We start from the raw sequence: 71,260 nt of genomic DNA, 5'->3' as shown, positions 1-71,260 counted from the left end.
AGTGCTCGCTTTAGGGAAGCGTCTTCTTGAATGACTTTTAAAGGAATGTGATCTCTAAAATTCTCATGATGTCGGCTATTGTCAAATCATTCGGTCCCTAATTCATATTCATTTTATCTTGTTCACCAGCTCATACTAATTTCTATTACTCCGGGGTCTAACGTTTCCTTCTGGTAATCATGTTGGAGTCACCAACTTATTTTTCGAAAGAAGGATATGACTTTATGGCTTATACTCTTCTATTGTTTCAAGGCATGTCTCCTCTTGTCTTTTTCTTCACTTGACTATAGACTCTGTCATCGTGTCATATTTTGATTTACCGTTATCACCCATATATCACATCTTACTCATGATGCTTCATTTACTCTCTTCTTATTCTCCGGATAATATTTTTGTCTATCACTTTATTCTGAAAACATCAACAAAATGTTCTTTCACTTTTATCTCCCCTTGCTTCATCTCACTGGCTCTTTGGAATGCCTAACATTCTCCTTTTTCTTTACTCGGGGCTGGAGTCATACTAAGGTAAATATTTATCCCTTCTAGGATTCCACTACCTATTTTTGAAATTTCTAAATATTCTAGTATTCATATCTGACTGTACTATTCTAGAGTTCCCCATCTGGGTGTCTCACAAGGAGATCTATTACCACATTTGCACTATCTTCGAAATGTTAGCTAATGATAACAATCCATCCACCATTTTTGGGTTACTCTAACCCCACCTGGATCCTGATATCCTATCCTTCTCTTAAACTATATTTTCTAGCTCCCATATGGCATAATTAATATGAGTGTGGCCAATTGTATATAACTCTATTACTGTTGAAAGTAACTCATAATGCTTGTATTTCTCTGTCTGAATTGCAAATACTGATAATCTTTATTAACTTGGCACCTCGTGCCCTTCTTTATCTTGCTTCTTTTACTTGCTGAAACTTGTATCTACCTTCTGATTCTCTTATTTATTTTTAGCATATGGGTGGATAGATATTCTTGCCTTAGGGCTCCTTATCAAGAAGCTTACACATCTTAGTACACACATGATCTGCTAAATACCTCACATTTACTCATCATAAGCATGATGCAAAATTGAGTTCCTCTGACTCAACTCTTCCACTGCCACATTCAATCTATTACCAACTGTATTTCTGGATGTAGGTATCATTGTATTACGAATAAAATAAAATTTAGGAGTTTGAATTCTTACAAGTGAGCTCTACCACACGATCTAAAGTAAGAAGAAAGAGTGACAGTCCTAAATGCCCTCTAGCCTCCTGCTTATAAGTGTGGTGCACAACACACCCATAAACAATACTCTACTAGACACGGCTTGTAGACTCCCTAAGACAGAACTGCTCTAATACCACTTTTGTCACGACCCAAACCGTAGGGCCGCGATGGGCACCCGGTGCCTAACTCAACTAAGTACCAATGTAATGTATCCTTCTTATCATACTATCATGGGTAAATGAACTGTAAATGCCATCATGAGTTAACTAGAATTAAACATACGAGAATACTCGACATGGGATGACCCAACATGAAATAGAAGTTTATGCATGCGACACACGGGCCTATAAGGCTGACATGATCATTTGTATACTCAAAACATAGGCCAACAAGGCCATACAAGTATCCATATACATGACATATGTCTGCAAGCCTCTACGAGTACATAAATGTCATAAAGTTCGAGATATGGACTCGCTCTACCAATCAATACATGTCCAAATCATACTGACTAGATAGGCAACTCCGGAGCAAGTGGAGTGCACCAACACCTTTCGTTGAGCTGATAGCCTACTAGGAGGACTCTCAACCTGTCTATCGGGACCTGCGGGCATGAAATAGAGTGTCCCTAGGCAAAAGGGACATCAGTACAAATAAAGTACCGAGTATGTAAGGCATGACAATAGTATATAAAAGACATGAAAGAAACATGGAGTAAAGAACTTAACCTATAATTCTGAATAGCTCTGTGAATCATGAAAAATTTATAATGTCATGCATGTGTGTATAAATGCCATACCATGCATAGGTATATGCGTGCATAATATCATCAAGTCTATGAGGGCATCTCATCATATCATCTCAGCCACTGTAGGAAAAATTATCAACATATACTAGCTAATCAGGTGGTGGTGCGTATATAACGTCATAACCGTTCCCCATACCTCATATACATATACTATACTCATATGTAACACTATCTGGTCATGGGTCAATATACATGTATAAATGAATGCAGTGCATAATGAAATAAGTCAATAAGATCTCTCGAAATGTCATGAGACCCATGAACATACGATATGATAGTAGGACATATGGGGAATCAAGAACATAGGTAACACTAGTACTTCTAGGAATAGAATCATTCGTGAAAGTGGCGTGCTTGCTCGTTTTGTTGTATCATATGGATCATGCCAAAAGAAAAGAAGGGATAGCCTTAATATACCTGTATGATCTCTTCCTTATTACTCAACCAAGCTCAGCACAACTTCTTGTATCTACAACAAGTGAAATGATATTGGCGTTAACATATAATGTTGTACCATCGTATTTGGCTAGTCGTATGGCTTAAGGAAAATCGGGAAACAACTCCCCTATTTTTAATACATCCCAAAGACCACAAAGGGTCATCAACAGCCCAACAACAACAAGTATAACCAACAATAGCAACAACAATAATATAATCCAATATGAGTTTCTCTGATTATCTTAACAATCATATTGAGCGGCAAGCTCGTTTTTACTCATAACAAGATATAAATTGAATCCAACTATTATTCCATAAATTAGTTTACAACCTTCAGAACATCATACTTATATGTACTATATTATTTCTACTTCAAAACAACCACAAAATGCCTTCCAAAACAGCCTCATACGTCTAGCACCTTAATTTTTATCGTCAATCACTTGTTTTTCATATTTTCTTCTTCAATCAACTTAATTAACACCTAGAAAAACTTAACAACAGCAGCCACAACATTATCAAATTATTTCTCATAATTTTAAGCCACCACAAATCATATATTTATCCACAAAATAGTCCAACCAAAAAGACAACCATATCTCATGTTCTTTCAAGTGCTATCTTATGGTTTTTCACTCAAACAACATAACCAACACAAAATTAACCTTAGGCACAATCAAGAAGATGTTATACATACCTTGTACAGCAGATAAAACTCGAAACCTTATCTCTAATTAACTCACAATAGCCCTCAATGGCAATACAACACCATAGAAGTGACTTAAGCTAATCTTCACTTCCATTCTCAAGTTTCGTATACTTCTTTCACTAATTCACTTGATAAACATATATACATGCATAAAAACATAAAACATATCATAATCAAGTTATTTTCCCTATTTTCCAGCCATTTATAGTTCATGGAAATAACATTTCCAAAACAATCCATTAAAACCCGTAACATCTCAAACTATTTCAAGTCTCCTCTTGTAGTATTTTGCTCAAATAATGCAACCAGCACACAAAACAACTTTAAGTACATGTAGTAGGATTTTATACTCACCTTAAAAAGTAGAAAAAACATAAAATTTAAGCCAAGCATAGCCCAAAACTATCCTCAATAACACCACGACATTATAGGTGTTGTATTCTCTTCTTGAATCAAGTTTTGGTATTTAAGTTGGTGTGTAAACACTTGTAGTTTGCCTTGAAAATCTAATATATATGAAGGAGAGACTGATTATTACCTTAATCAACAAGAACAATATAAAATCTGAGGTTACTTACCTTTGAAGAACCCTCCAAAATACCCACAAGACAAAGAACTACGAACTAGCAAGCACCACGGGATTTCTAGCGTTGGATTCATGTTTTCATCTTTGGTTCTCACCCTAGAATCATGGAGGAGCCATTGGAGAGCATTTAGGAGGATTTAGAAATTGTTTTGTACCAGAAAAATGAGTTAAAACGATGGAGAATTGAGTTTAATACAAGCTGGAATATTTCCCCGACTTTGTGGGTCCCACGGGTGCTGCTTGCGCAGTCTCGCAAAAACGTGAATATCTCTCTACTCCGATATCATATCGATAAATGGTTAAATGCGTTAGAAACTAGACTGAAAGCACTTCAATTTGGTATATAATATGTCCCAAAAATACATTATAAGCTTACGAAAGATATTTCTCAAAAAGCTTCATTACAAGGCAAATCCTTAATCGGGTTTTTTTTGCAACTTAATCCGATTTTTCCCAAACTTTATATTTCATATCCAAACACAATATATAGTTATATCATGACTTTAGACTAATTTAAATTGTGATTAATAAGTCTCATATTCATGTTAACTTACTTAAGACTTCGGTAAACCTTTCTTATCCTTGTAGAAGGATTTCGTCCTTTTTGAGCTTATATTAGATAACCCTATAATGACAGTGACGTCTGAAGTACGGGGTGTAACAACATTTTCCCTTAGAAACATTTGTCCCGGAATGATAACTCTTAAAGGCTTGCGAAAATGGGACGTAACATCATTAAATCACTTTATATACTTTCAAAGAAAATCTCATTTTCAAGCTTACATCAATTGACTTACGACGTACTTTCACGTACAAAAAACATGGGGTGTAACAAATTCCTCTCGTGCTTCCTTAACTGCCTTGAAGCATACGCAATTACCTCCCCATGTTGCATCAGGACACATCCTAACCCGACACCTAAGGCATCACAATACACGGCATTACCCTTTGGACCCTCTGGAAGTGTTAGAACTGGCGCTGAGGTCAACTTGTTCTTAAACTCTTGGAAACTCCGCTCGCAAGCCTCCGTCCACTAAAACTTAGTTGCTTTCTGCATCAACTTCGTCAATGGTGCCGAAAGGGAAGAAAAACCCTCTACAAACCTCCGATAGTATCCTGCTAAGCCTAGAAAGCTACGAACCTCTGTTGGAGTGGTAGGTCTAGGCCAAGATTTCATGGCCTCAATCTTCTGAGTGTCTACCTTTATACCTTCATCGGATACAATATGCCCCAAGAACGCTACAGACTTCAACCAGAACTAACATTTAGAAAACTTAGCATACAACTTACGATCACAGAGGGTTTGGAGTGCCGCTCGTAGGTGGTCTGCATGATCATCCTCTAAACTTGAATAAACCCGAATATCATCAATAAATACTATCACGAATAGATCTAAAAATGGCCGGAATAGGCTATTCATCAAGTCCATAAATACGGCGGGTGCATTCGTCAACCCAAAGGACATGACAAGGAACTCGAAGTGGCCATATCGGGTTCTGAAGGCTATCTTCGGAATATCTTTCTCCCGAACTCTAACTTGGTGGTATCCCGACCTCAAATCTATCTTTGAAAAGAATCTAGCCCCCTGCAACTGATCAAACAAGTCATCGATCCTTGGAAGTGGATACTTATTCTTAATAGTTACCTTGTTCAGCTGTCTATAATCGATACACATTCTCAGCGAGCCGTCTTTCTTCCACACAAATAGTACCAGTGCACCCCAAGGTGATGTACTGGGCCTGATGAAACCTTTCTCCAGCAAATCTTTTAACTGCTCCTTCAACTCCTACAATTTGGCATGTGCCATTCTATATGGAGGGATGGATATTGGTTGAGTTCCTGGAAGAAAATCGATGCTAAAATCAATCTCTCGCTCTAGAGGAATACCTTTAAGCTCATCCGGAAACACATCTGCATACTCTTTAACCACGAAAATAGACTGAAGTGTAGGTATCTCATGATCTGCATCTCTAACTCGCACAATATGATAAATGCACCCTTTTGCGATCATTTTCCTTGCCTTCAGATAGGAAATAAACCTACCTCTAGGTGTCGCTGTATTACCTACCCATTCAAGGACTGGCTCACCCGAAAAATAAAATATGGCTGCCTTTGCTTGGCAATCAACTGTGGCATAACAAGATGCCAACCAGTTCATGCCCATGATAGCATCAAAATCCATCATCTCTAGCTCAACTAGGTCGGCTGAGGTCTGGCGACTACAAACTATTACCGTACAACCTCGATAAACCCGTCTAGCAATAATAGTTCTCCGACCAGTGTAGATACCGCAAAAGGATCACTTAGTATTTCAGGCACTATACCAAACTTCCCCGCGACAAAAGGGGTAATATATGATAAAGTAGATCCTGGGTCTATCAAGGCATAAGCATCGTGAGAGCAAATGGTCAATATACCTGTCACAACATCTGGTGAAGACTCCTGGTCCTGTCGACCGGCTAAAGCATAGATACGGTTCTGATTACCCCCTGAACTGGAGCCTCTACCTCTGCCTCGACCTCTACCAGCCGAAGACTGAGACTCGTTCCCTAAAGGATGCACGGACATAGATGATCATGTTGTTGAACTCACTGGTTGTGCCATACACCCAGAATCTCTATTTGGGCAATCTCGCATCATATGCCCCGGGTGCCCATATGTATAACAAGCATCAGAACCTACTCGGCATTGGCCCAAGTGTCCTCTACCACAGATGTTACACCGCGGCAAAAATGACCATGTCTGCCTTAAACCTCGCTGTCGCTGCAAACTCGACACCCGTGAGCTCTCACCTGGTCCTGACTGAGTATAGCGGTCATACCTGTAACCCTGTAACTGAGTTGGCGGAGGCCTAGGTGGCCGTCCGAAGTACTGGGGCCTATAACTACCCTAAGACTACTCCTGAGACCTTGGAAATCTCATCATCTTACGCTGCCCTTGCTCAGTCCTCTTTGTACCCTGCTGCCGACGCCTACCCCTTTCTATATTCTGAGTGAATGCCTGAATCCGGGAGATGTCCATACTATCCTGCAATGCAGAGGTGGCGCATGCCTTGGTCAACTCTGGGGCCAACCCTGCTATAAACCTATGGATCATGTCCCGCGTAGTAGCAACTATGGATGGTGCATATCTGGCTAATGAGTCAAAATGGAGACTATACTCTCGAACACTCATAATGCCCTGCTTGAGGGCTAGAAACTGATCAACCCGAGCTTGTCGGATCTCCTGCGGTATGTACTAGTTAAGGAAGGCATCTGAAAAATTCTCCCAACTAGCTAGAGGTGCATCACGTGCCCTGGACCTCTCCTATCCCTCGTACCAAAGGATGGCTATATCTCGGAGTCGAAAAGCTGCTAGCTCAACTGCCTCTTTCTCTGTGGCATGCATAACCCGAAAGATCCTGTGAAGTTGATCTATGAAATCCTGCGGGTCCTCCCTCTGATCTGTCCCCGTGAAATCTGGGGGACTCAAAGCAATAAACTCTCGGACCCTTGAACTCCTAGACCCCTCAGAAGATCCTGCACTAGCTGATGCCCTAGCTTGTTACTGGGTAGCTACCAACTATGTCAACAAATGCACCACACTCCTCAAGTCTTGATCTGATGGAAGTGGAGGGGGAACTGGGTGTGCAATATCCCTAGGAATCTCCTCAGGTGGTGGAGGAGCCGGCAATGGCTGAGTAGGGGTCTCGCCCTGGGCCTCAGACAGGGACCCATCTACTGGGGGGTACCCTGCCGGTCCCCTCAACTGTTGCTGCATCTCCCCTCTGGCTAGCCGTAGTCTTCCTAGTCACCATCATCTGTGTATGCAACACCAGCACATAAGTTTAACTCAAATTTCCTATAACTCAGTTCTACATCACAATTTAGATTTGAAAGAAGGGTAACCAAATCCTAAATGCCCTGTAATTCCCTACTTATATAATGTGGTGCACAACACATCTATAAACAAGACACTACTAGACACGGCTTGAAGTCTCCCTAGGACAGAACTGCTCTGATACCAAGTTTGTCATGCCCCGAACCTGGGGGGCGAGACCGGCACCCGGTGCCTCACCTAACCTAGCGTGCTAACTTGCGACTAAGAGACTCTGAACATATAATGTCATAATTTGGCCATAGGGCCATATTGCAAGACAATTTGCGAAGCAAAATATAAAATGAACGGAAACTAGCGCTGACCAAACATCAATATAAAGCTGGACCGACAAGGCCGTCATAACTACTACAGCTGAAAACCAACAAAATATACATACCAGGCCTACAAGCCCAACATACTGCACTAGCTGACAGGATATGTCTACAAGCCTCTACTGATGGATGTATTGTGATCGGAACAGGGGCCCGACCTACCCATAACATATATACATACATACAGAAGATGTACATGAAACCATAGACCCAGAAACTCCAAAGGACGTGGAGCTTACCGATCAGGATGAACTCGGGAAATACCTACTGAGGAGGTCTACCCGTCTGTCTATCTGAACCTGCACGTATGAAATGCAGCGTCCCCAGAAAAGGGACATCAGTACGAAATAATGTACCGAGTATGTAAAGCAATAACATAACTGAAAGCTGAAATTGAACTGATAATATAATAACTGAAAGTAACTGGGAGTCAAAGATGATCTGGAGATATACTTACCTGCTGATACTGACTCAACTCCTTCAATATAGCAAGTAAAATAAATGTCCGGCCCTACAAGGCTCGGTACGTGTAACTGCTCGGCCGTAGTAGGCTCGCTCATAGGCGCTCGGCCATACTAGGCTCTATATCTCGGCCATTCTGGGCTCGCTTATAGGTGCTCGGCCACAATAGGCTCGGTATATAACTTATCATCTGATAAGAGGTTGCCCAATAGGGGCCTGCCCACCGATTATAGCTCGATGGTGGTGAAAAAACTGTAATACTGTATATATATAGACCCTCTACTCTCTTGACTGGAAGAAGACAATACTCAATTGAATATAAAGTCCCGATAAGGGAGAATACTGTAACTTATGAGACTAGGATAATATATATAAATTCGGGAGTATGAACTTCTCTTTATGCCTCGTTATCAAACACATGTAGTTACGAGATCATGCCAAAATGAAGGAAGGGCTTAGACTTAACATACCTTATCACAATCTTTCCAATCACCAAGTGGAACTCGCCTCTTCTCACCTTAATCTACAACAACGATAATAATACTATCATTAAGTTACGAAAGGTACAACTATCGCACAACGAATGACAAGCTTATTTTGTATTAAAACGGGTATCTCCCCTATAATCCTTATTTCCTCTAAATTCAAGATAACACCAACACAAGAACTCAACAATAAAAATATATATATATATATATATATATATATATATATATATATATATATATATATATATATATATATATATATATATATATATATATATATATATATATATATATATATATATATATATATATACACCACCAAATACTACAAAACAGCCCAACACACCCCAATCCCTTCAAACACAAAACGACCATCGTAGTAGTGTCAAACAACTCGAAAATATTACAACAAACAACCATCCCACCACCCTGCATTTATGTGGTATTTCTCCACACCCTTCCTCCTCCAAAACTCCACAAAACAGTAAAAAATGCAGACCAACATCAACACAAAATAGTCCACAAAATAGTCCGCTACAAATGAATAACTCGAACTCACGACTTCCGATCACCGTCCCGTGAGTTCTTTCAAATATAGAACGACTTACCATGCATTTACAGCAGAGAAAAATGGATGAAATAGAGCAGTAAAGTTACCTTATTTGTTGGATAACTCTGCTCCTATCTTGGTTCTTCCAACTCTAGGTTTTACCTCGAATTAGAACTTGAAAGGGAGAGAAAATCAATTGGGGTTTGTGGGCAATTTTTGGGAGAATTTTTGCCAAGCTTATATCTAGTTATTATGCCCTATTATCAGTCTAATACATGAAGGAGATAGGCCTTTAAAAATACCACTTTGTACGACCCGAACTGGCCCATTTTTGGATGACCCGAACTGATCCATTTTTGGACTCTCGTTTAAGCAAGTAGGTGACAGTCTGCGCAGTCTCTCAAAAATGCCCATATATCTCTACTCTGACATCGTATTGACAAACGGTTTAATGAGTTAGAAAATAAACTCATAGATATTCAATTTGATGGGTGGAAAACCCCATAACTCTAAGTATATTAGGAGAAAATTATAGTTACATTTGACCCAAAGTTTCAGTAAAACTTATGAACGTAACTTGTGATGACTTTTATCGACTTTTGTTCCACCACTCGCTTGACTTCAAAACATAACGCACGACTATTATACTACTAACATAACTTGTAATATAACCTCCTTATCATGTTAAGCACCCTAGTCTCACCCCAAAAGTACATGTTATAGCATTTCCAACTTGTCGACTTTCGATGAAACACTATATTCTTCAATTCCTTTAGCTTCTGAACCTTCCAACCCTCTTTGTACTTGTTGTTCATGATATTCAATATTTGTAACCTTCGAGGTAACATGATTAACTTAATTTTTATATTTTCAAAGATGATCTCATTTTTCGTCCTATATTAGTTTGCTCACGACACACTTTTACGTACGGAAATATATGGTGTAACAGGTGTTACCAAACCTTTTTCATTTTCCAGCTTTGGTTACTTAATGATCTTAACATTTTTCCTTATACTCGCAAGACTCGGTGCTTCACCACGAGATATTTCTCTAATATCGAGAATAGTTGAGTCTCCTCAAGGCAGAAGCCAAAGAGCTTATTGAGAAGAGGGATATGTACAAACTTCTCAGTGAGCAACACGAGGGGGAGGTAAAGAGCCTCCAATCTGAGTCAGAGGTGGATCGAAAGGAGCATGCCGACTTGGTTGAGCAGGTAAAAATATTTGAGCTTAGTGATGAAGAATTAGGCTCGATTACTAATGGTCAGAATCCGCAGGTCCAATAAAAAATCAATCAGATCGGTCAATTACGAGCTGAGATGGATGTTGTCAAGGCCGAGACCGACAAATGGAGGGGCAGGATGGATTGTCTGGCCTCGTAAAAAGAGGTTGCTCGGGCAAAACTGACTTAGGCTGAGGTCCATCTTCGAGCAACAAAGGAAAAGGCTGAGGTGCAGGCCAAAAATGTTGAAGAGCTTCAGTCTTCGCTAAGTCTGTCTGCCTCTGATCAAAATATTATGGCCAAGGAACTTGAAACGGCCAAGTCAGCAGCCGCGGTGACTAAATCCGACGCCGACAAGATGGTGTCCCAATATAAGGCCGATACCTAGGCGGCCCAGGACCGCTTGAAATACATTTTTGAATACAAGAAGCGACAGTCACGAAGAGAGGCCCTCGAGGAGGTTCATGCTCGAGGTTTTGATCTATCTGTAGAGATCGAGATCGCTAAGGGACTCGAGGACGAGGCCAAGAAATTTTCTTAGCCCGAGGAAGAAGAAGAAGACTCCGAGGGTTCCGATGGAACCAAGGGCGAAGAAGACCATGCTATTTAGACGCCTTTGTAGATATTTTTTTTTCTTTGTACTTGTGCACTTTTTGTTAAGGCCATTTGGCTTTTGTTAAGACTGAATATAATATACAAGGTTTGTTTTTCCATTCGACAGTTTAAGAATTTTGTTTTCCTTTGCTTTTTATTCTTTATGTTTGCAAAGATCAAAATGACTTAGCATAAAATAGTTTAGGTCATGTTTGGAGGTTTGAATAGGCCTTGCCTTCAATATTATTCTGTTTAAGGCATCGTGGGGGTTCGGTATGACCAGAAACTTTTTTTTTCGTTATGAAATTTTGAAGGCCTTGTTTTTCGTTACGGGTCTCGGACATCTCCGAGCCATTTTAATATGGCCGTAGCCTTTTTAGTTTGGGTGTTGCTCAGTTGGCTCATTACCCCCGAGTTATCCGGTCTTGCCTAAGATAACAGTCCTCGAATGGGGATGGCTGTAGCCTTTAAGGTTCGGGCATTGCCTAATAGGTCTTGTGCCCGCGGGGCTTTCGATAGCCCGAGCTGTCCGAGTTTTTTTATGATGGCAGTCCCCTATTGAGAGTTTTCATTGAAATCGGATAAGGCGGCCCTTGGGCTCGATGCCTTTAGGGGACCGAATGTAGGAAATTCTTTTAAGAAAGAAGAGAAATGTTTAAGGGACAAGATGTCTTTCCGCAAGGTAGAAACTTTGTTTTATTCTTGTACGTAATAGTCACACATGTGTACAAGTTTTATTCCAGGGCTCGAGCAGTCTATGCGGGTATGGTTCATTTGACCGTTTGGCCCTTACAGTAAATCCTATCAATCGAGCCGAGACCATTCAATCATAAATTTTCTTTCCTTGCTAAAGTCGTTATCCGAGGGTAATGCCCCCAGTGTTCCGGGCTGATCAAAGAAAGGCCTCGAATACTGTTGTTGTGATCTTCGATACCGGTTTGTAACCGGCCTTCAATTCTAAGTTAGCACGATCTATTGTTGCCTCGTTAAAAACCTTGTTGGAAAACCCATTTGGGACAAAACCGGTTGAATGAAAAAAGAGTGCAATGCGTGCTTTCAGACCTAAAGATTGTATCGTTCTTTGATGATCGCCTGCAGGTGTTAGTTCGTAATGCAAATAAATAAAAGGAAATGAATAGGGTTGTACCTTAGCAGTAGTATCGCTTCAAGTGAGCTACATTCCAGTTGTTCGGTAGTTGCTCACCGTTCATTTTTCCGAGTTTGTACGATCATTTACCGGTGATCTTGATAATTTGATAAGGGCCTTCCTAGTTCGGCCCCAACTTTCCTTCATTCGAATTTCAGGTGTTTAGTGTAACCTTACTCAGTACCAAGTCCCCGACATTGAAATGTCGAAGGTTGGCCCTTCGATTGTAATATCTCTCGATCCGCTGCTTTTAGGCGGCCAACCGGACAAGGGCTTGTTCACGCCTTTTATCCAATAGATCTAGGCTCGTGTTCATAGCTTCGTCGTTCGATTCCTTGGTTGCATATCGGAACCTGAGACTTGGTTCTCCAACTTCGACCAGTATTAGAGCTTCGGCACCGTAGACCAGTGAGAATGGGGTGGCCCCGGTACTGGATTTCGAGGTCGTTCGGTATGCCCATAAGACTTCGGGTAGGATTTCCTTCCATTTTTCCTTGGCGTCAGCTAACCTCTTTTTGAGGTTTTGGAGTATGGCTTTGTTGGTCGATTCTGCTTGTCTGTTCCCACTAAGGTGGTAGGGTGTTGATAGGATCCTTTTGATCTTATGATCTTCGAAAAACTTACTTACTTTGCTGCCGATGAATTGTTTCCCATTGTCGCACACGATCTCGGTCGGCATTCTGAAGCGGCATATGATGTGGTCCCAAATGAAATCGATGACTTCCTTCTCCCTGACCTTTTCGTATGCCTGGGCTTCCACCCATTTAAAAAAATAGTCAGTCATAAACCATATAAATTAAGCCTTACCGGGTTCCCACGGAAGCGGGACAAACGATATACATTCCCCACTTCATGAACGGCCATGGTGACAAAACCGAAGGCAGCAGCTCCCTGGGCTGATGAATCATCGGAGCATGTCTTTGATATTCATCACATATTAGTATGAACTCTTTCGCGTCCCTTTCAATATTGATCCAGTAATAGCCGGCTCTGATTACTTTTTGAACCAATGATTCGGTGCCTGAATGATTTCCACAGGTACCTTCGTGGATTTCCCTCAAAACTTACTCGGTATCCCCTGGACCTAGACATATTGCGAGTGGGCCATCGAATATTCTTTTAAACAAGGTTCCATCTTCAAAAAGGATAAGTCGGGCAACCTTTGTACGCAGGGTCCTTGATTCTTTCGGATCCAAGGGCAGTTTTCCAGTCTTTAGATATTCTATATATTTGTATCTCCAGTCCCAAGTTAGGCTCGTTGAGTTAATCTCGTCATGGCCCTCTTCTACTACCTATCTCATAAGTTGAACGACTGCCCCCGAGTTGAACTCGTTGTCCTCAACCGATGATCCTAAGTTAGCAAGGGTATCGGCCTCACTGTTTTGATCCCGAGGTACATGTTGCAAAGTTCATTCTTTGAACCGATGTAACATTACCTACAACCTATCTAGGTACATTTGCATCTGTTCTTCGCTGACCTCGAATGTCACATTGACTTGGTTCACCACGAGGAGGGAATCACACTTGGCTTCGATCACCTCTGCCCCCAAGCTTTTGGCTAGTTCGAGACCTACAATCATGGCCTCATATTCGGTCTCGTTGTTAGTCAATTTCACAGTTCTAATAGATTGTCTAACTACATTTCCTGTTGGTGGATTCAATATGATGCCAAGTCCGGACCCTTTGGCGTCCGAGGCGCTGTCCGTAAAAAGGGTCCAGATCCCCGAGGAGGTTCCTAAGTTGATTAATAGCTCTCTTTCGACCTCGGGTATTAAGGTTGGCATAAAGTCGGCCACAAAGTCTGCCAAAATTTGAGACTTAATGGCAGTTCGGGGTCAATATTCAATATCGTACCCACTGATTTCCATGGCCCATTGGGCCAACCGGCTCGAGAGCTCGGGCTTATACAGAACATTCCTTAACAGGTAAGTGGTCACGACACATATGGGGTGACACTGGAAGTATGGTTTTAGCTTTCTAGAGGCGCTTAGTAAAGCGAGCGCCAGTTTTTCTAGGTAAGGGCACCTAGTTTCGGCTTCACCTAGGGTCCTGCTAACATAGTAAATTGGAAATTGCATACCTTGTTCTTCCCAGACCAGGACTCAACTTACCGCTATCTCCGACACTGACAAGTATAAGTATAGTTGTTCGTCTGTCTTCGGCGTGTGAAGTAGTGGTGGGCTTAATAGATACCGCTTGAGTTCCTCCAAAGCCCGTCGGCATTTCGGGGTCCATGAGAAGTTATTCTTCTTCTTCTTCTTCAATAGTATGAAGAACCGGTGGCTCTTGTCGGACGACCTCGAGATGAATCGCCCTAGGGCGGATATGCGCCCGATTAATCTTTTCACAACCTTCACGTTGTCCACAATCGTGATATCTTCGATGGCTTTGATTTTGCCGGGGTTGATCTCGATATTCCGGTTGGATACCATGAATTCGAGGAATTTACCTGACCCAACTCCAAACGCATATTTCTCCGGGTTCAGCTTCATATTGTATTGCTTCAATATGCTAAAGGTTTCTTGCAAATGTTTTAAATGGTCCTCTGCTCGCAGGGACTTAACCAACGTATCATCAATGTAAACTTCCATTGATTTTCCTTTTTTTTCCTTGAACATCCGGTTTACTAGGCGTTGGTAAGTAGCACCGGCATTTTTTTTAATCCGAACGGCATCACGTTATAGCAGTATGTGTCGTATTTAGTGATGAATGAGGTTTTTTCCTGATCACCCGGGTCCATCCATATTTGGTTATACCCGGAGTAGCCATCGAGAAAACTGAGGATATCATGGCCGGCCGTGGCATCGATCATACGATCCATGTTAGGCAAAGGGAAGGAGTCTTTGGGACATGCCTTATTCAAATCCTTATAGTCTACACACATTCTTAATTTATTCCCTTTTTTAGGGACTACCACTACGTTCGCTAACCAATCCGGGTATTTAACCTCCCGAATGAATCCTATTTTAAGGAGTTTAGATACCTCGTCCTTGATAAAAGCATGTTTGACCTCGGACTGGGGTCTCCTCTTCTGCTTGACTGGATAGAGCTTCGGATCCAGGCTTAGCTTGTGAGTGGTTATCTCCGATGGGATCCCTGCCATGTCAAGGTGGGACCAAGTGAATCTTCATTAGTTATAAGAAATTGAATGAGTTTTTTCCTGAGCTCGGGGCTTAACCCCGTGCCCAGGTATACCTTTCGATCGGGCAAGTGTTCACTCAATACGACTTGTTTCAGCTCCTCGACCGTTGATTTAGTGGAATTGGAATCATCAAGGGCTATAAAAGATTTGGGGACCCCGTAATCATCATCCTCGTCTACCCCTTGTTCCTCTGATTCTGCCGAGGCTGGTATTAGTGATTGCTATTTGGCCCCGTTTTTTACCATCTGGTTCAGGTATATCTCAGTTGAGATTGAGTATGCCGGTATCACTTCATCAACCGCGAATATTTCCTTGGCGGCCGGTTGTTCCCTATAGACTATTTTGACTTCGCCAGGTGTTGGGAATTTCAGCACCTGGTGCAGTATCGAGGGCACTGCTCTCATGTTGTGAATCCACGGCCTCCCAAACAAAGCGTTGTACCTCATGTCTTCTTCGATCACATAAAACTTAGCTTCCTGGATGGTTCCGGCGGTGTTCACCGGTAATGTTATCTCACCCTTAGGGGTTTCACATATCATGTTTAATCCGTTTAGAACTAGGACTGCAGGCACAATTTGCTCTTGTATACCGAGCTGCTCCACGACCCTCGATCAGATGATGTTGGCCGAGCTACCTGGATCAAATAATACACGCTTAACTCGAATTTTATTTACGAGTACATATATTACCAGTGCATCATTATAGGGTTTCACGATCCATTCTGCATCCTCATCATTGAAAGACAAGGTCTCTTCTAGCTTTTAATTCCGAGTCTGTTTTTCCCTCATGATGGATACTTTGGTGCTTCATCATCGGCCTCTGAGGGACATCGACCCCACCGATGAGCATGTTAATGAAGTGTTGAGGTTCTTCTTGTTCGACCTGCTTGTTAGAATCCCTATTCCTGAAATGGTTCTTGGCTCGGTCGCTCAGGAATTCTCGCAGATGCCCGTTGTTGAATAATCGAGCTACTTCCTCTCTCAATTATGGGCAATCCTCCGCTCTGTGGCCGTGTGTGCCATGATATTTACACACCTTGTTAGGATCCCTTTGGGACGGATCGGATTGTAGAGGCCGAGGTCATTTGGTGTCCTTGATGCGTCCAATGGCTGACACATGGTGACAGCATCGATGTTAAAGTTGTATTCCGATAACCTCGGTGCTTCTTTAAGCCCGACGGGCCAGTTGAAGTTGTTTTTGCTCATGAGTCCCCGGTTGCTCTGACCTCGATCACTTCCCCTTTCATTCCTCATAGAGTTTCACCTAGACCCGCTGCTTTTTTGTTCCTCCATTATACGGTTAATACTGATACCTGTTTGGTCTCGGCTCACGATCGATGTCTCTCTTGACTATGTCGATGGCTCTGACTGGATACACGGACCCGAAAGGGGCCCTAAACTGATCATCTTTGACCCTGATTTTTTATTGAAACCGGTTATGCACGTCGGCCCAAGTAACGTCCGTATATTCTATTAGGTTTTGTTTCAACTGCTGTGAAGCCACCGATCTTTGAATATTGAGTCCTTGGGTGAAAGACTGAACGACCCAATCATCAGTGACCAGTGGCAGGTCCATCCGTTCCATTTGAAACCGGGATACGAAATCTTTGAGCATCTTGTTATCCTTCTGTTTTACTTTGAAAAGGTCTGACTTCCTGGTCTCGGCCTTAATGGCCCCGGCGTATGCTTTTACAAAAGAATCTGCAAGCATAGCAAATGAGTCAATATAAGTAGGAGGTAAGTTGTGATACCATATCAGAGCTCCCTTTGACAGGTTCTCTCCGAACTTCTTCAGCAGGACAGACTCGATCTCATCATCCTCCAAATCGTTCCCTTTGATGGCACATGTATAAGAGGTTACATGCTCATTTGGGTCGGTCGTTCCGTTATACTTGGGTATCTCAGGCATGCAGAATTTCTTAGGTCGGCTTCGCCGCGCTCGGAAGGAAAGGTTTTTGCACGAACTTCTTGGAATCCATGCTTTTCAATATTGGCGGCGCTCCTGAGATTTTGTCTACCCTGAAATTGTAGGTTTTCACCTTTTTGTTATTAGCTTCGATTTTCTTCTCCCCTGATTCTACTCGTTTTGTCAGTTCCTCGAGCATTTTTATGATCTCGGGGTTAGTCCCCAATTCGTTTTCATTCGACCTCTCTACGACCGGTTCATCCCTACAGGTGACCACCCGTGGTAGATCGGGCTCAACTCTGCTCGGTGCGCGGCTCTGGTTCTGTAACTGAGCTATCACCGCCTGTTGGGCCTGCAACATTTCGAAGATCACCCTTAAACCGATCCCGTCTCCACCAACATTTTGTGTATTTTGAGCCGCTGATCGAGCTCCACCACGGACACTATTCTCGGGATCGGTAGGTGTCGATAGCCATATGTGAATTAGCATCAATTAGGTATGCGATCGGAATTCCGATGGGATTAACGGGCGGTACCTTGTCACCGGGTGCTATATTGTTATTTTCACCGGGATGACCAGACTTGTTGTCAACATATATAGGTGCTGATTGAGAGTTTGACATTTTGTGTTTTAACCTGAAATTAGGGACACTTCAAAGAACAAGTGTAAAGCAGTGTGTGTTATAGAGATTTGTATCAAATAACCACTATTATCCTTAGCTCCACGGTGGGTGCCAAACTTTTTACCCTCAAAATCGGATAACAATTGAATTTGTAAGTGGTTTTAAGGATACGTGATCTAACTTGATACAAAACGATAAATTAGATTGCAATTAAAATAAATAATGGAAAAGTAAATGCAAACCACACGAATTGAACGGTCATAGCCTTGGAGAATTAATCACCCTCGAGCCAGGTACTTCGATCGATATCAAGACAGAAGAAATGAGAGCTTAAAGAAAATGATAATCACTTAAAGAGAATAATAATGTATTGTTTTAGAATACGTGTTACAATGTCCTCTATGAATTATCAGACCCCCTCCTTTATATCCCCCTCCCCCCCCCTTATATAGTAGAGGAGTCCTACTTTAGGTACAATTCTATAAAAGGTAAAAATCTCTCGATTAGCTGATTGTCGGTTCCTTACTGATACGCGCCGAGATTCCCGCCACAATATCCGACCGGTGACGGATATTTCGGTCTTCTGTTGGTTATGCTAACAATGTTACTTCGAGCTCGTTCGGGACTAGGATCGACTCCGGGGTCTCAAACTCAATGTTCTCGAAGGCAGGTGTTCTGACCCCGGATTCAGACTTGGTGGGACTCGAGGTCGATTTCCAGCCCTTGGTTGTCATGTTCCGAGCCTAAGCTACCGTGTCGTAAGCGAGCTCGATTTCGACTGTTTACACTTTGTCCAAATCTGCAACAATTCTATACCCATTTATCTTAGGATCATACTAGTACCGGTCATCATGTTGTTCCAAGGTATGTTGTACAAGAAAAAAACACTAGTTTGCTGTCGATCCAGACCGGAAAACCATAACTATACCCGTACAAAACCGTAATATTGAAGTTGGCCACACTGTGCGAAACTCTCCAATTGTTGCTAATTATGTAATCATAAACAGCAATGAATATGGATTTTTGAAACCTTGTGCCGCCCCTAACCATTTAGCGTACATGTGGCTATCAATATGATTGATGAAGTACTCAGGGACGTTAAGAATTATAGCCTCTTTTCTTTTTGTATCAAAGGCAAGAACACAATTGTCACATCTGAGCCAATGCAAGGAATACATGCACGTAAACAGATCTACTACTAGCGACCAAATAGCTGAAAGTATTGCCTAACTTTATTCTCTATTGGAATTCATGCCACACACCGCCTGATCCCTCCGATGAAAATACATGAAAATTATACCCTTCTTCTTCAGCCAGTATCCCAAATTATACACTCCTCTATTTGTGTGTTGAATAGAGGAGTAGTGTAGATCAGATCTTTTGATGTAGGAACAACTACGTTTGAGAAAATTTAGGATCAGAAATCCCAGTATTAAAATTCTTGCTTAGAACTTTACATTGAACTGCAAGCTTCAAAGGCAAGTGTGAGATGATCTCCACAACTAAATCATCATACAGTTCCATATAGCCGTTTCTCATGTCATTGGTTTCTTCTTTTCGTTTTTTAGTCTAAGGAGGCATAAAATATTTAACCTAAAATGTCTCTTTATTTTTATTGATGTACGTTTTTCTGATTAGGAAAATACGTAAGAACAATCAATTAATAGAGGGTAAAATAATTATAGGATTTAAGTTATATAGAGAAAGGTGAGCTTAATCCAAAAACATGTATCAGGAACTGAATCTTTTCTTAAATAAAAACTTTATTATACTTGAAAGTTTAACAAGATGATAAATCTTACTCCTTGTCCTTTTTATATGTCACATTAACCGATAATCACATTAGTAAACCAAATACTGGATTAATTTTTGGAGGATTCAACGTGAGTAAAATAATTTTTTGTAGCGTCCACGCAACGTAAATTATGCCTATAACACACAATTAATAATATACCATATTTCTTTATATTATCTAAAAATTAATACGTAAAATAATGTTTTACGTAAAGATTATTTCAAGATAAAGTAATATTTGTTTAATACATCTAAGATTATTTAATCTCTTATCTGCAAAAAGGTTCATACTAGAACTGCTAATGTGCTTCTTCTGTTCTCAAGCTCTAGTACTTTCTAAAACATGATATTAAGGAATTCCAAGATTTAGCTGTCTTTTTCAATTGATTTTGTCAAATTATTCTGAAATTCTGTCACTAATAACACTTAGTTATAACATACGATTTGATAATTTGTTTTTAAAGATAGTGACTACACTATTAGTAGTTAGAGCACCATTAATTATTTCCACAATTTCTTTTACATTTTTCATGATATAAGCAAAAGGCACACCACAGCAATTTATATCATTTCAGTGCCCCACCAATACCATGTCCCTTTCTACACTCCCAATTAGCCTGTCCTCTCTTGCCTCAATTATTCAATGAATACAACAATAACAACAATACAACAATAACAACCCAGTATAATCCCAGGGTATGGGGAGGGTAGTGTGTACGCAGACCTTACCCCTATCCTGGGGTAGAGAGGATGTTTCCGATAGACCCTCGGCTCCCTCCCTTCAAAAACTCCCCACCTTGCTCTTGGATGACGAACTCATAACTTCTTGACTAAAAGTGGAGGTGCTTGCTGTTATTCAATTATTCCATGAATAGTTAATTCATTATGAAGTCTTGCTTTTTTAAAAGAAAGAAAGAGCACAATTACTTTTAGTTACTTTTGCTAAAGCACGGACTCAGCTAGCATATAGTCTGAGCATTCTTGTTCATATTACTTTTAGCATTGAACAGGTAAAACTAAGACTATTTTAAGATAGAAACATTAATCTTCTCCAAATTCTTGATTATTTTGTGGTTGCCTGTTTGGCTTTGCAGCTTTCAGAAATGGAGATTGGCTTAGCAGTTGGAGGTGCATTTCTATCTTCAGCTTTGAATGTTCTCTTTGAAAGGCTTGCTCCTCAGGGTGAGCTGCTCAAGATGTTTCAGAGGCAAAAGCATGATTTTCATCTCTTAGAGAAGCTAAGGAGGACTTTGTGTGGTTTCCGGGCTGTGCTAAGTGATGCAGAGAATAAGCAGGCATCAAATCCAGACGTGAGTCAGTGGCTTAATGAACTTCGGGATGTTGTGGACAATGCTGAAAACTTAATGGAAAAAATCAATTATGAAGTTCTGAGAGTTAAGGTGGAAAGTCAGCATCAAAATCATGCAGAAACAAGCAAGCAGCAAGTAAGTAACCTCAACTTGTCCTTGAGTGATGGATTTTTTCTTAACATAAAGGAGAAGTTGGAAGGCACCACTGAAACATTGGAGGAGTTGGAAAAGCAAATTGGTAGGCTTGGCCTAAAGGACTATCTTGTTTCTGTTAAACAAGAATCTAGAGTACCTTCAACATCTTTGGTTGATGAATCTGATATCTTTGGTAGGCAGAATGAAATAGAGACTTTGGTTGACCGTTTATTGTCTGTTGATGCCGATGGAAAAAAGTATAGTGTAATTCCTATTGTTGGAAAGGCGGGGGTTGGCAAGACAACACTTGCTAAAGCTGTTTACAATAATGAGAAGGTGAAAGTCCATTTTGATTTGAAAGCTTGGTTCTGTGTGTCTGAACCATATGATGCTTCTAGAATAACAAAAGGATTACTTCAAGAAATTGGTTCATCCAACTTAATGGTTGATAACAATCTTAATCAGCTTCAAATCAAATTGAAGGAAAGCTTAAAAGGAAAAAAGTTTCTTATTGTTTTAGATGATATTTGGAATGACAAGTACACCGAGTGGGATGACTTGAGAATTCCTTTTGCACAAGGAGAAATTGGAAGTAAGATCATTGTGACGACACGTAAGGAGAGTGTTGCCGAGATGATGGTTAGTCGGCCAATTATCATGGAGATTCTTTCTAGCGAATTCTCTTGGCCTTTATTCAAAAGACATGCATTTGAAAATAGAGATCCCAAGGAACATCCAGAACTTGAAGAGGTAGGAAAACAAATTGCAAAAAAGTGCAAAGGTTTGCCTTTAGCACTAAAGACACTTGCTGGTTTGTTACGGTCCAAATCAAAGATTGAAGAGTGGAGACGCATTTTGAGAAGTGAAATATGGGAACTGCCAGACAAAATCATATTACCAGAATTGATGTTGAGCTACAATGATCTCCCTGTGCATTTGAAGCAATGCTTTTCCTACTGTGCAATATTTCCGAAAGATTATCCATTTCGGAAAAAACAAGTCATTCAGTTGTGGATTGCTAATGGTCTAGTACAGGGGTTGCAAAATAATGAAACAATTGAAGATTTAGGCAACCAATACTTTCTCGAGTTGCGATCAAGATCATTGTTTGAAAGGGTCCCAAGGTCTTCTCAAGGGAACACCGAGAAATTCTTAATGCATGACCTTGTCAATGATTTGGCGCAAGTTACATCTTCAAAACTTTGCATCAATTTGGAAGATAACAAAGGATCTGGTATGTTGGGAAGATGTCGACACCTATCATATTCAATGGGATATGGTGACTTTGAGAAATTGAAGCCCCTCGAAAAATTGGGCCAGCTGAGGACATTGCTTCCAATCTACAGTATCGAGCCATTTATTCCATTTTCTCTAAGCAAGAGGGTGTTGCATAATATATTGTCAAGACTAACATCCTTAAGGGCACTCTCATTGTCTGGTTATGACATCAAAGAGTTGCCGAATGACTTGTTCATCAAAATAAAACTCCTAAGATTTTTGGACCTTTCTCGGACATTGATAAAGCAGTTACCAGATTCAATTTGTGTACTCTATAACTTAGAGACACTTCTCTTGTCATGTTGTCAAAATCTTGTGGAGTTACCGATGCAAATGCCAAAATTGATCAATTTGCGCCACCTTGATATTAGCGGTACTCCTTGCTTGAAGAAGCCGCAACATCTGAGCAAGTTGAAAAGGATCCGTGTGTTATTGGGAGTTGAATTTTTTCTTGGTGGTAGCAGTGGTTCGAGAATGGAAGATTTGGGTGAACTACATAACTTGTATGGATCTCTATCAATTCGACAGTTGGAAAATGTGGCGGATAGAAGGGAAGCTTTGAAGGCAAACATGAGAGGAAAGGAACATATTGAAAAGTTATCATTGGAGTGGAGTGTAAGTATTGCGGACAGAACAGAAAATGAAAGAGACATACTTGATGAGCTACATCCAAATCTAAATATTAAAGAACTCAAGATCACTGGATATAGACGGACAAACTTTCCAAATTGGCTAGCTGATTATTCATTTTCTAAGCTGGTGGAATTGTCTCTAAGCAACTGCGAGGACTGTTATTCCTTGCCAGCATTAGGACAACTTCCTTCTTTAAAATTCCTTGCAATTCGAGGGATGTGTCGAATAACAGATGTGACTGACGAATTCTATGGTAATTCGTCCTCCAAAAAGCCTTTTAACTCTCTAGAGCGACTTGAATTTGCAGAGATGTTGGAGTGGAAGCAGTGGCATGTACTAGGGATTGGAGAGTTTCCTATACTTGAGAATCTTTCAATTAAAAATTGCCCCAAGTTGATTGGAAGGTTGCATGAAAATCTTTGTTCTCTGACAAGTTTGACAATTTTAAATTGTCCTGAACTCAATCTGGAGGCACCTATCCAACTTTCAAGTCTAAAAAAGTTTAAAGTTATAGGTTCTCCTAAGGTTGGAGTTCTTTTTGATGATGCTGAACTGTTTTTGTCTCAACTTCAGGAAATGAAACAGATAGTTGAATTAGATATTTACAATTGTCAGTCTCTTACCTCCTTGCCTTTTAGCAGTATGCCAAATACCTTGAAGGAAATAAAGATAAATTATTGTGGGAAATTGAAATTGGAGTCATCAGTTGGTGATATAATTTCTATAGGAAGTAACATGTTTCTGGAAAGATTGCAACTGATAGGATGTGATTCTATAAATGAGTTGGTCACACAAGCACGCTATTTGAGTGTATTTAGTTGCCCCCGCCTTACAAAGTTTCTGGTTCCCAACGGGACTGAAGATCTCATAATTTTTAACTGTGAGAATCTTGAAATACTTTCGATGGCTCAAACGTTGTCATTGCGTACTTTGAATATTAGCAACTGCGAGAAGCTTAAGTCGCTGCCAGAACATATGCAGGAACTCCTTCCATCTCTTAAGGAACTGAAACTGATTAGTTGTCCAGAAATAGAGTCCTTTCCTGAAGGAGGATTGCCCTTCAGTTTAGAAGTCCTTGAGATCTTCTATTGCAAGAAACTGGTGAATGGGCGAAAGGAGTGGAGTTTACAGAGATTCCCCTATCTCAGAGAGTTACGCATAGACCATGATGGTAGTGACGAAGAGATTCCTGCTGATGAAAATTGGGAGTTGCCTTGCTCTATTCGAACTCTTTGGATGGACAATATGAAAACATTAAGCAGCCAAGTTCTCAAAAGCCTCACCTCTCTTGAATATCTATCTACTGTGAATTTACCTCAAATTCAGTCATTGTTGGAAGAAGGGCTTCCCTCATCTCTTTCTGAGCTTAGATTAAATGACCATGACGAGCTCCATTCACTACCTACCGAAGGTTTTCGACGCCTCACCTCGCTTCAACGTCTATATCTTTACCACTGCGATCAACTCAAATCTATTCCAGAATCAGCGCTGCCCTCCTCCCTATCTGAGCTGACCATCTTGAATTGCCGTAATCTCCAATCTCTTCAAGTGAAAAGAAAGCCTTCCTTCCTCTCTCTGCTGCCTATCTGTCGTTGCGGTAATAATCTCCAACCTCTTCCAGAATCAGCGCTGCCCTCCTCCCTCTCTAAGCTGGTCATCGATGATTGCCCTAAACTCCAATCTCTTCCAGTAAAAGGGATGCCCTCTTCCATCTCTGCACTATGGATTCGCAACTGCCCATTGCTCAAACCAAGTCTAGAATTTGAGGAGGAGGATTACTGGCCAAATATTGCTCAAATTCCCACCATAAAAATCGACGAGGAATATCTGTAATGTAATGATTATAACGAGTGGTGCTCTGATAAATGTAAGTTATTCTTTCTCTTTTTTACCTCAGCATCTTTTTATTTTTGGTCACTTCTATTGGCTTGTTTGTTAATTCTTTTCCTTTTGTTATATCTTGTTGAGCAGTGTGGGGCTTATATTGCCACTATAAAGCCGAGGAATCATCTTCAGGTCAAGATTAATTGTGATGTTAGATGAGAAAAATAGGTACTTTTCTTTTGTTTGGAATTTGACAGTACTACTGCTCTTCATCAGTCTGAGAAGCAAATACCATGCAATGTTTATACAGAAATTTCTTCCCATGTCAAATTCGAACATCCATTAAAATGACTATCATTTTCTAGTATCAACTATATCATCCAGGGCTCGTAACTACCAGCACTGCTTCTTTGTCCAAAGTAAAGTAGGCCTGCAATTTTGTGATAGCTAAGTGTGACATTAAGCTCTACGTTTTTCACAGTTTATACATTGCTCTGAATAATTCTTTGGTTATAAGGATTAGTCGGCATATGGATTTGATATATGCATGTTACTAGACTACCTTATAAGGACCCATTTTTTCAGTTATATATGTATGTTGAGAAAAATCATCTGTAGAATTGTATAATGGCAAATTAAGAACAACTTTTCTTTTTTCTTCTATTTTATCAGGATTTTGACAACAGCATGATCAGTCACTTTGCTCTATTTTGAGAGTGATTTGGGAACTATACAATCTCATTTTCTCTTGGAAGGCTTTTTCAGCTTTTAGCTGAAGTTTACCATTGATGGTCATATACTGCTCAAACTGCGTCTTGAAATTGAGTAAATGGACGAGTGGCCGGTGATTGCTCAATCCCCCCCACTCGGTTGATAATGAACTCATATAGCGAGCAAGATAAATAAGTGATTCTCCAAAAAATGGTGCCTATTAATTTTCAAGGCTTCTCTTGGCTTGTTTATTAATTGCTTGTCTTTTCTAATATTCTAAGACTGCTATGCATCATTTATTTCTGTTGCAAAAATTATTAGTCCCTTCATTCCCCTATTTATAGTCTCCCGTCACTTCCTGTATAACATGAATGGTTGTTTTGACAGGCAAGCTGGTACGGACTTTTTTTCAATTCCACCCTAATTACTCCAACAAGGCAAATCTATAGTCATTATTACTCAAAGTTAAGGCAATTTAGTTATATACCCTTATTTAAGTAATGCAATCAAATAGATTTCTAAATGTGATGCCAAAACCTTCAACAAAATACAAAAAGACGAAAGGAGGTTCATACTAGTCTACTTTGTCAGGATGAGTGTGTGTCATTCAATTGAATGCTTTTCATCGTAAAATTATACTGTGCAAGTAGGCCAAAAAGATTTAATGTTTAATTAGTATATAAACTCATGAATCCCCTTAACATAATGAAAGCTTTTAGGAGCGGAAGTGGAAAGCCCATAACAAAAAAAAGATTGTATATCTCTCTTGCTTTGGCTCATTTTGTCTGAACTCTAAATTTAACATTAATTGTATGCAATACTCATTATTCGAACTCTAAAGTGACAACTGACACCACAAAAAAGGCACGCAATACTTCCATGAACATGTTGATTGTATCAGTTCAGATGGTACGGAAAAAATTCTTTTAGAAATAAAAGACATTCAACTTGAAAGGAATAGTACCAATAGTTAATCCCTGACCTTCAATTTCCTTTATGACATATAGCAAGAACTAATAAAATACTACAAAAATTGAATTGAAAGAAACTACTAACTGTCAGTAATAAATCTTCTGAACTCATCTAACGTTGCAGTAATAGTTGAGAGATGTTTAGCAGTGACTGTATCAGAGAGCGTCTTATGAACACTGGCTAATGTTGGTTCGAATGTATATGGCAAAGAACTAATTGCATTGCCTTTATCCAAAACTGCAGCTATTTTATACTCATTCATCTTAGAATCATACTCGTACAGTTCATCATATTGTTCATCATATTGTTCCAAGATACGATTTACAAGGAAAAGCACTTGTTTACTGTCGAAACAGACTGGAAAACAATAATTATAGCCGTCCAAACCCGTAATGAAGTTGGCCACAGTGTGAGAAACTCTCCAATTATTGCTTAGGTAATCGTAAGCAGAAATGACTACAAATTCCTCGAAGGTGCAAATAAGGGTAAGTAAAACTTGCACCACCCCTAACCATTTATCGTAAATGAAATCATGAGTATGGTTGATGAAGTCAGGGAAGTTAAGAATTATAGCCTCTTTTCTCTTTGTATTAAAGGCAAGAATACGACGGTCACATGTGAGCCAATGCAAGGAATCATGCACGTAAACAGGTCTACTACCGGCAACCAAATAGCTGAAAGTATTGCCCAATTTTAACTTCATTCTTGATCGGAATTCATGCCACACGCCGCCTGATCCCTCCGATGAAAATACCTGAAATCTATACCCTTCTTCTTTAGCCAGTTTCCCAACTCTTACCAACTTATATTGATCTGAAGTAGGATAGTCAACAACAAAGCCTGTATCACCAATTGTATGCTTATATTTTTTGGACTTTGGGTGTGGAATCAATTGGTGTGCCCCAGTTATAGGATTGAAAACGCAGAAACTCCGAACTTGATGAAAGTTAAGGAGAAGTAGACCCTTGCATGAGGCTAAAACCTCAACCTGAACAGGTAAAGTCGTCTTATAATGATTGGCCCGGATAGAGTTTATGGAAATTTTATGGAAGTTCTTGGATACTCTGTCTGATGAATAGATGAGTATAGAGATGATCTTTTGATGTTGGAACAACCACGTTTGAGAAAATTTAGGATCAGAAATCCTAGTATTAAAGTTCTTGCATAGAACTTTACATTGAATTGCAAACTTCAAAGGCAAGTGGGAGATGATCTCCACAACTAAATCTTCATTCAGGTCCATATATAAGATTCTGTTGCGTTGTGTTGCTCTGCTATGAATATCTCAATAGCGTTACCCACCTTGATTTGTTCTTTCTGTTTTCTGAGTCTATAAATAAGGAGGCATCAAATATTTAACCTAAAACGTCTCATGTCCTCTTTTCAGAGTACCAAAGGGATTAGGAAGATTTCGTAAGGACGATCAATTAATAGAAGGGTAAAAATATTTTTGGATTAAAGTTATATAGAGAAAAAATTTAGTTGGAATACTATTTTTATTAGGTTATATGTTTTATCATAAATTTTTTACATATAATTATTCGAAAATCAATTAAAATAGGCTGTATGACAACTAGGTAACCAAGATTCAAATTTCTGAGGCGGCAAAACAAATCATCATCTAGATTTCTTTCCATTTGTTCGAGTCATTGTGCACACAGTTATTTTATCAAAATGCTAAAGATTTATATTCTAAACAAGGATTTATATCCTAATTGTCATACAGCCTATTTTAATTGATTTTCGAATAATTATATGTAAAAAATTTATGATAAAACATATAACCTAATAAAAATAGTATTCCAACTAAAAAATTTCTCTATATAACTTTAATCAAAAAATCTTTTTACCCTTCTATTAATTGATCGTCCTTACGGAATCTTCCTAATCCCTTTGGGACTCTGAAAAGAGAGTATGATACGTTTTAGGTTAAATATTAATATCGTACTTTACTTTGAGGAGGTGAAGCTCTTTATAAAACTAGGCAAATCCTAGAAATTACATTACATGTTCACTTCTCTCTAGAGTCCATTTCTCCTAAGGTTACTAGACTAAAGAAAATTATTTATGAAAGTCACTTTACTTTGTTTTGTAATCGCAAAGTCATTATACTTTGCATATTGTAACTCAAAAGTCACTCAACACTTTTACGGCATATTAAACATTATTTTTCATATTTCTTTTTAACTGAATCATTTAAAAAATCAAAAACATCCATTTAAACAGACTCAATCCGCTCTATGGTCCAAGCTATTTTTTCTATTTTTTATACAAAAATATAAATATTACTATACAATAGTTATATTGAATGTATACATTGGTTTAAATAAAATATTAAATAAGTTGGATTAGAAATAATCTTATGGTAGCATTATCTTTACTATAAGTCAAAATTTCAAGCATAAATAATTTTTTACATTTTTTCTTCAACCTTTTTATTTTCTTCCACTCCAACGCTACTAATTTTCTTGTTTCACTTCAAATTTAACGCCTCTAGTTTTTTAAGATTAATTTATTATTCTCTATATAATACTTTGCTTAAACCAATGTATACATTCAATATAACTATATTGAGAACCAAAATGATACATTATAGCAAAGTAATATTTACGTTTTTTATTATACAAAATAAGAGAAAGTAGATCGAGTCATGGAACAGGTTGAGTGACGGTTTAAATGGGTAATTTTAATTTTTTAAATGACTGGACATAAAAAAAATATGAAAAATACTATTTAAAATGCCCTAAAAGTGCTGAGTGACTTTTGAGTTACAATGTGCTGTTAAGTTGAGAAGTTGAGCTATACAAGGAGAAATTGACAGTGAAAACCCTAGAATTTAGGAGAGAAGAAATCCGACTCATTTATTACTCTCAGAATTTACAACAACAACAACCCAGTATAATCCCACTAGTGGGGTTTGTGGAGGATAGTGTGTACACAAACCTTACCCCTACCCTGGGGTAGAGAGACTGTTTCCAAATGACCATCGGCATCCTTCCCTCCAAGAACTCCCCACCTTGCTCTTGGGGTGACTCGAACTCACAACCTCTTGGTTGGAAGTGGAGGGTGCTTACCATCAGAGCAACCCACCTTGTCTAATTTACATTTTCAAAATGAGTCTCTGTTATTCTAGAGTGTTCTCTTCATTTATATACAAATAACTAATTAAGTAATACATGGGCTAAAGTGCAAGATTGTGAAACTTTGTGTTGGGTCATGGAGTGGGTTGCCTGGTGCTTGGGCCTGGATTATATTGCAGAGTTGGGCTATGGTTAACACCCCCCCCCCCAAGCTGGAGGGTGGAAACACCCCAAGCTTGCCCAAAATCGTGTGGTGAAGGGGGCCATATAAGGCCTTGGTCATGATGTCTGCCAGTTGGTCAGAACTGTGAACAAATTGGAGAGACACCAGCCCAGAAGATAAGTAGTCGTGAACATAGTGACAGTCCACCTCTATATGCTTTGTGCGCTCATAAAAAACCGGGTTCTTTGCAACGTGTAAGGCAACTTGGCTGTCACAAAATATAGGGACATGGGTAGTAATAGAAAGGGCAAGGTCATTGAGGAGTCGAACCAGCCAAGATATCTCAGCCACCACCTGCCTCAAGGCCCTATACTCAGCTTCTGCAGAGGAGAGAGAGATAGTAGGTTGTTTCTTGCTTTTCCAAGATATAGGGCATCCACCAAGAGTAATTAAATACCTGTAACTGACCTCCTAGAAAAAGCACGTGTAGCCTAGTCAGAATCAGCAAAGGCAATAAGAGATAGATCAGGTGAATTACTCAACAAAATTTCTTGAGTTGGGGCAGGCATTAAGTATCTCAAAACATGTAATCCAGCTAGCATATGAGGGACCCTGGGAGATTGTAAGAACTAACTTAAATGCTGGACAGAATAGGCAATGTCAGGCCTGGTGTGTTGCAAAAAATTTAACTTCCCAACTAATCTTCTGTAAAGGCTGGGATCTGGAAGGAGATCACCATGATCAATAGACAATTTGATTGAGGGATCTAGAGGAGTGGCAACAGGAGATAAATGAGAACAGTTGAATTCATCTAATAAATCTGAAGTATACTTGTATTGATGCATGACATAACCATCAGGGTAAGAAGAGACTTCGAGGCCCAGAAAATAGTGGACCAACCCCCGTCTTTGATCTTGAATTGGTCATCCAAAAACTGTTTCAATGTTGTCATTTCAGCAATATCAGCACCAGCTAAGAGGATATCATCAATATAGACCACCAATATGACCAAAGAATCACCAGAAGACTTAGTAAATACTGAGTAATCATTTTTGCTAGCAATGTAGCCTTTGGATCAGACAGTTTAGAAAACCACTGCCTGAAAGCCTGCTTAAGACCATATAAAGACTTCCGGAGCCTACAAACCATAGGAGAGGCAGGAGCAGCAGAAGAAGAAGAAATCTGAAGACCATGAGGTATCCTCATGTACACCTCCTCATGTAGATCACCATGGAGGAAGGCATTATTGACATCAAGATGGAAAACAGTCCAATGTCTTTTAACAGCAAGAGAAAGGAGACATTTGACAGTAGTAAGCTTGACAACATGAGAGAAGGTCTCAGTGTAATCAATGCCTTCCTTTTGAGTGTCACCCCTAATAACAAGTCTTGCCTTATACCTCTCAATAGAACCATCAGATTTCTGCTTGATTTGTATACCCACTTGCAGGGGATAGCTTTCTTATGAGAAGGTAGAGGGACAATGACAAAATCATTCAAGAAGAAGAAGAAGAAAAAGAAGAAGAAAAAGAAGAAGAAGAAGAAGAAGAAGAAGAACTAGGAGATAAAGAAACAGGTGCAGGGAAAGGAGAAGTAACAGATGAATTAGGAGTAGAAGTATCAGTGAAATCAGATGTAGGGGAAGGAAAGGTGGAGGAAGGTGGGAGATGATAAGGAAATATGTGTTCATGGAAGAAGACATCTCTAGAGAAAAGGATAGAATAAGAAGATAGATTGAGAAGTTTGTAACCCTTCTTGCCACAGGAGTACCCCAGAAAAACACAAGGAATGGATCTAGGCTGAAGTTTATCTCTACCTTGCTTAGGGATGGTAGCATAGCATAGGCAACCAAAAGACTTCAAGTGATCATAGGAAGGGGATATCCATATAATTTTTCAAAAGGGGAAAGGTTTTGAAGTACAGTAGAGGGCAACCTATTGATTAGATAAGTGGATGTGAGGACACAGTCGCTCCAGTACTTAAGGGGAAGTTTTGATTGATATACGAGGGCCCTAAAGACTTCCAAAAGACTTCAAGTGATCATAGGAAGGGGGATATCCATATAATTTTTCAAAAGGGGAAAGGTTTTGAAGTACAGTAGAGGGCAACCTATTGATTAGATAAGTGGATGTGAGGACACAGTCGCTCCAGTACTTAAGGGGAAGTTTTGATTGATATACGAGGGCCCTAAAGACTTCCAAAAGATGTTTGTATTTTCTTTCAATCACTCCATTTTGTTGAGGAGTGTGAGGAATGGTAGTTTGATGGAAAATACCATTTTCAGAAAAGAACTGTTGTGCCTCAGAACTGCTTCCCAGCTCATAACTATTATCAGAACTAAGACTCTGCATAGTAGAATTGAAATGAACCTTTACCATTGTAATAAAAGCCTTAAGCATAGAAAGTGCATTATTTTTGCATGATAAAAGGTGGGTCCAAGTGACCCTGGTGAAATCATCAAATAAGGTCAAAAAATACCTGAACCCATTATAGGTCTGAGTATTATAAGGATCCCATATGTTAATATGGACAAGTTGAAAAGGAGTAGATTAATGAATTAAACTGTCAGGAAAAGGCAACCTTTGTTGTCTTGCCATTGGGCACACTTCACAGAAGAAAGTTTGTTTAGATGATACCTTGCTAGATAAAAAAGGAATTGATCTCATTGTAATAAATGGTATATGACCCAATCTTTAGTGCCAAAACAAATCAATTTTATTAATATCAGGGGAATTACAAATGTTACAATGAATAGCAGAATCAGGCAGAACACTAAAAGATGGACTAGAAGCATTACATTAAACAGAACTAGAAATGGAAATAGGAATTGAACCAACAGACAAAGTATAAGATGTCACAGCTGGATGCAAGAAATATAATCCACTTATAGCTTTACCAATTTTCAGTGGCCTCCTCAGAGAATGGCCCTATAAAATGTAGGCAGAAATGATAAGAGTTGCAATGCATTTGAACTGAACAAGAAGTTTATGAATGGATATTAGATTGAAATGGAAAGAAGGAACTAACAGAACATTATGTAAAATCATATCTGGCTTGAGTTGTACAGAACCAGTAGATATGACTTTTACTTTGTATCCATTAGGTAGGGTTATTAAAAAGGTGTGGTGAGTGGTGTTAAGTTGTTTAGAAGATGTTTGTGAGGTGTCATATCGTTGGTTGCACCTGAATCTAGAATCCAAGGGTTTGAACCTAGATGTGACACTACACATGCATGAAATGCAGTAGAATGGACTTGAGGATGATTAAACACACTTGCAAAATGAGCAAACCCAATGTTCTTTGAACTTGTGATTCAGGGTGCATAACAGGAGGATGCATCTATTGGAAGAGGGTCATGAGATGCTCATATTATTCTTTGTTGAACCCACGACCATTGTTCTCAAAAGACTGCCCATTCGAATAAGATGTGTGTTGGATAGAACCTTCAGACTGAACATAAGCAGCAGACCATTTGGATTTGGTGAACTTAAAATCAGGAGGAAATCCATGAAATTTGTAACATTTCTCAATTGTGTGGCCAGTCTTTCTGCAATATTTGCAGGACAATTGAGAGGAGGAATCAGATCCTCTCTTTTGTTCAAACTGAAACCTTTGAGTGAAACTCCTAGCAGGGGGTTGCACAGGGTTGCTATGAATAGGACTGCTATAAGCATTGAATGAGGCAGACTCATTTGAAAAACTGGGAATAGGAGCTGAGGTTTCCTTCTATTTTTCATCATGTTGGAGCATGGAATAGGCTTTACTCAATGATGGAAGTGTTGGCATCATGAGAATGTTGCTCTTACAAGTAGAATATGATTCATTTAAGCCACTAAGGAATTGGTATATTTTTTGTTGTTCTATAAATTTTGGTAATGCCCCACATATACACACTGGTCCTACATAAGCAATGTTAAGTTCATCCCAAAGTCCCCTGAGTTTTGTAAAATAGGTGGCAATGTCTAAAGACCCTTGGGAAGCAGCACTGATTTTCCTTTGTAATTGAATGTACTTTGAACCATTTGATGTCCCAAATTTATATCAGCCCAAATATCCTTGGCAGTGTCAAAACACATTACACTATTTGCTATGTCATTAGATAGGGAATTTGTTATCCATGCAATGACCATGTCGTTGCACCTTTCCCAAAATGAATAATAAGGTGAGTCAAATTCAAGTTTGGGAATTCTACTAGTTATAAGCCCTAATTTATTCTTAGCACAGAGGGCAGTGAGCATATTTTTACGCCAAATGAAAAAACCACTCTCATCGAAAGGGGGAGAAACTATATGCGTACCAGGACTGTCTGATGGATGTACATAGAATGGGTGAGATGGAGGTATAGTGAAATCATCAAAACCATCTAACACAGGGGAGGAACTAACTTCTGGACTACCCATGAATAACCTTAGATATGCAAAGTCCCAAAATAGGAATACCGATACAATCAAATAGCACTAATAACTCACATAAGTGATGAAAGAAAGATTACCGTCCCTCTTTGCAACCTAAAGAAGGTAAGGCCTTGAAAAGGAAAAAATATCGACCAAAAACAGCAAGTATGAGAGAAACCTGGAGATATCAGTAGGACACCGGAGAATCACTATACAATTCTCAATAGACGATAAACACCGTTGAGAAAAACACTGCAACCCAAAAACTCGACGGTCGATGCGTAAAAACAGATGAAGCTCGACGATGTGAAATCCTCCATGAAAGTCTATGAGGGTACCATCGATCGAAAGAACAGATCGAAGTTCATCGATTCCATGGCTTTGATACCATGTTAAGTTGAGAAATCGAGCTATGCAAGGAGAAATTGACAATGAAAACCCTAGAATTTAGGAGAGAAGAAATCGGACTCGTTTATTACGCTGAGAATTTACATTGTCAAAATGAGTCTCTGTTATTCTACAGTGTTCTCTTCATTTATATACAAACAACTAATTAAGTAATACATGGGCTAAAGTGCAAGATTGTGAAACTTTGTGTTGGGTCATGGAGTGGGCTGCCCGGTGCTTGGGCCTGGACTATATTGCAGTGTTGGACTGCTTAACATGTACAAAGTATAATGATTTTCCAGTTACAAAACAAATTAAAGTGACTTTCATAAATAATTTCTATTAGTTCAAAATGGACCCTTTCTCTCTGCATTTAACAGCTTGAAGGATAATAAACAAGACAGCAATCAGTTGTGTTGCTTTGTTGTTACTGCACCTTGAAAATGAACAGACAACAGAATTACAGAGAGGACATATCTACTCAAGGATGAGATGTTATTCAAATTCGAAAGTAGAGTCGCTTTGCTGAAACTCTGTTAAGCAGACCTATAATAACCCATTATAAGCAAAACAAAATATCTTTTCCCAGACTAATGTAACCCCTTTCGAGTTGAGGTTAATTTCAATGCAGGGATAAAAATTAAAACAAAAGAGAAGAAGCTAGAATTGGAATTGCATCTCCGGGGCATATCCAAGGGCTTCAAGATGAGCAGCCATAGCTTTGTTCATCGGTGGTGGACCACACCTCAGTATCTGCACGTTTAACATGAAATCAGAGCTCGAAAGAAACGTATGATACTAGAATCGGTAGGTTTTAGCAACTTGGGAGATACAATGTAATACCTTAATGTCAGCTGCAGGTGCAGGGCAATGAGTCTGGATCATTTCCTCGGAAACAAATCCAACACCACCACTCCATACTTCTGGAGGCTATTGATATATTAAGAGAACGATTAGATTAGATCATTTAATTCATTACGTAGGATGTACAAACAGGTCTACTTGCAAGAGAAATATACCTTTAACAAGGAGCAATTCGGAAAGACACTAAAGAAGAAAGAAATCACCTTCACTAAAAGCTCAATATTTTTATCTTTTTCCCTAAGAAGCAAGCTCAACTTTTTTATTTTTGGTTTTGTGTGTGCGTGGGGGGGGGGGGGGGGGTTCCTAAGTTCTTTACCATATATCTTACAGGTAGAAGTATGGCATTTCCCCAACTATCCTACAACCTGTTTGTCACCTTTTACCTGATTCTTTTAGCATACTACCATATCGACATTGAACCCTATCTTGTTTGGAACACCAAAACCAGAAAGTTAAAGAGAAAAAGAAAATTACTGTTGGTTGAAAGTTCTTATAATAATTTAAGTAGATCGATTGAAAAATGTTGTTAGCATCGCTCAGTTGAAGAGTTCATTGAATATAACAAGTTAAATATGTTACACTTCCTTAATGAGACATAAGAATAAAGTTAAAGTGCCTCCACTGGTCGAGATTTTAAGTACAACTTTTCGAACCAGTCATGTTAGATCAAATTGTCATTTTTGTTTCTACAAAATCAGTAAAGAGATGCACGAAAATAATTTGACAGTTTTGGAGATTTTAAAAATATCACTACAAACTACAGTAATTGAACTAGTTATCACAATACACACAACATGTCAGAGAAGAAAATTTTGCAAGATATACAGAACAGTCAATTAAACAAAATCATAATTAGTATAGGCATAAGGAGAAAAAAGCCTATAGGCACCTCATATTACAAATCAAAAATATAGAACTAACCTGATTCAAAACGTAATAAGCTTTGAAACGGTCAGGATAGTTAGCAGCAAGGCCCTCCAACTCTTCCTGCAGGCCAAGTAAGAGAAATTAAGGTGCGGACACTCAGTAGTTTCAAGCTATATGCCTTTCCATAGAAAAAAAATACTACGCTTGATCTTAGCCAAAAGGTCAAGAAAGGTAACCCCCAGAAATAAATACTGATTAGCACTATATATATATATATATATATATATTCATATATTCATTAATACTTTTATTTTATTTTGGCATGATAATGATATGAGTTAAGCTTAAAGAAAGAAGTGAGAATTCATATTGCCGACCCCAATTTGTTTGGGACTGAGGCGTAGTTGTTGTTGTCTAACCATTATGCAGGAATGGGCATATTAACATTGAGCTTGAGACACATATCTACTCCCTGGGTTCCCCAAATAGTTCCTTAAAAAATAGAACTTTGGCATCCCCCGTGTAACCAGAAAAGTTGATAATGCATTTAGAAAAGGATCATCACATAAAAGGATCACCATGAAGGTAAAGTTCAATAACGAATTGGGAGAAGGGGGAAAGTAATAAAGATTAGACTGTGAAAGTGCAAATGAGTTTAACACTTCTAAGCAGTCAAAGGCTGTATAACATAACTACAGATTTTTATGAGAAGGTAACATTTATAACATAACTACAGATTACTTAGACATGATCCATACATGTGGGAATGTATTTCTTTAAAATGATTTACTTTTATAAGTAAAGGTAAAGTCGATCTGAACGGAGCAACCCCAGAAGGTAGTACAGGAATAACTTTTACTAATACAACAAAAATAGGCCAAGAAGAAAGGTTGGATCCTCTAGAGAAGGTACTTATCTATAAAAAAACGAAAACTTTAGAATAAAACTTAAATGCTTTACAACTTCAGCACAACTCACTGTAACTTGATTTTATGTGTTTCTTAAGTCAAAGATGCTCTAAGCCATTTTATAAGTTGAACTACCTAACAAAACACAGTTGCCACTCGAGTTTCAAAAATAAAAATCAGACATTATTTTTCCCCTCATCTCTAAAGCACAGTTCAGCAAAGGGCTAAAATAAGCACATATTTTACAGATCAAGCACCTTGCGCCTTTTAACTCAAATAGGAAAATCCACCCAAAATAAAAAGGGAAAATTCAAAATGAGATGAACAATAAGCCTACTGTTCAATACATTTTAATTGCAGCAACTATAACAGGAGATCAGTCAAGGGCATAGTTAAAATTCGTTCAAACATTCAAGTAACATGTACGAACTTCAATTGAATGACATAAAGATAAAAAATATGTACCTTTAGAAGAATATCTTCATAAGTAACATTAGCATATATTAGGTGCACCTTCGTCTTGTCCGTAGGATTTTCAAGAATAACCCTAGCAACCTGGCCGGAAACAGAAAGAAGAAGTAACCTACATCAAACTCAAAATCTTTTGGTCCACTACATTCTTTATCACAAAAGTGAAAGACAAACTATTTGATTAAAGCAGTAAAGTAACCATAATTAACCAGAAAAAGGAATGGAATAACACATCAACCAACGTAAAGCAGTAAAGTAACCATAATTAACCAGAAAAAGGAATGGAATAACACATCAACCAACGGAACAAACCTGGAACATTGGGGTAATGCCAGAGCCTCCGGCAAGCATTCCAAATGCTCTTACTTGGCCAGGCTGGTACTTGAATCGGCCCTATTTATGAACGGACATTGATGTGTCAATCCTCAAAAGATAAAGCTCTTCGTTTTTAGCATCAAGAATCCAATACCAACTGAAATTAAGCAAAGTTGGATTTCTCCTCCATCTAAATTTCAGATATGGAAGAAGAAAAACCATAACACATAGAATGGCGAAATTTGGCAAGATATCTTTCTTTTTTTTATAACCGCGGTGTCCGGGCCAGCTTGCGCACCTCGACTAATTCTACGGGTTACTTGCTACTTCTACCAGCAACCCGTACCGGGTAACTCTATCCGCTAAGGCTTGAATAGATGGGGAGAAATCACCTAGTATTTTTTGAAAATTTGGCAAGATATCTTTTTTTAAATTAGTTGAAGTCTGGAAAAATATCTAACCAAGCAATACGCCAAAAGAATAACTTATTGGATACATCACGAGAATGCGACATTTTTCTCTTTAATTCTTCTATTTCATTTTCTAAGTCGTCTGGATAGTAATTCAAAAGTTTAACAAACTTGGAATTGCTGAAAAGGAGAAACAAACTAAAGAGACATAGCTACTCTTCTGAGACAAGAACAGATGACCAATAAGTAACACCGCAGAAATATCTTTTAAGCAAAACGAAAACTACCTTGGGTCCCTTCACTGCCATATAATCACCAACACGCATTTCCCGGAAATGATGAGACATCCTTCCTTGGGGATACATCTGTGCATTCATAAAGTACAGACCATCAAAATCAACAATATGTTATAGAAAAATGCCGATACAGATATAATAATGCAAGAACAAAATAAACATACTACCGAAGTTTTACCTTTATAACTAATTCAAAATGTCCAATGTCAGAGTCCAAAGTAGTTGGCGTGTATGGTTTAACAACCTCTTCACCTTGACTATCTTTGCCCCTGATTGATTGAGTATGAAGTAAGTAACCAAATGTTTTCTAAATATCAATAGCAGAAATTGATTGTAACAAAGACCAAAGACTACTGGTTTGCGGGAAAAGTTCAATCAACCAAACCTGCAACTAATATGTTGTCCAATGGGTAGGCCCAACACAGAAGTGGGTGTTGGAAGTTCAAATTTGAATTTTGCCACATTATGGCTAAGTTGTGTGCGCTTAACAAGCTTAAATTCCTTGAATTCTTCAGGATTTAAACATACTGTTAAGACAACATAATACCATCAGTCAGTATAACCAAGATCAAAAGCATAGTCTAAAGAAAGACAGGGCACAGATTCATTAGTGACTTGAGAAAGTAAACTAAATCAGCACATTTCCTAACCTCTTAAGACTAAGATAAATCACACGGCATCCACTTGTTCTATAGCATTTGAAAATTTTAACTTGATTAGATAAGTTGGAGTACTCGGAGCGACATCGAGATTTTGGGTACTGTAGACGCATACGAGTGGGGGAGGTTATAGGGGCTATGCGCAGGATGAGTAGGGGTAGAGCGATCGGGCCGGACGAGATCCCGGTGGAATTTTGGAAGAGTGTGGGTAAGGCGGGCTTGGAATGGCTTTCTAGGTTTTTTAACGTCATTTTTAGGACGAAAAAGATGCCTGAAGAGTGGAGGTGAAGTACGATGATTCCGTTGTACAAGAACAAGGGGATGTCCAAAACTGCAACAACTATAGGGGTATCAAGTTGTTAAGCCATACGATGAAAGTGTGGGAGAGGGTGATCGAAGGGAGGATGAGGAGGAGTGTGTCCATTTCCGAGAACCAGTTTGGTTTCATGCCGGGACGGCCGACTACTGAGGCCATTCACTTTGTGAGGAGATTGATGGAGCAGTATAGGGCGACGAAGAAGGACTTGCATATGGTGTTCATTGACCTAGAGAAAGCCTATGACAGTCCCGAGAGAGGTTCTATGGAGATGTTTGGAGGCTAAAGGAGTGCATGTAGCGTATATTAGAGTGATTCAGGACATGTATGATGGAGTTAAGACACGGGTTAGGACAGCAGGAAAAGACTCTGAATACTTTTCGGTTGAGATAGGGTTGCATCAGGGATCAGCACTTAGCCCGTTTTTGTTTTCCTTAGCAATGGATGCATTGACGCGACATATTCAAGGAGAGGTGCATTGATGCTTGTTATTTGCGGATGACATAGTCCTGATTGATGAGACGCGAGGTGGTGTTAACGAGAGGCTGGAGGTCTGGAGACATACTCTGGAGTCTAAGGGTTTCAAGTTAAGCAGGACCAAGACAGAATACTTAGAGTGCAAGTTTAGCGGTGTTACCCAGGAGGCGAACGGGTATGTGAGGCTTGATACGCAAGTGATTCCCAGAAGATAGAGTTTCAAGTATTTGGGTCCATAATTCAGAAGGATGGGAAGATTGATGAGGATATCACACACCGTATCGGAGCAGGGTGGAGGAAGTGGAGGCTCGCTTCCGGTGTTTTGTGCGATAAAAATGTGTCGTTGAGACTTAAGGGTCAATTCTACAAGGTAGTGGTTAGACCGACTATGTTGTATGTTGGCCAGTCAAGAACTCCCATGTCCAGCAGATGAAAGTAGCTAAAATGAGGATGTTGAGATGGATGTGTGGGCATACTAGGTTGGATAGAATTAGGAATGAAGTTATTCGGGACAAGGTGGGAGTGGCCCCTGTGGAGGAAAAGATGTGTGAGGCGAGGTTGAGATGGTTCGGGCATGTTAAAGGAGAAGCACATATGCCCCAGTCAGGAGGTGTGAGAGGTTAGCCTTGGGGGGTAAGAGGAGGGGTAGAGGTAAGCCAAAAAAGTCTTGGGGAGAGATGATCAGGAAGGACATGGCGCAACTTGAGCTAACCGAGGACATGACCCTGGATAGAAGGGTGTGGAGGTTGAAGATTAGGGTAGAAGGTTAGTAGGTAGTCGTACGTTTTCCTTTGTCTTCCCTGGTTCGATAGTATTAGTGTTAGTACGGTACCCTTTTATCCTTAGTCTGCTATTATCGCATTTCTTGTTATGTTATTACCTGCCATCGGTACTTCCGTAGTTTGCTAGCAGTGCTTCGTTCATATTCTCATTTGCTACCTTGGATTTAGTTCTCTAAATATATTGTCTTGCTATTACTTGTTATTGGTACTTCTCTGCTATCTCCGATTTAGTTTTCTAATTATATTGCCTTGCTATTACTTGCTATTAAGGCTTCTTTCACCTTCTTTAGCCGAGGGTCTATCGGAAACAGTCTCTCTGCCCTTCCAGAGTGGGGGTAAGACTACGTAAATCCTACCCTCCCCAGACCCCACTTGTGGGATTACACTAGGTTGTTGTTGTTGTTGATTAGTTAAATGAATAACCACAATGGCAGATATAGCTTGTTACAGCGGAGCAGGCGCACCCACTGAATTCCTCTTGAACTATTTATGTAAAACTGACAATTTCTTAATACACACACACAAACACCAAGTGCAAACCAATTGCCACAAAATAGTAGCTATAACAACGACAACAATTATGACTCAGTCCCAAATATGTAGTGGTCGGCTATTGGATCTTCACTGACCGTGGTTATCCAATTAAATTCGTATCAGGCGCCATGAATTAGTAGCTATGCGATTACTAATTTAAGACCATAAAACTTCTTTCTCCTAAATAATAAGCATGCATAAGCGTAATTAACAGTTTTCTTATTTTTTATTACACTATGCTATAATAGCAGGTAACTAAGTTAAAAATCAGACCTTTAGACTTCTTAGAAGAGAAGTAAAAATAGGCAGTAGCACCAGCAGCAACAATAGCAACAGCAACCCCAACAATCAATTGAGCTTCAGGTCTTTCCAGAAACTCCATTTCAAGAGGAAAAAAACCTGATCTTTAGACAAATAGTAAAGAAAAAAAGGATCAATTAGTACTAAATAGTACATCAGTCACTGCTCAACTGACATTTCAAATTCCAATAAAGGAACCCCATTTCAAAACATACTGAATCTTGATGTAAAAAGAAAAAAGTAAGGGGGTTTGAATCAATTAGCAAAATGGGAAATTCTTACCAGAAAAAAGGAATCTTGAATTACAGTGAGATGGAGCTGTAGTTAAAATGAAAAAAATTAGAAATAAAAGAACAGACAACAAGAGTAGATCATAGTAGTAAGAAGAAGTAGGTGAAGACGAGATGTGGGATCTTTAGGTATTGGTTGTTCTCACCTACCACTGCCACTGTCCCCAACCTTCAGCCGTCGCCCCTTGTTTTCTCATCAAACCAGTGTCCCATTGATTTTATTCAGTGTATATATTTGACATTTACTCCAACAATTTCAAGTTTGACTGGGCACCAATTATTTAATAAGAAGATAGAAATGTATTTTTACTCAACTATGATATTGTTATGACTATAAAATAAAAGCATAAAATTAAATTATTTTTAAATATAAAAAGATATACTTTTTAGAACAGACTAAATAAAAGTAGAAATTCTACTAGTTCAATTGATTGGTTATTTAAACTTTCACTTTGCATGGTTTGATTCCCCTTGTAACCCTCTCTTTCATTTTTCTTTTCGTTAAAAGAATTTAAAAATAAATAAATATATATTGTTATTTGTTATTTTATTTGTTAATAATAAAGATAAAACATAGAATTTAAGAACTCAATGAAAAACCTTGAAGTAAAATCTGTTAGTATATGTTTAATAAGTTATTTAGATATCTACATTTAGGGTGTGTTTGGTACGAGTATTTTTTAATTTTCTCATGTTTGGTTGGATTAAATATTTTAGAAAATATTTTTCTCATGAACTCATTGGAGGAAAATATTTTCTCTATCAAAAGAATGAAAACAATTTCCAAAATTCTTCTTCAACTTTCCTCACCCTATTCTCCATCCCCACCAAACCTCATCCCCCACACACCCATAACCCACCCCACTCCTACCCCTACCCCATCATACCTAACAACAAAAAGTACTTTCTTTTCGTGACGTAAAAAATATATTTTCTTTCATTTCAATAAAATGATGTAATAAAAAATATTTTCTTTCATTTCAACAAAATGATGTAGTGTCTTTCATTTCAACAAAAAAAGTATTTTCTTTTCATGATGTAGAAAAAGTATTTTCTTTCGTTTCAACAAAAAAGTAGTTTGTTTTTATGTTGTAGAAAAAGTATTTTCTTTTATTTCAACAAAATGAGTATTTTCTTTTTATAATGTAGAAAAAGTATTTTCTCTCATTTTGACAAAATGAGTACTTTTTCATGTTGTATAAAGAATACTTTTTTTTCAACCAAAAAAATAATATTTTCTTTTTAGTTATGTAGCACGTGAAAGCAAGAATTCAACTAAAAAACTTTTTTACTGAGTACTGAAAAGGAGTATCATTTACTTTTGGGCTTCCGATTTAGATTTTTTTTTATAGACTTTTCTGTCGAACAAGATTGCAAAAACTTCTATTTTAGAAGGTCTTTGGAGATTAATGGATTTCAGATGTGGCTTGAAATGTGGACTCTTGATTTTAGGCCAGACCATGATTCTCCTATTGTCCCACTATGGGTTTTGCTACCTCAACTTCCTTTTCACTACCACACATGGCATTATGTTAAGCAGATTTGGGAACCAGTGGGAAAACCTTTATCTATGGATGTTGCCACTTTTGGCAGAACTATACCTAGTACAACCAAGGTGAGAGTTGAGATTGATCTCACAAAACCACAGTTAACTAGTGTTTATGTAGGCCACGAAGAGGACACAAATCCTTTGAAGGGATTTACTCAGAATATTGAAAAATGAACATGTCCCAAAATATTGTAAGACATTCTCTAGTCCAATGTAGAGCTGCAATTAAGAAAAAACATCAGGGGAAAAAAGAAGATATGACTAAAGTTGAGCAGACTCAAGTGAGCAAGCAATCTGGTGAGGAAAATGAGCAAACTAATATGATCTCTGAAAAGAAGGATGACCAGCCTGATAACAATAAACATGAAAATGAAAGAAAGAGTTTAAAGGAAACAGAGAAGATAAAGAACTGCAATTTCAAAAAAAAAAAATCAAGAACGGGAAAAACTAGGTAAATGAGCATCTACAGCATCACGTGGAGGATATTACACCAATATCCGGAACTGAAGCTATAAAATCAAATGACAACATTGACAAGGATAAGACTAAGTGAAATGATTTCCAGCAACAATCGGATGAAAAAGTTGGGCAAACCTCAGGAGCTGATGCTACAAAGGTATTAACCGATAAGGTTAATCCAGAATTGGGGTCAATAATAGACAAAGGCAAGTTCATTGAGGGAATCAGCAATTCTGGTACTAGTGCTCATAGAGGTCAAACCAACAGTATGATAATTACATGCCAGGAATCAAATGATCAACAAATCGTTTGTGATCCTAAGAGGTCGTCAATCAATATCCATAATTCTTTTCAAATTTTGGATGAAGAACAAGAAGAGCAAAACCAAAGCTCTAAGATTGAAACTCAACATAAACAGTCTCAAATCTTAGAGATTAATTCTGAAGGGACCAAGAAAGATACCAACACCAGTACTCATGTGAACCAAGACAGTAAAGAAGGAGATCAAAAAATACAGAATACTGACAATTCAAAGGAAGATGATGCTACTGCTCATCAATTAGGCAAAACTTTTTCTCTACCACCAGACCTGGAACTACACGATGTAGTCATCCAATAAGTTCAGGAAGCGATAGAAAGGAAAGGATTGTACCCAAGAGGAGCAAAAATCCCAAACAAACGCACCAAGAAATCTGCTATTGTACCTAATACTAGAGGCAGAGGTAGAGGAGCCAAAAAAACTTTCTAATCCATTTCTTAATGATTAATACAATCATTTGGAATATCAGGGGTGTTAAGTCTAAGGGAGCTTTCCAAAGACTTAAAAATCTTATCAAGAGATACAAGGTTACCTGTATTGCTCTTCATGAACCTTTTGTAGACAAAACAAAGTTGAATCATTACAGAAGTAAACTTGGCTTTTCAAATGCGATTGCAAATAGTAATGGAAAAATCTGAATTTTCTGGGATAATGATTACACCTGCAATGTCATTAGCAACAAAAAATAACAGATTACTATGGAAGTCAATCACAGTAAGATGCAGATTCCTTTCTGGATTACTATTGTGTATGCAAAAACCAATACAAGAAGAAGAAAGAACCTTTGGAAATCTATCAACAATACGAGTAACCATATCAATGGACCATGGTCTATTGGAGGTGATTTCAATGTGATCATGGATGCTAATGAGAAAAAAGGTGGCAGAATTTATAGACTTAGTAAGATTATGGATTTTATCAAATGTATGGAAGATTGTGGTATGGCAGATGCTGGCTACACAGGTAACAATTACACCTGGACTAATTGAATGAGGAATGGCAATAAAATTCTTCAGAGATTAGATAGAATTTTCTATAATGATCAATAGCCAGCTATCTTTCCAGTGGCTACTGTCACACACTTGCCCAGAACATGGTCTGATCATAGTGTTCTGCTTTATCAGTGTACCAAGTCTGATTCTCCTCTTATCAAGTACTTTAGATTCTTAAATTTCTGGATCGATCAACCTGATTTCGATCATGTTGTTAAAGATTGCTGGAAAACTCAAGTACAAGGCAATGTTATGTATACTCTACGTCATAAACTCAAGAAACTCACTCATTGTCTTGGAAAATGGTCTAAAGAAAGTATTGGCAATGTATTTGACAAGGTGGAAGAACATGAGAAGAAGGTTGAAGATCTAGAGATTAAATATGAGCAAGATGACTGTGCCAGTAATAGGATCAATCTTCATTTAGCATATGCTCAACAAATCAAGTGGATGAATATGCAAGATTCTATTCTTAGACAGAAAGCCAACATCAAATGGGAAGAAGAAGGTGATAGCAACTCCAAATATTTTCACAGCGTCATCAGACAGAAGAGGAAAAGATCTTTTCTGCACATAATCAAAAATGAGCATGGTCAATGGATTCGAGGGAATGAGAAAATTGCAGAATGTGCTATCTCGCACTTCAACAACCTTTTTTCACAAACTTATCAGAATAATGACATGGATTTTCTCAAAAGGATTGACAGTACCATCACTTGGGAGGACAATCTAGCTTTTCTACAACTTCCTTCTGACTTCCGATGAGGAAGTTAAAATAGCTGTCTTTGAGCTTCATCCTGATAGTGCAGCTAGTCCGGATGGATTCAATGACAGATTTTTCCAAGCTTGTTGGCATATTGTTGTTGATGATGTGCGTGCTATGGTTAAGGACTTCTTTGGTGGTAACAATTTGACAAAAATTTCTACTCATACTTTTCTAGTACTTATTCCTAAGGTTGAATCTCCTTATATATTTTCTCAACTTAGGCCTATTAGTCTAAGTAATTTTTCCAATAAAATTATATCCAATAGATTAATTGATTTACTCCCTAGAATTATTTCTGAAAATCAAACTGGTTTTATCAAAGGAAGGCTAATCACTGAAAATATTCTCTTAACTCAAGAAATTATCCAGGGTATTAAACGCAAAAATAGAGGGGGCAATATGGTTATGAAACTAGATATGGCTAAAGCCTATGACAAAGTTTCTTGGTTTTTTCTCACTTCTGTTCTGAAGATTATGAGATTTGCTGAACCTTTCATTGATATGATTCATAGATTGCTCTCTAATGTTTGGTATTCTGTTCTTATTAATGGCACTATATTTGGTTTCTTTCCCTCTTCTAGAGGTCTTTAACAGGGAGACCCCCTTTCCCCTAGCCTTTTTGTTATTGCAGCTGAGGCCCTAACCAAAGCCATTAATCGCCTTCATAATAAGGGTAAGTATATTGGTTATTCTATGAATAACAGAGGTCCTAGGATAAATCACCTTGCATATGCAGACGACTTAGTGATATTCACTTCTGGAGATAAATACTCCACGAAGCAGGTAATGAAAACTTTAAGGAGATACAAAGAATCTTCAGGTCAGGAGATCAACAAGGATAAAAGCTTCTACTTAGCCTCCAATTATATTCATGATAGTTGACATAATATGATTTAGAGTCTAACTGATTATCGATATCAATCATTTCCTTTCAAATATTTGGGTTGTCCAATCTATTCTGGAAGAAAGAAAATTTATTACTATGCAGATATTGCCAAGAATGTTATGAATAAGATAGGAGGTTGGCAGGGCCATGTACTCTCCCCTGGTGGCCGAGCTACTCTCATTAATCATATGCTACAATCTCAAACACTTCATATTCTTGACATTATTACCCTCCCAAAACAATTCTCAAACAATTGGAGAGTTATTTCTCCAACTTCTTCTGGGGCAAATCTGAAAACAAGAACAAATACCATTGGAGCTCTTTGAGGAACCTTTGTTAGCCTACTGATGAATGTGGTGTTGGTTTAAAAAGTCTGACTGACTTATGTAAGACTTTCTCTGCCAACAGATAGTGGAGGTTCAGAGTTGCAAACAACCTTTGGGCAAATTATATGAGAGCTAAAAACTCCCTTAAAAGTCACCCTGTCGCAAAGGGCTTGGAATCTAAACATCTTGCTGCCCGGAAGAAAATGGTGCATATCAAAAAAGATATTGAACCTTATATCTTATGGAAGAACAATGATGGTAATAACTCCTTTTGGTGGGATAATTGGGCAGGGCTTGGACCACTTAGTGCTTATATCAATGGTAACAAAAAACCTGGTAATATGAAGATCAGGGATTGTGTTAAGAATGATGCATGGAATATAAACACTATCTCTAGTCTGATTCCAAATAATCTGTTGAATCATATTACACATATTCCCATTAGCAATAGACAGATTAATGGCACTCCTGTTTGTACTGAGACTTCAAATGGTACATTTACTTATTCCTCGGCTTTCAATAGCATTAGGAAAAGAAGGGATATGGATAATATGTGGAAAGATGTGTGGAAGAAAAATATCCAATTTAAAATGTCTATCTTTCTTTGGAGATCTATTAAGGATAAATTGCATGTGGATGAAACCATAAAGAGATTTGGTCATAATATAATATCCAGATACTCTTGTTGTCTACATCCCAAAAAATAAACTATTTCTCATATTCTTCTTACTAGTGATATTGCTTTTCTAACTTGGAACTTCTTTGCAGGTCCTCTGGGAATTAAAGTAAGATGCCATTCAATTGCTTATGCTTTAAAGTTATGGAGGAACATTCAGAATAAGAATGATATCCAAAGAAACTTATGTCAAGTAGTTCCTATCTTTATCTGTTGGGAACTATGGAAACATAGATGCTCTATCATGTATGGAAACATAAATCCTACCATTGCAAAACTAAGACACTCTATTTTGTTTCATATGAATGTATACATGAAGAAGAGAGGGGTTACTGTGGATATGAAATGACAATGGCATCAAATTTGCTCTTGCATGGAAGATTATAGACCAAGAATCACAAACACTCCAGTTATATGGAATAAACCACCTAAAGGTTTTCTAAAAATAAATACCGATGGAAGTAGTAATATTACAAAGAGAACTGCAGGAATTGGAGGGGTGGTTAGGAATAGAAATGGAGATTTGATCATGGCATTTGCCAAAGCTCTTCATTTCTACTCTAACAGCCAAACTGAAGTTCAAGCAGCACTCTATGCCCTTAATTGGTGCAAGCAAAACAATGTAACCAATTGTATCCTAGAGATGGACTCTCTTATGACTGTCAATATGATGAAGGGTGTTTATAATCTTCCTTGGGATCTTACAGATGACATCAAGTACATGATTCAGATCGCACAATCCTTGAACATAGAAGTTCATCATTGCTATAGAGAAGGAAATAAAATTGTTTAGGTCTTAGCCAAATTGGAGCTTATCGAATGGATAAGGTACAACTCCCATGTTTTAGAATTAGGCATATGAGGAGTGGTACAAACTCTAATGGTGATTATGTATGTAATTAGCCTCATTTTTTGTATATCCTCTATCACTGTGGACAGGGAATTAATCCCCCCCAGACTCTCAGTAATCACCACTAATGTACTCTCCTCATAGAATTTTTTGCTTACTTAGTAGAACTCTAAATAGGCCTAACTCTGATTGTGACCCAAAGGAGCCAATCTCATCTTATTTTTCAGATCAAGAAATTGAAATTGGCCTTAGGTGTAATAGGACTCCCAGTTACTGTGCACGATCGTAGACTGAGGTGCTCAGCATGAAGTTACCTGATGTTCGCTACTACTAATAAGGGCGGAGGGATGTTAACCTTTCGGAATTTCTCCTTTATTTTGTCCTTTCCATTCACTCGGATTTCGCAGGCACTGAATGAATGAAATGAGTGTTCGAGCCTTAGAAGCATGCGAAGGAATAAGGTCTGGAATAAGTCTTCGGATCAGGCATTGTGCCCCTCTCCTCCATGTATTCACTTTTTGGTTGTTGGTAATATACAGGTAAGGGGTCATGCCTTAACCCCTACACCACTATGGTGACATTTAAATAAATAAATAAAACTAATAAGGATTTTGGTGGAGTAATAAATATTCTTTTATTCTTAACTAGATCTCGAATGTGAATCCTGAAAATAAAGTCACCTTTATTAGGAAGCATGTTATCCTCCGAGGTGGGACTTCCGAACACGAATTCGAATCTTACGTCCAATCTAATCATGATAAGAAGTCAACCTGGTGCTGGGTATAGTAGTTGAAGTTTTCAGCAAGCAATTCATATTTTCATATTAGTGTCAGTTCTTATATCAAATTAATAAATGCAAAACATGTACTTTTCGTCATATTATAATTTAGTGTTGATTAAGTCATATGTTGTTTCACTTCAATTTATAACTACTAAAGTTAAATTATTTAATTTCGTATAAATACTTAATGCGGATAAATATGTACTCAGTTACTAGCAGAGGCATATCCAATCAGAGGGGTATGGGTTCACGTGAATCCATACTCCTCTCCCCAAACCATGTATAACAATACTATATTTCTTCAAAATTACTTAAATATATGTGTGTGAACCCATGCTCAAAGACTCTTATGATGCAATTATTATTGGGTGTACCTCTATATGTGAAATTATTAGTTCAAATCCCACTTGAGTGTGTGTGTGTGTGTGTGTGTGTGTGTATATATATATATATATATATATATATATATATATATATATATATATATATATATATATATATATATATTGTGTGTGTGTGTGTGTGTGTGTGAAAATTACTAAAATTTCAAAAAAAATATAATTTTAAACCTATAATTTCAAAAGTGTAGTGAGTTCATGGTAAGACACTAAAGTTAAAAACCCGTCAAATGTAAATTCTAGATCCACTTCTTCACAATAATACAACCATCCTTTTGAAATTCTAGATCCGACTCTGGTCACCAGAGTATTAAGTAGTGTGACGTTTAAGAAACAAAAAGATCTAAATAGTAGGTTAAGCAAATAATATGATTTATACTATTAAATGTCTTTCACAAGAGATGTACGAACCTTAATAAAGAGTAATAATATGAATTAAAGGTAGGATTATAAACAACGTGTTCTTCTTTGAATGCTTAAAATTGCCTGGGCAATATCCATTGGTTAGTCTAATTTGGTCCATAAATTAGAAAAGCAGAATAGTATAAACAAAAGAGAGAATTGTCAATAGCCAAACCATTCTACGTACGTGGTCCAAACTTATTTCACCCAACAGTAACCAACGCTACCTTACCTTATATTCCTTACTCTCTCTATCTGTCTAAATTCTTTTTCAAATATGCTCAAAATCTCTGCTTCTTTCTCACGAAAATGTCTACAAAATTTCAAGGAAACTCTTATTTCATCAACGAGTGCAGTTGTTTTCTTATTCCTTGACTTCGTCGACGTTGTTTTTTGCGTATTCTTCAGATTGATAGATGAATTCTTGGAAGGTAAAAGGTCACAATGTTACTGTTTCATAGAAAAAGAAGAAGAAAAAAGTGTTACTACTGATATTGATGGAGAGAATGAATTGTCAGAGACTCTTTATAAACGGAGAAATGTATTTAGGGAAATGGGATTTCTCAGAAATTGTAGTAGGAAGAAAGAATGGAGAAAAGTAAACGAAAATGTGAGATGGTCTGATTGTGGTTGTAAAAATTGTGTTTCATGGATGAGTAATGAAGCAGAATTGAAGCTTCATGTTGTTATCAAAGAACCAGACCGAGGTACATATACATCACATATATACATAGTAGTATGATTTAATTTATACATACCGATAGTACAAAGAATTTTTATACTATTAGTATAATTTAACACGTTAGTAACATGATTTTGTATGAATATGTGGTCCCGTATTAGAATATTATTTCATATTTCACTTGAATGCAAGTGTTTTAAATCTCTTATTTTACAATTAACAATGCCAGTTTACATGGATATATAAATAATTCAACTTTAGTTGCATTGTTGGTATTTGCCTTGCAAGAATTTCTAATATCATAAAAATGAAAATTGATTACCAACATGAATACACAAATGTCACATCGTATGCGTTCCTTTAGTCTTTTTATAATATTATTGAGTTGGAATGTTTAGCTATTCATTTCTCCTTATAATTTGTTTCTCTTAGGTGGAATATGTATTTCTCTAAACCTTGATTATATGCAAATTAAAACTATATAAATTCAACATATAGAATACAACAACAACAACCCAGTATAATCCCACTAGTGTGGTATGGGAAGAGTAGTGTGTACGCAAACCTTACCCCTACCTTGGGTTAGAGAGGCTGTTTTCGATAGACCATCGGCTCCTTCCCTCCAAGAACTCCCCACCTTGCTCTTGCTCTTGGGGTGACTCGTACTTACAATGTCTTGGTTGACGTGCATTCTACAAATTAGAACTTCAAAAGTCTTCTGTTCCTCTAATTTCAAGAATCGACAATTAATTTCTTTATACATTGATGCGTGTGTTGGATAAATATTCATAACTAATTATTAACATTGCAAATATTGGCAGCTAGCTTACAGGATTTCAAAGGCAAGAAGGCAGAAAATATAGTATTTTTACATGGTTTTATCTCATCTTCCTCATTCTGGACAGAAACAGTTTTCCCAAATCTCTCTGAAGATGCAAAGCAGAAATACAGATTGTTTGCAGTTGACTTATTGGGGTTTGGAAAAAGTCCAAAACCAAACAATTGCTTGTACACACTTAAAGATCATATAGAAATGATTGAAAGATCAGTGATTCATCCATTTGAGTTGAATTCATTTCATTTAGTTGCACATTCAATGGGCTGTGTGCTAGCATTAGCATTAGCTGCAAAATTTCCTAACTCAGTCAAATCAATCACCTTAATAGCTCCGGTAAGTACAACTTAAGCACCAATTAAGGATTAATTTCATGTATGATTACTGAATTTTTTACTACATTAAAGTAATTGAATTATATGTGAGTTGCTAAGAAAATACAAAATGGCCGGAAGGGTAGTCAAAATTTGACAATGTATCTTCTTTTATTATTATTATTATTATTATTATTATTATTATTATTATTATTATTATTATTATTATTATTATCTGAACAGACTATTACAGAGTGGGAAAATGTTGATGTGCGAAGTGACGTGTTTATGACTTCGCACCAGAAATTTAACCTTTCGGTCATTTATATTTTCTAAGCAGAAGGGGAGTCTTGGAGTAGGTAAAGTTGTCGTCTCTGTGTCACCTAGTTCGAGCCGTGGAAGCAGCCACTAATAATTGTATTAGGTAGACCTTCTACATCACACCCCTTAGGGTGCGCTCATAGGCGAAGCTATATTTGTTAAAGGGTGGTCTTCGTCGTAAAATTACACTATATATATAAGTAAAGTATTAGGTTTTAGCGAATATATAGCATATACTGAACACCCTTTGTCAAGGAATTTTATTTCAGTTCTTTCAAATTTGAACACCCTTGAGAAAATTTATGACTTCGCCACTAGGTGCGCCCCTTCCACGGAACCTGTGTGAATGCGAGATAATTTGTACACCGCGCTGCCTTTTATATTTTCTGAGCAATTCATACACAGTTCAGTTACTTAATGTTAATTTTCTAACTATACTAGCATAATGTAGACAGTGACCATACATGAAATTAGTCCTACGAATTTTCTTGAATGAGTTGTTTTTTCTTGCTAATGGTCTTATTGAATGATATTTCAGCCTTATTTCACTTCAGCAAAGGAGGATGCTAGTTTAATAGCACTTAACAGACTTGCAGAGAGACGATTGTGGCCACCTTTGTTATTTGGTTCATCAATTATGTCTTGGTATGAACACTTGGGCAGATGTGTATGTTACATCATCTGCAAAAACCACAGAATGTGGGAAGGAATTCTGAAGTTACTAACTTGGAATAGGTGAGGGCCATAACTCTTTTTACTTAGGTTGAGTCGGAAAATAGATTTTTTTTATATGATGCAACGTGAATATTATGTAAGGTGAGTTGTTGATATGACTATACTGACCAGATTTGACATTTCTGGTGTTTGATGTATAGGCGTAGTTAGTTTTCTGTTTCAAAATCTTATTTTATCACACTTTTGTACAATAAACTGAAAGTCGAATGAATATATGTAAAATTACCTCATGTTATGTCAAAAATAGCAGGTAGCTTTCTTAACAATCTGATTCTTACTCTTTGGTTTCAGGAACCTACATTTTATGGCAATTGACTTGACAAGGCACACTCATCATTCAGCTTGGCATACTATGCATAATGTGATATGTGGGGGAGCAAAATTTATGGATAAATATTTGGAAACTCTAAGTATAGCCAAAGTGAAAATCAATGTTACACAGGGTAGTAGGGATCAAGTAGTGCCATTGGAATGCAGTAACAATGTAAAGATGAAAGTGCCAAATGCAGAGGTAAAAATAGTTGCAAATGCAGATCATAGTTCTGTAGTCATAGGTAGAGAAAAAGATTTATGTAATGATTTAGAGAAGTTTTGGGTGTCAATCAACAAGAGGGAAGATGAGGATATGCATATCAGAAATGGGAATTTAACTTAGTTTTTGATTGTTTAAGATACAATTTCTCCTTTTGTAAGACATTCTATATTGTCAAACTAAAAATGAGTATAATTTCCACATATTCAATCCAGTTCTTAAGTGCAATTCCCAATTAATTAAGTACAAGCCGGATGTACTAACTCCCGCTTGCACAAGATCTATGAAAAAGTCGCACCCCACATTAGTTTTGTTGTATGCAGCCTTATTACCTTGCATATCTGCAAGTGAATCTTTTCACGACTTGAATAAGTGACCTTAATTTTACAGTCAAACGGCAGCAACTCTTAAACGAAAAAACCTTTAATTATGAATCCTAAAGTTTTAGTATATACAACAAAGGAGCAAACGAGAGTGATATCTTGCTTACACTGTTCCATCGATTAAGACGGACTGAGTTGGAAAGAACTTTTTATTAATTATAGTAATAAATTGCAAAGGACTTCGCTAGTCATAAAACCAAAAAACTTAATTGCAAGAAACAAGAAAGAATAAAAAATACCAGTACTATTTAAGGAAATTCCAAGAGGTTGTAGATTTACATTTCACATATTTACACTTTCCACAAGTACCCCCATTATCAGGATATCACAATTCTGTAAGTTATATCACAAATATGTACAAACAAAGAAGCTCAAAGAATCAACTGCCAGCTGCTGATTACAAACACTTGATGTGATTTGCAATAATATATATTTCTAGTTCTCATTTTTCTTGTTCCTTTCTCTTTTTCCTCTTTCAGCAGTGGAACTACACTAGAAGAATTACAATGGCAACAAAGTACAAGAAAAGAGATCTGAAACATATAAGTAACAGTCTATCAACAGAAATACTTGGGAACCCAAAATGTGCAGCTTCTTCTTCTTGATCCTTTGTGCTGCTTGTGGGTTGTGCAACCGATACCAAGGGTATTCACTTGACTCGGACATACAGGTTAACATGCAAGGGAGTTAGCAGACGTCTGGTAAATTTCATCCACGTGAGTTGCAGGAACATAAACTGCGTTCTTCAGTGAACTGTGTGTTCGACCATACAAAGCATATATGCACGCCCCTATTAATAGCCATATTGATACACGGGCCCAAGTTGCACCACTGCAAGAAATGCAAGCAGTTGTTTAACAATGCTGAGTAGTAATGCTTAGATTAGAAAGATAAAGAAATAGTGGTAATCACGAGTAGTGATTCTAGGCATTGACAACTGGCCCATCTTTAGCGAGCATAGGAGAGTGCAGGAAGCAGTGTACTATGCGTTAAAGTTTCCCACATTAGTTGAGGGAATGAGTTGATGTCTCCTCATATGGTGTTGGGCAATCTTCACATCATGAACTAGCTTCAAAGATTGAGTTAGGCCCAAATTCATTTTCTTAATATGGTATCAGAGTCAAACACATCAATATTCTTTGTTTACCCAATGTTGGACCCTCATATTATGTTGTCCGCACTCCAAATGATAGGTCTGAGCGTGCGGATGGTGTTAAAGTGTCTCACATTGGTTAAGGGAATGAGTTGTTGTCTCCTTATACGATTTTGAAAAATCACCTCAGGAGCTAACATTCGGGGTTGAGTTAGGTCCAAATTCATTCTTAACAGTAAAAAACAAAAATATGAAATATAGTTCGGCAGCGCATAAAATAATAGCAAAGACGTTCATGAAGGCTTACCCGAGATTAATTAATAAGTAGACATTGATGAGAATGCAGGCAATAGGCAGAAGTGGAACGAACGGACAAGTGAAACCTGAATAGGAAAAAGAAAATACATTTTAAATTTGTAATGCAGAACAGGCATCACTTGCCGTCAAGCACAAGCAATATAATTAGATAATTGATGTGAGCATGAGCACAAGTAGGATGCTACCACAAAATACCAAGATCATTAGATCTAAGGTCGAAGCTAATGGAATGAAAACCCTTTAATCAGGCATAATGATAAAGCATACCTCCCGTGTGTCCAAAGCTGTGCCGCCCATCATCCTGGTCTATGCAAGTGAGCACTATCAGACCAGATAGCAGAAGAAATCCGCCGATTCCACACAGTGTGTACCTAGCAGGACTAATCACAACATTAATTTACTGGAGTCAGATTTTGGTACAGCAAAAGTAAGGTTTACAGAATAAAACTACATCAGTATTTGTCATCACAACAACAACCCAGTATAATCCCACTAGTGGGGTCTGGGGAGGGTAGTGTGTACGCAGACCTTACCCCTACACTGGGGTAGAGAGGCTGTTTCCAATAGACCCTCGGCATACTTCCCTCCAAGAACTCCCACCTTGCTCTTGGGGTGACTCGAACTCACAACCTCTTGGTTAGAAGTGGAGGGCGCTTACCATCAGAGCAACCCACCTTGTCACACATTTATGAAAAATATAATAAGTTTTTACTCATATTTAATGATAGTTAAATATGCGCCTGTAGATACATTCATGAATGTCTATATCCAAGTTGGTGTACAAAATTTCCCGGTGTTTAACCTTATAACACATTTGCACACTTCTTAAACCTCCTCTGTAGCCCTCCAAACTTTAAAGAAAATAAACAGGTAAAATCTCAGAGAGAGAGAGAGCTCACTTGGGCAAGCTAACAATTGAAGCGGCGGATGTAAGGATGAATATTCCAATACAGATGAACATAATAGTCCAGCCAGCAACTTTCCGCCTTTGACGTACTAGATCTGCAACAAAATCAAGAGAAGCAAATTAAACTGGGAAGTACTTATTTAGATTATTCTTTGTAAATGACAAGAATATAATGATCACATCCTTGACTCATGAATGCAATGGAAATAAGGGAAACTGGAGAAGAAGGGCTTGTTGTCACCAAGCTAAGTTTTCATTATTATTATTATTATTATTATTATTATTATTATTATTATTATTATTATTATTATTATTATTATTATTATTATCATTATTATTATTATTATTTGAGTTATTCAGTTGGATCATGAGGTAAGGAAATACAATTCCTACACAATGGTGGTAAGAAAGAGACAGACTGTAATCAAGAAACCAAGTTAGTTCTTATTGCTTTTTCCTTCTTCAGATTAATCAGCTATCTGCTCTTTCACCCCCTTGCTTTTCCTATTATTTTTTAGCCATACCTGACACAAGCTATTAGATTTACCTTGGTCGCAATTTCTCAATTTCATATACATTAAAGCATCTTTACTTATACAGAATGTTTACCAAGTCATAGCATAGCATGCTCAATTCAGCACAAAAATACTCCGCCACCTACTACCAAGAATTCAGAACTTACAGTTCAGCTTTGCTGCCGCTTTTTCCACAAGAGGATGCCCAACTGAAATCTCAACTAACAATGGAGTGCTATCTCCAGAGGTCACAGCTGGAATTTTGGTGGTCTCGACATCAATGTCTGAACCACTATTACAGCCGCTATGTCGCAGGCTTACTGAGTCTATTGCCTCCTGAAAAGAGGACGGAAGTGGGACCTCATCTGGTGGGACATATCGGAGAATCAGTACTGAAATAGCCACCATTGTAAATGCAAGGAGTGTACCAACACTAACCTGTGAAACAAAAACATAATCACGACATGCAGAAACCCGATGAAAACCAAAAGGGATGAGAGAAAGAATGGGCAAAGAAGAAAGGAAAACTTTTTGAAATCTAACTTCACATAACTTCTAGCCAGCCTCCAAAGTAGAAAAAAGACAATACAGGAAAAACACATGACAGTTGATATAATCCTTATCAAGGACAAAGTTGTGTAATCCCCTGAATCAAGGCCCTTAGTAGGAAACTTGAACTTCTAAAAGTTACATGAATCACAAATGCTAAAATTAAAGCATATTAAACACACACCACAAACAGAAAGCCAGAGAGCATAAACATTATTCCCATACATAAAAAGAGAGGTTTAACCAGACAAATGTCAGAAAGATAAAACATTTTATTCCTGACTAATGAGAGCTGTGAATTACTCAAACAAGGCTTTCAAAGTTTACTTGACACGTATGGTAAATAAGACATGTTTTCATGTCATTATCTATTAGTTAACAATGAAAAGCATTCATTAAGCTTACAAGGGCTTTCTGGTCCTCATAATCATGTTGTTTGCATGATTCTTTCCCACTCTCTAATTGAAAAAAGAAGGAAGCATCTTAAGGATATAGAAATGGAGATTCTTTTGAGCCAAAAACAGACATTAATTCTAGATATCAATATCACTCTCTTGTTGCCTTTGTTCCCTCACTCCAAAACAAGGATAATTACACACAACAAAGGGAGCAAAAAATACATAACTGATATTGTTAATGTGTTTCAACACCATCTCAAACATGCTCCACGCCATATTTTGACACAATCCTCTATGCAGTGAAGTACTAAAACATTTGAACTTACAGAAATAGAGTGCCAAATAGGAAGAACAAGGAACAAGATGATAGCGCTGAGATGATTGTGGAGGACTTAAGAGAGACTTCTGTCGACCTTTAAATCTAATTTAATATGTTCAGAAGGTGAGCATACCATTCCTGACAACTGTTCAACATCCATGAAAAATGCTAAAGTTCCAGAGAGTAAACCAGTTGCTACAGTGCCTTTAACAGGAACCTGAGTGCGTTTATGAACGTCTGAGAAAAATGAAGGCAGCAATCCATCCCGAGCCATTGCCATAAGTATTCGTGGCTAGAATCACAAGCAAATAACATGAAAATGTTGTTAGGTACCGAAGAAGAGATCTTCTTAGCATAAAAAATAAGGTAGAATCTTGTTTCATTGAGGTGAAACTCAATTCTTAAATATTCAATTACAATCCCAGTTGAATACAAAAATCAATGTTAGCGCCAAAAGTACAAGTATGGTGAAAAACCAACTCCGCTTGTCCCTCTCTCAAAATGTGAGAACACTAGTACGTCCAATGATATAAGATGTAATATCTAAGACTTCAAAGTGGTTATATGTCACATACCATCAAGTTTCCCATGTTACATGCTACAGTTATACAGTATAATTTGCCAGGGAAGGGTTACAAAGTATCTAGTATAGAAAGTTATACATCTTAATTGAACGAACAAGTTAAATAGTTTTAATCTAATCAGATTTTGGTGTCTTAAGTAATTTCAAGCTAGGTCGGCTTAGAAATCTACATGATGCAGCTCGCTTACCTGAGGCAATATAGAACCCATCAATGTTGAGCAAAGAGAAGTACAAGCTCCAATAGTTATGATATATCTGTAATGAGTCTCGAGAAAGTACATTAGAATAGAGAGTATTAAAGTAAAAAAGGCGGATTCACATCAAATAGTTCAGCCTTAAAGATAAACTAACGGCAACATCATTAGGCCAAAAGATTAACTTACGCAGCCCAATTAATTCCATGGCTTGCAAATGCGGAGGAGATTGGGGTATCTGGATCCATAGCATAATAGGGTACTAAACCAACAATAACTGCAGAGACTAACATGTAGAGAGAGCAGCATATCGATAATGCAAAACCAATTCCCATCGGCAGGTCGCGTTGAGGATTCTTCACCTTTTAGAGATGAACAATAAGAAGTAAAATTAAAGATAAATTTTAAAGGTTTAAGAATCTTCAACATAGATAATACCTCATAAATGACAAAGTATATACAGACTTAAGAAATACCTCCTCAGCGGTACTAGCAACTGAATCAAACCCGATGTAGGCAAAGAAAACAGTTGAAGCACCAGCAAGCATTCCATCAGCTCCGAAGGGAAAATACCTATCAATTGAAGAAAATTGAGAAAGACAGATCGACAGAAGGAAAACAAATAAGAATTCTAGTGCAGGACAGCCAATTACCCAACGGGAAGCTCATAGCCTGGCCATCCAGTTTTGAAGCCCAGATATCCACCAGCAACAATCACAAAAAACATGGCACATATATTAACTGCAGTGACAAATCCTTGTACCATTGTACTCTGCAAAAGATGTCACTGAATTAGCATAATTCAAGAATACAAACTACAAAGAGAGATGATTTTCTGGATATGAAAAATACCTCCTTGATCCCTACACACAAAAGCCCAGTGACAACAAAAACTAAAATTGCTGCACATGGGTCCACTGTAACATTCAGTCCTGGTATTGTGTGACGAGCTAAGAAAGTTGGCAGGCTGTCTGGACCTCCAAAAAGCATGGCCTGCAAATAGAAGAAGATGACAACAGTAAATCACAAAAGGAATAGACCAAGTGTACTGACATTTCAAGATGTGAATTAGGCATTTTTTTCCCCGCATGGATACACAGCATCTGATCATTTGGCTTCACATACATCAGAAGACCTAAGTAAAGAGCAACAAGCAGATTGCCGCACGGATACACAGGATGGGATGCTCCTAGGTGGGTGCAGTGATTCATCCACTTGCGGATCCCGGTAATTCTACTTCGTATGAAGGGTGCACACCCACAATAAGGCTATCTTAAGGGAAGAGACAGCTAGGCGTATTACTTATAAGGAAAAACCTAATAATTTAGAAGAGCATCAAAGAGAAAATACTGCACCAGATTTGGAGATATGCCTCGAGCAACTGCAGAACCTCCAATTGTGTACTCCAATACTACTGCCCAACCAATCAGCCAAGCAACACTGAGAGGGAATGGGGGTATAAATTTCAATAAAGAACATATCTAGACCTCAAAAATTTAGAAACAAAATTATAAAGCATTATAAGAACTGAAATCATAAGTCATGTCTGATAGGAAAAGCTATTATATCATAAAATCAGAATTCTTTCTTTTAATCAGTTAGCAAAAGATTTTCATTAATATCACAAAACCCAATTATAAGATAAAAATTTCATGCGCGAAGAACTTTGTGGCATTACCCCTCTCCGACGCAAATGTAAGAATAATGATAGGCACTCCCAGCTGATGGGCAACGACTTGCGAGCTCCGCATAGCAAAAGGCAGAAAGAGCAGCTGCTATTCCAGCTATTAGAAAGGAAATGGTGAGGGCCGGGCCTGAGTGCTCTCTTGCAACTGTACCAACTAAAATATAAACCCCCGCACCAATTGTTGAACCAACCCCTGGAAAATCAAATCACAAGGCTTAAAATTTTATCAAGCTGACCAGAACTGATATATAGACATCTTTTTACCTAGTAAAATTCAATATAAATCGACCAATCAACCAATAAATCTTCAATCCCAAGCTAGTTGGGGTCAGCTATAAGAATGTTCTTTATCCATTCTACTCTATATTGGACAGTACAACATATCCCAATAAATTCAGTATGCATAGGGGTTATCATAGTTAGACTAATTTTACACTGGCTATCAACCTACTGTAAACCTTATCCTTTATCCAAACTTGGAACCAGCTATGCGTTCGGAATCTCATAGGTAGAGCTAGCTAGCAAATTATAAAATGGCCTAACTTATTCCTCCCAAGCAATCAGCATCAAAAAAGTCAAAGAAAAGAATCAGCCTTGAATGTTAACAGAGGAAACTAGTCTAGTCTTGCAATAACTATTATTTGTTGACACTATCAGGACATCAATTTCCACTATGAGTAATCCAAGTTGACATGCCATAACATAAGAATACACAGATCATAAATAATATTAATAGGATTTAAAAATAAATTAAGAAAAAAAATAACTACCATATCAGCAAAATGGATTGAATAATTTCATTTAAAAGGCTAAAAAGCAGACTTTAAGGTCCATTTACTAAAGGTAAAAGATAATCAAGAAACCATAAACATGAACCCCAGAGGATAAAAGAACTAGATTAAAAAAAAAAGTTCACATTTTTATACCTATAGCAATAAGATGAGGAACAGTTAAGGCCTTAGCTAATTGATGAGCAGAACCAGACTTTGAATTTGCTGAATCAACCTGTTTCCTTCTTACAAGACTTTTCATACCCCCAAAAAAGCACCCTCCTTTATCCGCACTACCATTACCCCTATCAATCTTTTGTGTGTCACCAACAAATCCCATGATAAAATTTCCAAATGGGTGTTGAAAAGTTTTGATCTTTTTTATAATTACTTTTTATTATGAATATGGAGATGAGAAATATATGAAAATCTTGGATAATTTCCAACTGGGTGTTGAAAAGTTTTGATCTTTTTTATAATTTCTGTATCTTATGAATATGGAGAAGAGAAATATAGGAAAATCTTGGATTATAAATCAATCAATATATAGATAAAGGGGCTATGAGGAGGGGGCTGAAAAGTGCAAAACCAAAGGCAGAAGAAAGGATAATAGATTCTTTGGAGATTAGTGACCTTTGGGAAGCACTGCAGAAGAAGGAAAATGGGGCAGATTCAGCTGCAGAAATTTTACAGAGAGAATCCTATATAAAATTCAATTAACCCAATGAGATGAAGTTGCTTTATTCTTATATCTGCCATAATAATTTTCACAAAAAGGCTCTTCCACGCGTCTGGCGCGTGTGCCTGTGCGAATGAATTCTATTTCTACCACCACTTTCCTTGTTTACCCACCTCCCCTATTTTTGTTCATTCTTCTTTTAGTAAGTTTTTGGGAAAAGCAAGAAACAGGAAGCAACGTGAAATTTGGTGGGCGTTTGGTCATTAGAATTGTGAAATTTCGACAAAAGTGAAAAACATTTAAAGCAAGAAAAAAAGATATTTAAAAATTAAAGTCGTGTTTGGTCAAGGCAGGGGTAAGATTTGTGTGCATATTACTCTTTTCAGATTCACAGTATAAGATAATATTGAGTATATTGTTGTTGGTGGCGATGGTCAAAAAGATAATTTAGAGCTGTTTTTTAATTTTTTGAGTGATATCAAGTAAAAATTTTAAAAATAATTTTAAATGAAATTTAAAATTTTCGTGGTCAAACATTTATTACTTAAAAAAATTGAAAAAAAATTGGGCCCTTAATTAGGGAATACAAAATACTTATGTCAAAGAATGTGCCGTATCTCAAATTCATGAATACTTATAGTCTGTTTGGCCACATTTCTAAAATAAGCTTCTTTTGAGATTTTTTTTTTTAAAAAGTATTTATTTCAAAAATATTTTTAGTAAAAAATAATTTGTGTTTGGTTAATTAATTAAAAATATACTTCTTAATCGCAATTAGTATTTGACTAAGTTTTTAAAAAATGATTTTAAGTGTATTTTTCTCAAAAATAATTTTTTTTAAAAGTACTTATGGGGAGAAGCTATTTTTTTCTGCTTTTCCAAAATTGCTTCTTTTTTTACTCAAAAACAATTTTTTTATTCTAAAAACTTGGCCAAAAGAAAGCATTTTATTTGAAATAGGCTATTAGTTAAGAATATAATACAACGATAACAACTAACAAGTATCAATATAAAAGATATGGACTAATTCGAATTTAGACTTAGTCATGTTGATACACTAACATTAAATTCAATGTTTAGAAATGATAATCGTTGTTAGAAAATTAACATCAAATTATTGAATACCAAACGAAATAGATCCAAATGAAGCAAAATTGATATTGAAAATTCATATAACCAACTAATTCGACAACTGAAACGCGATTGTCGTAATTTGATCAAATTTTCAAAAGTTAAGAGCCTGTTTGGAAATTAAAAAAATTCAATTTTTTTCAAAATCAGTGTTTAGCCATAAAATTTTTAATTTTTACTTGAAGATGAAGGACCCGTTTGGCCATAGATTTTGTCAAAATAAACTTGAGTTTTATTTGGCAAACACATGTTTGGCCATAGATTTTGCCTACATTTTGGCCAAATCCCAAATCTCAAAACCAGCTTTGGGCCAGAATATCACTATTATATTTTTTAAAAATTGCCCCAAACTTTTATATTTTATAAAAGAGCCCACCATTTATTATTTTGTAACGATGTTGATTCGTCTTCTCGGTCATCTGATAGTGTATCATGTAGTTCATTATAAAAATGATAATTTTGTATCAAATTTATTTATGTTCAGGACTATGGTTTGCGATAATATAATGAATGTTATTGATAATGGTATTGTTGGGTATTTGTGATAGTTTTTAGAACTTGTGGGTATAAGTCATGTTTCATATTTTTTCAAACCAAACTTCACCCAAAACGGATGTCCAAACACATTTCATCTTCAAACCAAACTCCACCCAAATCAGATTTTTCAGAATAAATTTGGGAATCTATGGCCAAATGCTAGCGAATTTTAGAATTTTTCAAAATTTTGAAAAAAGTTTTTCAAAGTTTTCACTCAGATCACTCACAAAAATTCAAAAACAACCCAAAATCATATTTATGTCCAAACACAACTCTAATTTTCAAATATCATTTAAAATTCATTTTTAGGAATTTTACAATTCTTATGTCCAAACGCCCACTAAGGGGCCATTTGGCCATACAAAAGTTTTCACTTTTTTTCAAAATCATTGTTTAGCCATAAAATTTTCAATTTTCACTTGAAAATGAATTTTAAAATTTTTCGAAAATTTGAAAAACTCCAAAAGACTGTTTTTCAAAATTTTCACTTCAAATCACTCACAAAAATTCAAAAACATCCCAAAATTGTATTCATGTACAAACACAACTCTAACATTCAAATACCATTTTCACTTAAAAAAATTTTTTTGTCACTTTTTTTTCGAAATTTTATAATTCTTATGTCCAAACGCCCACTAAATCTTTCATTTTAAACTAATATCTTGGAAATTTCAACCTAGTTCCACAAGTTACATAGTACTTCTTTCGTTTATAAGTATCTAAATATTGTCTTGCTAAGATAATTGTTCGACTCTTAAAAATCAAAAAGCGCCATCATTTTAATACCCTAAAAACAAAAACAAGAAAACTTTAGCTGACAGTACTTATCTCCAATGAAAGGTACGTATGTCAGCCAAGAATTTTTGATACTTGACATGTACGTAGTCTCTATCAATGAGCAGATTAGGTTCTATTGTATAAAAAAAATCGTTGTACTCGAAATTAGTAATCTCTCTTCTTCATTTATGTGATACACTTATAATCCAAAACAAGTTACATATATTTGTGTGACTGAAAATTATTTAATTAAGGATAAAATAAAAAACATGAAATTATTTTATTTTTAGATATATATATATATATATATATATATATATATATGTTTAGTACAAACTAAAAAGAAAAATGTATTATGTAAATTGAGAGAGCATTACATGACATATATATATATATATATATATATATGTTTAGTACAAACTAAAAAGAAAAATGTATTATGTAAATTTGAGACCGAAAAAGTACATGACAGTTTTAAGGGGATCAATTATTCTCCAGATAAGAAATGGGAGAATTAGAAATAAGAAAGGCATGCAACACCAATTTGAAAAAGGAAAATTCCAAAGAAATTTGGTGGTAAGTGGTAACGGGACCATATTTCTATTTGTCGATAAGATAAAAACCTAAACCGGAAAGAGAAAGTCAATTATTCCTTTCGTTTCAATATACGATTACTCTTTTTATTTTTGGATAATCTAAATATTTTGATACAATTTTATTGCTATACGACATTTATACCTTCGCTTATTAACTTTGATTTGATGATAATTCTCTTTTCAGTAACTGTTTCAATGACTTCTTAGATTATAACAAGCATATTATATGACATATTGTATAAATATATTAAACATTGTGTTCGATAAGAAGTGTCACATCAAATACAACAACAATCCAATATAATCTCACTAGTGGGATTTAGGGAGGGTAGTTTGTATGCATACTTTACCCCTACCTTAGGGTAGAGATGCTGTTTCCGATAGACCATCGGTTCCCTCCCTCCAAGAACTCCCTACCTTGTTCTTGGGGTGACTCGAACTCACAACCTCTTGGTTGGAATTGGAGGGTATTCACACTCACTCTTGTCAAATAAAACAAGAGTCTTAGATTATCACAAGCATATTATATGACATATTGTATTAATATATTAAATATTATGTTCGATAAGACGTGTCACATCAAATAAAACAACAATAATAATAATTTACTTAATACAATATCAAATATAACCGAAGTTTCATTCGTGATGCTTCAACTTTATAATTTTCTCCAAATTCATGTAAGTTGTTATAATTTAAAGTATGATGACTAAGCTTTACATTTAATTAACAATCAATAACGAATATTGACCTCTTTAAAGTAACTCAATTTTAAATTTGCAAAAAGGTAGCTAGTTGACTAGGAAACGTACGCTACGCAACTCCTTCGATGTTTATAATTTGTCTAAAACTCCTCCAACTTACTATTTTCAGAATATTAACGACTAATTAAGTTTTACATGCAAATACTAACTATATATGGATATAAAACAAATTAACTAGGCTAAGTTTTTCCCATTGCCACCAACAGCTTTTGGGGAAGGGAAATGGTGACATTGGAGTTTGTGAGAAGGTCACAGAGGGTCAAAAAAGGAGGCAAGACCAAATGACATTGGTGAGTTTTGATATTCAAATTAATACTATACAATTTACTAATATTATTATCAACAATCTTAGATAAGTATACAAAACTCTTTGGTTTGACGTGAGAGGAAGTTTCTTGATTTATTAGTCTCCCTCTGTTTGCTTGCAAGTATTTCTCTTTTCCAATACGTTTGCATATATAATAATAGCCATAGACCATAATTCAACTCTTTGGTTTGAATGAAACTTCACAAACACCCTCAAGTTTTTCTCCACTTTAACTCTTATAATTAGTTTTTGGTATTACATACACTACAATTAGAGTATAAGTAACTTACGTTCAATCTATGAAAGTTTACTTAATCATTAAACATGGTAAATGGATTTCATTTTTAGACTCATTTTTATTGAAATTTAAATTATATACAACTTTTGTACTAAGTAATACATAAGTGATAGGCTATGCAATTGAGACATATTTGAAGCAATTATCCAATGTCATCAATTACGTCTCTAGCAACAAAACATGGAGACATCAGAATTCAGAGATTTGAATGTGCAATGAGGGGTCCAATGACAACTTTTGTTGCCCATAGGCCATACCCACTTGATTAATTTCAAGTCCCACCAAAGTTTTTAAATTTACAAAATATAAAAATAAAAATAATTATGTGTTAGATCCTGCCGACCAAATCTTGAATTTGTTGCATACCCAGCAAGTTGGGATGGACTAAGGCATTGATGAACTGCCAAGACAGTATTTCCAGACTATACAGTATGGTTTCGGCACCACAAATTTCCAGACCCTAAAGTAATAAATACTATAGAAGTAGAGGCCAATTGAAGATTTTAAAAAAAATTATTGGGTTTGAGAGATCACTCCACATACTATTTGAGAGACGTAGACCTAGAATTATATATATATAAATTTAAGCCGAAGAAATAGCAGGTACATTCTGTTATTGACAACATGTTACATCTATACCTGAGAGCTTAGGTTAAGCTCAATGGCCGGAGCCAGCTGGAGTTTGAGAAAGGAATCTCAAAAAATGTAAAACGTCACACCTAATTTATGAGTCAATGTCAATGAAATTTAACAATAATACATACAAAAAATTGTTAACACCCTATTTCTAAGGTGTAGTGTGTATGGGTTAAAAATTATATCTTTTAGGGGTAGAAAAGGGGTGTGACAGGAGGCATCCACAAATTGTCACGTGTCACCAATATGACTTCAATGAAGACCTGCCCAAGGTCGAAGTGATTTCAGAAATGATGAAAGTCGCGGTCGAAGAGTCAGCAAGGATCAATGTCGAGAAGTAGTTATAGATCAAGGTCGAGGCCGAGATCGAGCATCCTAGACAGAGTTATAACGACTAGTTTTAAGATAAGACACTAAAGAGAATATTCTAGTGGATATTCTCTGCACCTGTACTATTAAGGTTTCTAGAAATATGTTCCCTATAAATAGAAAGAGACACAATGATATGGGACATGGGATATTCACATGTAAGAAAATACATTGACTTTATAGAGAGAATCTGACCATATTACAAACATACGAAAATAACCGCTTTTTGGCTAAGATTCTTATCTAATTTTTCCACTTGATCCAAGAACAACCTGGGTGTTCTAAGGCTCATCAATCATTCTTCATTGTCAGAAAGAATATCCATAGATCCCACTCTTTTTCGGGTGACTCACACGTTTTTATTTACTTAAATGTCATTCATTGCTATTTATTACTATTTAATGCTATCTTTCATCTTTTTGGATCATTGAATATTGTTATTAGTGCTCACATTCGTTACCAGTCGGTCAATATACATATTATCTGTCATAAAACCGATAACCTTATCTTTTGGATATTATTATTAGCTAAGATTGACTCTTCTTTATTTAAATGTAATTGGTTGAACTAAGATCTGTATTTTAGGTCAAACAGTTTAGCGTCGTTTGTGGAGATTTCTTAGCTAATTTTTTAAGTTTCCTTTAGATCTACAGCTAATGTGAATCGCTAACCTAATAAACCCCAAGATCTTTCTATTTCTTTGCACGTACGGAAACCTACATAGCAGGTAACTAAGGACATATGACTAAAATGACAGGTGATTTCCCTGGAAACCTCATGAATACTATCAACGAGAGCTGTGAAACATTAGGCGATGATGTGACACCCACTGCCTCCCCCATGCGCAAAAGGTCACCTCCCCCCATTGTAGCATAACAAAACCAAATGGAAAATGGGCCTCCACGTCCACAGGAGAAGGGATGCCACCGGCCATGAAAAGGCTCTTCGAAGCGTGGTTGACCGATACGCTAGTAAACATGCTCAACAAGCCCACTCCATGCACGACTACAGAGATAGCAAAAGCCCATATAGAGCAACGAACAAATGAATAGGGCGACTAACCAGACCCTCCAACACCATATATAATTCACAATGTTACTAACAATGTAGGTGACAACGTCCTCGCTACTGTTCTAAAGAGGATGGAAGAAATGGAGAATGAAAATAAAGTGCTCAAAGATCAAATGAAAGAACATAAAGAATAAATCGACAAGATACCGGGCGCCCCTTAGCTACTGCCAAATGGGGACACCGCTAGATTCGTAGAGCAACCGTACAATGAGTTGGTAGACCTACATGCCATATCAAAGACCTTCAAAATGCGTTTCTTATCTCAGGATATACGACGGGACTATCAAGACCCAAACCGATGGGCCACGACGGGTACCCGGTACCTTACTCAATCGAGTACCAATATAACATATATGTTCGTATCATACTATCATAGATAACTGAACCGGAGAGGTTGCCGTGAGATAAGTAGAATACAACATGAAATACCAACTTATACTTAAGGCATACTGGCCTATAAGGCCAAAATGAGCACTCTTACACTGAACATAGGCCGACAAGGCCATACAATCTTTCATATACATGACATCTGTCTACAAGCCTCTAAGAGTAGATAAATACCATAAAGGTCGGGACAGATCCCCACTATACCAATCAACACATGTTCTAATCATACTGACCAAATAGCAACTTCGGAGCAAATGGAGCGAACCAACACCTTCTGCTGAGCTGATAGCCTACTTGGGGGACCCTCATCATGTCTAACGGGACCTGCGGGCATGAAACGCAACATCCCCAGGCAAAAAAATACGTCAGTACAAATAATGTACCGAGTATGTAAGGAATGAAAATTAGTAAATAATAGACATAAGAGAAACATGGAGTAAAAGACTCGACATGTACGTCTGCATAGCTATGTGAATCATTTCATTTTTATAATGTTATGAATATGCGTATAAATGTCATACCATGTATAGGTATATGCGTTCATAACATCATCAAGCCTCTGAGGGCATACCATCATATCATTCGGCCACTGTGGGCAAATCATCAACGTATACCAGCTGATCAGGTGGTGGTGCGTATATAAAGCCATAACCTTTCCCATATATATATATATATATATATATATATATATATATATATATATATATATATACGCGTATATAATGGGCCAATGTACATGTATAAATGCATGAAATGCATATGAAATATGTTAATAAAATCTCTCGGTACGTCATAAGACCATTATGCCTCTGATTAATATCATGAAATAAACTTTACCAACTTAGGTATTTTTTTGAGATCCATGAACAGATGATAGAATAATATGATATATGGGGAATCAAGAACATAAGCATCTCTAGTATTTCTATGAATAGAGTCATTTATGGAATTTGTGCATTTACTTGTTTCTTTCGTGTCGTATATATCATGCCAAAAAAAGAAAGAAGGGATAGCCTTAACATACCTGAGCCGGTTCTCTTAACAATCCCTCTAATACACATCTTTGCGAAAAACATGTAACGCTCGATCGAAGTAGGAAAAATTCTTATGATATTCTTGAGAAAGATTGCATTGTACTCCCTTATAATTGCAAAATCCTTGTCGTTGCTGTAAGCTTTCACACGCAAAATCTCATCAAAATACTCAACATTGCTAGGAGTATTTTCCTCGCCAAATACACCGTGCAAGAACTTACAACTATTTCCATTCTTGCAAAATCCTTGAAATCTTACGTCTTTAAGAATGGAGGTGTGATTTTCAAGTTCCTTAAGACTTATGATGGTTTTCTTTTACTAAAAGGATATGTGATTCTTTCGTAAGAATGGATATGTGACTATATAACTCTCACGTTTCTTAAGAAAGGATATGTTAAGAATGGATATCTTACTCTCTCTTAAGAGTGGATATATGTGACTCACGTTTTTTTTAAGAATGCAAAATCCCATATCTATAATTTTTCCACATAATGTAAGGTCTTAAGAGTCACAATTTTATGGGGTGGCTTACTTCCACGTGGGGAGGGTTAAATCTTATTCAACGTTTTAATTAATTACCCAATAATTTCACATAATTCCCTAATTAATTAGGTAATATCCCATTACCCAATAATTAAGAATTATCTCAACTTACTTAAAATACTATTTACTTTTAACATACCTTGTACACCTTACTATTATGGCCATGTGGTACCTTGTATGGTACTAGTCCATAAATACCGGGTATTATAGCTCGGGCCGTTTATCCCAAAATGTCAAACTTTGACGAAATTCCTTTTCTTCGATTTGCTTACCCTTTATCCTTTACAAATTTACTCATCACATGTTTGAAATAGCATAATTCTTATA

General features: G+C 37.2%; 6 protein-coding genes and 1 long non-coding RNA gene across 13 annotated transcripts; 3 read left to right on the top strand and 4 right to left on the bottom strand.

The window, feature by feature from the left end:
* The first annotated feature begins 20,813 nt into the window (after positions 1-20,813).
* Positions 20,814-26,108, top strand: LOC107809199 (putative disease resistance RPP13-like protein 1). 2 transcript variants are annotated; one of them, XR_012706491.1, is made up of 4 exons: positions 20,814-20,900; positions 20,985-25,113; positions 25,218-25,298; positions 25,743-26,108. XR_012706491.1 is itself a non-coding variant. In XM_075247123.1 (3 exons), exon 2 carries the CDS (start codon positions 20,994-20,996, stop codon positions 25,077-25,079), a length of 4,086 nt encoding a protein of 1,361 aa, XP_075103224.1. In that variant the 5' UTR covers positions 20,814-20,900; positions 20,985-20,993; the 3' UTR covers positions 25,080-25,113; positions 25,218-25,436. The 2 variants fall into 2 exon arrangements, 1 of the variants encoding a protein (XP_075103224.1); XM_075247123.1 differs by lacking the exon at positions 25,743-26,108 and having other exon boundaries at positions 25,218-25,436.
* A 724-nt stretch (positions 26,109-26,832) lies between these two features.
* Positions 26,833-27,996, bottom strand: LOC142178350 (putative F-box protein At1g20795). Its single transcript, XM_075247685.1, has one exon. The coding sequence runs from the start codon at positions 27,994-27,996 to the stop codon at positions 26,833-26,835; it is 1,164 nt and encodes a 387-aa protein (XP_075103786.1).
* Positions 27,997-32,687: 4,691 nt separating this feature from the next.
* LOC142177965 (uncharacterized) lies at positions 32,688-34,706 on the bottom strand. The gene is made up of 2 exons (XR_012706490.1): positions 34,568-34,706; positions 32,688-32,922 (listed from the first exon to the last, which is right to left on the bottom strand). It is a non-coding gene; the product is annotated as an uncharacterized LOC142177965 (long non-coding RNA).
* A 439-nt stretch (positions 34,707-35,145) lies between these two features.
* Positions 35,146-42,529, bottom strand: LOC107809197 (NADH--cytochrome b5 reductase 1-like). Of its 5 annotated transcripts, none has more exons than XM_016633786.2 (11): positions 42,412-42,529; positions 42,258-42,293; positions 41,949-42,079; positions 39,293-39,434; positions 39,086-39,176; positions 38,899-38,976; positions 38,199-38,279; positions 37,881-37,970; positions 36,562-36,627; positions 35,620-35,706; positions 35,146-35,529 (listed from the first exon to the last, which is right to left on the bottom strand). In XM_016633786.2, the coding sequence occupies exons 3-11, from the start codon at positions 42,055-42,057 to the stop codon at positions 35,437-35,439; spliced, it is 837 nt and encodes a 278-aa protein (XP_016489272.1). In that variant the 5' UTR covers positions 42,058-42,079; positions 42,258-42,293; positions 42,412-42,529; the 3' UTR covers positions 35,146-35,436. The 5 variants fall into 5 exon arrangements, with proteins under 5 accessions (XP_016489272.1, XP_016489274.1, XP_016489276.1 ...); XM_016633788.2 differs by having other exon boundaries at positions 42,416-42,526; XM_016633790.2 differs by having other exon boundaries at positions 41,949-42,074; positions 42,412-42,524.
* A 2,761-nt stretch (positions 42,530-45,290) lies between these two features.
* LOC142178349 (uncharacterized) lies at positions 45,291-47,698 on the top strand. Its single transcript, XM_075247684.1, has 5 exons — positions 45,291-45,555; positions 45,658-46,290; positions 46,394-46,539; positions 46,945-47,133; positions 47,645-47,698. The coding sequence occupies exons 1-5, from the start codon at positions 45,291-45,293 to the stop codon at positions 47,696-47,698; spliced, it is 1,287 nt and encodes a 428-aa protein (XP_075103785.1).
* Positions 47,699-50,836: 3,138 nt separating this feature from the next.
* LOC107809194 (putative lysophospholipase BODYGUARD 4) lies at positions 50,837-54,289 on the top strand. The gene is made up of 4 exons (XM_016633784.2): positions 50,837-51,376; positions 52,173-52,522; positions 53,360-53,556; positions 53,848-54,289. The coding sequence occupies exons 1-4, from the start codon at positions 50,947-50,949 to the stop codon at positions 54,209-54,211; spliced, it is 1,341 nt and encodes a 446-aa protein (XP_016489270.1). The 5' UTR covers positions 50,837-50,946; the 3' UTR covers positions 54,212-54,289.
* A 429-nt stretch (positions 54,290-54,718) lies between these two features.
* Positions 54,719-62,532, bottom strand: LOC107809198 (cationic amino acid transporter 2, vacuolar-like). Of its 2 annotated transcripts, none has more exons than XM_016633792.2 (14): positions 61,961-62,532; positions 61,026-61,227; positions 60,703-60,787; positions 60,200-60,340; positions 60,001-60,119; positions 59,824-59,920; positions 59,537-59,709; positions 59,342-59,408; positions 58,704-58,862; positions 57,472-57,742; positions 56,782-56,884; positions 56,150-56,262; positions 55,872-55,947; positions 54,719-55,302 (listed from the first exon to the last, which is right to left on the bottom strand). In XM_016633792.2, exons 1-14 carry the CDS (start codon positions 62,142-62,144, stop codon positions 55,143-55,145), a joined length of 1,950 nt encoding a protein of 649 aa, XP_016489278.1. In that variant the 5' UTR covers positions 62,145-62,532; the 3' UTR covers positions 54,719-55,142. The 2 variants fall into 2 exon arrangements, with proteins under 2 accessions (XP_016489278.1, XP_016489279.1); XM_016633793.2 differs by having other exon boundaries at positions 56,150-56,253; positions 61,961-62,531.
* Between the last annotated feature and the right edge of the window lie 8,728 nt (positions 62,533-71,260).

Source organism: Nicotiana tabacum, chromosome 24 (assembly GCF_000715075.1).
Source record: "Nicotiana tabacum cultivar K326 chromosome 24, ASM71507v2, whole genome shotgun sequence".
Taxonomy (NCBI): domain Eukaryota; kingdom Viridiplantae; phylum Streptophyta; class Magnoliopsida; order Solanales; family Solanaceae; genus Nicotiana; species Nicotiana tabacum.
This window is presented reverse-complemented; position numbering and strand designations above follow the sequence as displayed.

Coding starts and splice junctions, on each gene's coding strand:
- LOC107809199 (XM_075247123.1), top strand. CDS start 20,994: ATGGAGATTGGCTTAGCAGTTGGAGGTGCATTTCTATCTTCAGCTTTG.
- LOC142178350 (XM_075247685.1), bottom strand. CDS start 27,996: ATGGACCTGAATGAAGATTTAGTTGTGGAGATCATCTCCCACTTGCCT.
- LOC107809197 (XM_016633786.2), bottom strand. CDS start 42,057: ATGGAGTTTCTGGAAAGACCTGAAGCTCAATTGATTGTTGGGGTTGCT. Junction 38,977..39,085: donor ATTTTGAATTAGTTATAAAG/GTAAAACTTCGG, acceptor ATGAATGCACAG/ATGTATCCCCAAGGAAGGAT. Junction 37,971..38,198: donor GCATTACCCCAATGTTCCAG/GTTTGTTCCGTT, acceptor GTTTCCGGCCAG/GTTGCTAGGGTTATTCTTGA.
- LOC142178349 (XM_075247684.1), top strand. CDS start 45,291: ATGGAAGTCAATCACAGTAAGATGCAGATTCCTTTCTGGATTACTATT. Junction 46,540..46,944: donor TTCTAGTACTTATTCCTAAG/GTTGAATCTCCT, acceptor GGTCTTTAACAG/GGAGACCCCCTTTCCCCTAG. Junction 47,134..47,644: donor ATAAATACTCCACGAAGCAG/GTAATGAAAACT, acceptor CTCTGCCAACAG/ATAGTGGAGGTTCAGAGTTG.
- LOC107809194 (XM_016633784.2), top strand. CDS start 50,947: ATGCTCAAAATCTCTGCTTCTTTCTCACGAAAATGTCTACAAAATTTC. Junction 52,523..53,359: donor CAATCACCTTAATAGCTCCG/GTAAGTACAACT, acceptor ATGATATTTCAG/CCTTATTTCACTTCAGCAAA. Junction 53,557..53,847: donor AAGTTACTAACTTGGAATAG/GTGAGGGCCATA, acceptor CTTTGGTTTCAG/GAACCTACATTTTATGGCAA.
- LOC107809198 (XM_016633792.2), bottom strand. CDS start 62,144: ATGGGATTTGTTGGTGACACACAAAAGATTGATAGGGGTAATGGTAGT. Junction 59,409..59,536: donor CATGGAATTAATTGGGCTGC/GTAAGTTAATCT, acceptor GACTCATTACAG/ATATATCATAACTATTGGAG. Junction 56,263..56,781: donor TCAATTGTTAGCTTGCCCAA/GTGAGCTCTCTC, acceptor TGTTGTGATTAG/TCCTGCTAGGTACACACTGT.